The sequence below is a fragment of the Salmo salar genome, chromosome ssa02 (assembly GCF_905237065.1).
Source record: "Salmo salar chromosome ssa02, Ssal_v3.1, whole genome shotgun sequence".
In the NCBI taxonomy this organism is placed as follows: Eukaryota; Metazoa; Chordata; class Actinopteri; order Salmoniformes; family Salmonidae; genus Salmo; species Salmo salar.
The window spans coordinates 22,873,545-22,945,633 of NC_059443.1; the positions used below are offsets into that span (position 1 = coordinate 22,873,545).

General features: G+C 45.3%; 2 protein-coding genes across 4 annotated transcripts in view; both read left to right on the forward strand.

Annotated features, from left to right (window-relative positions):
- The first annotated feature begins 270 nt into the window (after positions 1-270).
- On the forward strand, positions 271-34,237 carry znf574 (zinc finger protein 574). Its single transcript, XM_014153481.2, is given in 11 exon segments — positions 271-534; positions 2,933-3,110; positions 6,039-7,688; positions 7,691-7,739; positions 7,918-8,153; positions 8,405-8,584; positions 8,985-9,082; positions 11,060-11,154; positions 13,452-13,600; positions 31,592-31,879; positions 33,141-34,237. Coding segments are annotated over 10 exon segments (3,498 nt in total). The 5' UTR covers positions 271-534; positions 2,933-2,954; the 3' UTR covers positions 33,738-34,237.
- A 20,135-nt stretch (positions 34,238-54,372) lies between these two features.
- LOC106576347 (glutamate receptor ionotropic, kainate 5) overlaps positions 54,373-72,089 on the forward strand; it is a 107,063-nt gene continuing 89,346 nt past the window's right edge. For 2 of the 3 annotated variants that reach the window (XM_045700558.1, XM_045700562.1), the window contains exons 1-2: positions 54,373-54,746; positions 55,151-55,295. The gene's annotated coding sequence lies outside the window, so the exon portion shown is untranslated. Of the gene's footprint in view, positions 54,747-55,150; positions 55,296-63,686; positions 63,785-72,089 lie in introns of those variants that run through there. The other variant, XM_045700561.1, reaches the window with a different exon arrangement.

Sequence of the window (72,089 nt, forward strand, 5' to 3'; positions counted from 1 at the left end):
TGATTACAGCTTAACTTCCAAGAAGATGTTTACATTTAAAAAAAAAGGTTCCAACTAATTGTTGGTCGGCAGGTAGTTTAGCGGTTACAGCGTTGCGCCAATAAGGTTGTTGGTTCGAATACACATGGTGAAAAATCTGTCGATGTGTGCCCTTGAGCAAGGTACTTAACCCTAATTTGCTCCAGGGGCGCTGTACTACTATGGCTGACTGTAAGCATGTCACTGCATATATATGGTGTATGTGACAAAACATTTTTTTTTTAATGAAAGTTGCATGTTCTATCTTATTTGCTACAAAAACTATTTAAAACCGAGTTGATGAACAACAACAATTTAAGTGCCCTGTTTGGGACTTTTGACAGCCATCATGTTGCACTAAAGTCATACGCTAAGTGCGTTCTTTTGTGTAGTGAGGTCGAATTCCATTGGTGTACGGCGTACGAGAGAGCAGACAGCCAATCCGCTCAAGCCTTGTTAACGTGTTGGAACAATAACACAACTTGTTTCTTCAAGAGATAGCGGCTTCAGTTTTCGGTGAGTTATTTTGTAATTATCTAACTTAATTCCTTTTTTTTATGGATGGAATGTGACATCAGCCAGGATAACATTTCAGGGACTGATTTCTGTTTTCACGGAGTCTCAACGGGGGGAGACATCCAACGTTTACATCGAAACTGCAGCCGCCATTACACCACCGAAGAAGTGAATGCCACCCTTCTTCGTCGTTTTTACAAAGCACATTAAATATCTTCAGAGCGACTGCTGGCAGACAGTGGTGGATTAGTTAGCTAACCTGACAACTGACTTGTATTGATAAAACTCAAGCAGTTTTAATGTGATATTAAACGGGGTAATGTAGCTAAACGTTGCTTGAATTGTTTGCGGAAATGCTAGCTAGCAACTAGCTAGCTGGCTGTCAATCAATACAGAATAGGCTAACGTTATTTATCTTCCCACAAACCTGCAGCAACTAACTATAGTAATGTTAGTTGGCTAAATTAAACCCAATATAAACTTGCCAGTGCCACCAGCGAGGTAGCCACCATATAACAAGATAGCAAACAGCTAAATTGCTGACCTCTGGGATTTGTCTGGATCACTTTAGGCATTAATTTGGCGCCATTCACTAATTTGCACTGTAATGGCCCAAATTAGTGTGAACGTATTGCAATGTGCAGTACACCATTCCACTAAAAGGTATTAGCTGCTTGTCGTATTGTGTTGCATGTTATTCTCTGTAGTTCTGTTGGGGAAATTATAAGGCTGTATAAAGTAGCCTACAATCGTGAACTAATCATATACCATTGTGGAATAGATTATTATTGCCAGAAGATACTCTACCATTACACTTATTTACACATCTGCACTGGGGTCGGAACGCAATCGTGATAACATTAAGACACTGGAGCCAGCACGAGATATGGGTCGGAAAACGTACCTCTATGTAGGGATGGGATATGCTACTGTACTCCAAATTTTACTTTTATCCACACTGCTCTATCGAGAAGATGGAAATTCTGCTAGTTTTCCCAGAAAAGTCATTTTCGTGCTCATGCTAGCTAGCGGTAGTCACAGCAGCCATTATGGAATGGCATGTCCACTGAAATGACACTGCTATTCCAAATTGGCTGTGGTGGCTACTGCTAGCTAGCATGAGGACGAAAAGGCAGTTGTGTATTTTTTTAATAACCCATAAACCCTCTTTGGAAGACAAAAATAGCTTTTTTTGTTTTTACAGCTTTTTTTGTTACAATTTTGTTACATATACATACATTCTATACCTTTATGAGCACCAGCGTGGACAAAATAACAATTACCTACTGCCATTTTGTTTGAAAGTTCAAATCTCCTGTCTGACCAAAGCCCAGGAATACATGAATATACTAATTTCCATCAGTAGAGGGCAATGTTTACTACATGACGTCAATCAAATCTTTTTACATCGTTCCCATTTTAAATGAGGACTTGCCAGCATTTATACATGGGGTAATACAACACATTCTCAATCGGTCTCCAAATAAAGATAATGCTATTTAGATGCATCAGCTCTGTGTGTATGGTGGGAGGGATAGGCTACATTTAGGTTTCGTTAACCCTTGTGTAGCCTTAACATTCTGTATACTCCCCTCGTCCTAAGGGTAAAAAATGACCCGCCTTCACTAAACCCCTAAAATAAAGCATCTTAATTGAATTTTAAACCCCAAATCTATTTTGCACGAAGAAACAACCTGTCATATATTACAAACTTTGTGAATATATGGGTTTTCCCTCTTCACAATGCAGAAAGACTGCATTTAATCAGTGGACACCATGTTATTTTGCTGCTCTTTGACAAAAATGTCTCTTTCAGTTTGGGAGATTTCTTCTTTATCTGAAGATGATGCATCATGCTCTGGGTTGTATTCTTCCCCATCTTCTTCTTCAGATACCTCCTCATCTTCTAAATCATTGTTCTCTTGTTCCTCCTGGACATCTGAAAAAATCAGATCTATGACCTGTTGGGCACTGAAACATGCACTCATGTTTAGTTCAATCAGTAGCACACAATCTCAATTTCTCATTGTGTTTTTGTGGTGTGTAAAGGATTGTATAACTGCCCGGTCAGAAATGACCCTAAGACAATCTTTGTACCCTGTTGGTGTACAGCTTTCATGGAAATATGAACAAAGGCGATGTTTCATTTTTTTCTGATGTTGGGGTTGCTAGGAAAAACCATCAAATTTCAAGTTGAAAAAAAATAATTTAGGGGGTTTTCTCTGCTGTTAAACATAGTGGCTGGTCATTTTTTACCCTTAAGACAACACAAGGGTTAATAACATATTAGTTAGGCTATATTGTAGGCTAATAATTGAGTGCACGTGTTGCTTGCAGACATAAAACAGACCACCTAACCTGAATTGAATATGATCAGTAATGTACTGTTTTGGTCTAGATCTCCTCTCCCTGTGGCAGGTATGGCGATGGATAGTGCCTCTGTGTATATGTGCTTCCCCTGCTACCAAGAGTTTGACACCCTGGAGGAGGTGCTGGCCCACCAGCTGACCTGCACCACAGAGAACGTGGGGAGTGGGGCCCCCACCCCCGTCTCCATCCCCTTCCTACAGACTCAGGTAATAGTGGAAGCTTCAAACTCCATGGACATCTTAAACTAAATAGGCTAGGTCTAGAACATTGATAAACAATAACTTTTTATCAAACTTCTCTCATCTTTTGCACATCTTGGATAAAAGCATCTGCTAAATGGCATATATTATTGTTATTGTTATATTACAATTTATTAATGCAATGGTGTGTACATTTCATAGTGTCGCCATTGTTGTGAATTGGAAAGCTTTGTGAGGCTGAAGCATAATTCCAAGTCTACACACGCAGAGCCATGATAGTCCGGCGGTCCGTCTGTGGGGGAGGCACAACCCGACTGCGCTCCTTCAAAATTCCCAACCAACGAGGCTCCAGTTTGTATGTGGTGACGGTTGAAAAATAGCTTGAGCCGCGCTGAGAATTCAAAAATGAAAGTCAATGGTCCAATACTCTAGAACACTGCTGTGCAGACGCGTACATGTTTTGGACTCTGATAAGGGCTGTAGCCTACAAAACTGCACTGCATTCTACCCAGTACAAAAGGAATTACGTCCTCCGTTAAGACATACATAACCAGGAATTTTCAGTTGTTAGTTGAGTCATAATAGGAAATTAGATGGCCAGCACTGTCCTTGTTTATTTTTTGGGGATAAAAATAGACAATACAATATTCAATAATAAAAATAAAATAAGATGACGGATCACATTACTTTCTACATCAAATATTGAATTATAATATTCCAATGTACAGATACTTTTTCGGTTACTATGTAATTTGAGGGAATAACACTGTCCTTGTTCTCACTGTATCGCTACCTCGTAATGACAGCTACAGTATGCTCGGAGGTTTAAAACGGCGAGCCGTCGACCATGAGGGACGTTTACCAGCGTCGCTCTCCAAAACGTGTCCCCAGCCTCCCATGGTGACGTTCTCCTCAAGCTCAGAACCATAAAGCATGGTGTCATGAGTTGACAGGCAGATTGCATCTTGAGTTGCCAGTGGGGAGAGAAAAGGAGCGTGAAAGATGAATCAGTCAGCTCCACCCCTCCTCCTGATGGATGGCTCATTGGCCTTCTCACAGATGAATCAGCTGTGGAAACACTATAAAAACCTAAGTGCCTTATGGCATTCTGGCCCCTGCTCTGCCGTCAGCTGCCTTATTACTACCATTCAGACTTCATTAGCTAGATTATCATCATTTCTGTGTAACTTTAAAAGCGACATTGCTATAAAACGGGGTGTTTACATTTCAAATGAATGTAGGCTGCTATTATACCAAACGTTTTTTAACTTGACTTGTTCAGAACCAGAGAACTGTAATTACATGGAAGAGGCCTAGTAGGAAATTAGAAGCTTTGCTTTTTAGCATTAAAAAGGAAGATGGAAAATGAACACCGTGGTAGAACCACTTTGTAATATGTATGTATTTAATGACATTCCTATTACCCATCTTGCTTACCAAGAGGGAAAAGATTAAGTGTTATTAAAAAGAAACTTCAGCAAAGGGGTGTGCTCCCTCAGTTACTTTAATTACATGTTGACCCATGTGTAATATGTTAGTGCACTTCCCAAGTTGAAGTCCAGTTCTGGAATCGGTAATTAAATCAATTCATTATATGGTACATGCCTCTATACACACTAGACAGGCTCACTGACCAAACAGGCACACGGGCCCTGGTCAAAAGTAGAGAACTATAAGGAATAGGATGCTATTTGGGATGTAGACACAGTTTCCTGTCTCAAGTCCTTCTAGGAGACAGTGACTCAACCACCAGCGTCACATTGAAAATGCTCTCTCATCAAGAACATATTAATACACACATACATGACACTATTTCAAGAGCTCTGGGCGGTCTGCAGTAATCGTTTTTGCCACGTTGGATAAGAACAGTGTCAGCGGCAGTTCAAGTTACATAGTCTGGTTTTATAACTCAGCTCCCTTACTGAGCTAAAACGCTGAGTTGTGAGTACTTACTCTCAAACTAAATAAATCAGACATGACTGAAATGTATTGTAATGGTGATTTAGTTAGTTTGCGGCATCAAAACAAGCATCCAAAAAATCTTTACTAAGACTATGGAGATTTAGCTATATCTATAATAGCAGTCTGTTTCTACATACGATACTAAATATGTTTCTGCATTCCTCAATTCTGACAATGACGCCAACAAATGACCTAAAGCAGAAACAAGCTGGTAGTACTCAGTCTAGGCTCTTATAACAGAATGAGCCACAGTGGTGCCTCTGCTTGAATGAAGACACTCCTGAAGGAACACATCATTAACCTCGACCTTGATGGTTCTTATCATCCTAATGGATCAACGAGCAGTTCTCAAACGCCACGGACTGACCCTCTGAACTCAACTGATAGGCCTGTGATATTTATCATCGCCCTGCCCCTCAGTCCTTACCCCCCCCCAGAGAAACCCTCCCTCCCCGGCTCTGTTGATCTAAAGACTGATCTAAAGACTGCTCTGTCTGCTCTCATTGACCCCTCTCATTGACCCCTCTGTCCTCTGAATACTCTATTACTATACTCCTCTATTGTCATCCCTTATCAAAAACACTGTTCCTGTTTCAATTTACTATGGACTTTTTCAACAACAACAAAAACATTGTTACATACACCACGACGGTGCAGTGAAATGTGTTATTATACAGGGTCAGCCATAGTAGTACGGCACCCATGGAGCAAATTTGGTTTTTCACTTTGTCGGCTCGGGTATTCAAACCAGCGACCTTTGTTACTGGCCCAACCCTATAACTGCTAGGCTACCTGCTGGCCTGTGATGGTATTGCTATCCAGTACTGCCATGGAAACCTCCATTGTTAGGTGGAGGAGTTCTTTCAATTTGACACCAAAAAATATTGACGTTTTCGTTCACTCATTATTGTCCAGACTGGTCAGCTTGTGTTTTGTCTTCTTTTCTCACATTCTCTTTTTCTCTCTCTCCAGCAGCAGGTATATACCCAGCCCATTGCTCTATCGCCTGCCCCTCAGACCAAGGCCAGTGTCTCCTCTGTGCTGCCCAGCTCTGGTGCACCAGGTCTGGCCATGGCTAGCCCAAAGAAGCCTTCCTCAGGAGACCAGCCCAAGATCCTGTACCAGTGTGGAGACTGTGACGCCCTGTTCCACTCCCTGATCCTCTGGCAGCAGCACCGCAAACATGGCCAGTGTCTGCAGACCAAGGCAGGACCCATCCAACCACAACCAGGACCAGAAGAGACTGGCTCTGGATCTGGATCAGAACTGGCCCCAGAGGGAGAGGGGAGGCACGGTCAGGCTGAAGTGGAGGTGGACCTGGGTCCAGATGAACCGAACGAACCAAACTCAACGGATGACCAAGAAGGAGGAGGGGGCAGAGGAAGAGAGAGGGGTAGAGGAAGGAGTCAGGAGAGGGCACAACAAACCCAGCAGCAGCAGGATGTAGTGAAGTCTGAGCTGCCAGCAGAGAAAGAGGAGGATGGGATGAGTGCAGAGGACACATCAGCCACCCTGGATCACATGTATCTGCCAAACACCACCAACAGAGGGCAGGAAGGAGGAGAGGATGAGCCAGAAACAGAGAGCGTAGGGGAATCTACTGGATCTAAAACCTCTGAGATCCAGGCTCAGGCAGCTCATTCATCTACAGAGCCCCAGTCTGCAGCAGACAGACAGTCCATCCCTGACCCCGCTCCCTCCCAGGACCCCCCAGACCCCGCTCCCTCCCAGGACCCCCCAGACCCTGCTCCCTCCCAGGACCCCCCAGACCCCGCTCCCTCCCAGGACCCCCCAGACCCCGCTCCCTCCCAGGACCCCCCTGACCCCGTTCCCTCCCAGGACCCCCCAGCTGATAACCCTGGGGAGGAGCAGACGTCCTACTACTACAGGATGAAGGCAGCCAAGAAGCTCAAGCCCCCGTCCAGCCTGCTGTGTGTGGACTGTGGCTCCAGCTTCGGCATGGTGTCTGAGCTGGTGACCCACCGTAAGGCCCAGCATGGCCTCAAGGAAGCCCTGCACCACTGCACCGTGTGTGGGGAGAGCTTCCTCAACACCACCCTCTTCCTCTACCACCGCAAGCAGCACAAGGAGAAAGGCAAGGAGGGGGTCACACAAACCCAGGCCCAGGGAGGACAGATGCAGGATGCAGAAGACCAGTATTACAAAATAGTAACACTGCAGCAAGAGGTGGTGGAAGAGATGGTGGAAGAGTCTAAAGAGGAGACAGTGGGGGTGGTGGATTCCCAGAACAATGGAACTGAGGAGCAGAACCAGGATGGAACCCCCTCTACTTCCACTGTCTCTACCTGTGCTCCGGTTCAGGTGCCCAAGGTGGTCCAGGGCCAGAATTACCTGTGTGCCCAGTGTGGAGCCAGCTTCAGTAAAGAGCCAGAGCTCAGTGCCCACCGTAGGGACAAGCACGGCCTGAACGAGCCCCTCCACCACTGTTCCCAGTGTGGTCAGAGCTTCATGAACACCACCCAGTACCTTTACCACCGACGCCAGCACCGTGGGGAACCAGGGGCTGGGGCAGGAGCAACCACAGCCCCCCAGGGGCGCCCCCCGCGCCCCCAAGAGGATGCTGTCCCCCCCCTGCCGCCTCGTCCAGTGCTGCGTCAGGCTCTGCGGCGAAAATACCTGCTATCAGGATATGCAGCATCAACGATCTCAAAGGTGGGTTCAACCCAGTGGCAGCTGGGTTCAACTCAGTGAGAAGACTTAACTCTGCTGTAAAAAATAAAAGAATAACTGATTCCAATCCAAACTGAATATTGCTAAGTTTCACTATTGTTTAAGGTTATTTTGACAGACCGTCGCTAGTTTCTGACCATGCTCTCTCCTCATTGGGTAGAGAACAAAGACCAGGGTAAAGAGGTGAATCCAGTCATCCTTAAGGAAGAGCAGGAGAAGACTGTAGTGGGGGAACAACCGGACACCAACTTCCCCCCTCCAGCCAAGCTGATGCAGGACTGGTCCCGCACCCCTCTCCCCCACGTCTGCCCCCACTGTGGCCAGACCTTCACACGCAGGGGGTTCCTCCGCGCTCACGTCTTCAGCCACACCGGAGAGAAGCTCTTCACCTGCAAGGTAGACTGGACATGTGTTCTATTGAAAATGCTGTGAAATATTGATGTTAATGACTGAAACTAGTTGTGTATCAACAAGTAGCAAGAGTTAGTTAGGAGTAGCTTCCTATTATATACTTAATGTTTATTTTTCTGTTTAATCTGTTTAATCTATGTGACAATCTTAGTGCTCTTGTGCTATGTGAAATAGCTATGTTGTACTGGGCTTCCGTCAATCAAATTTATCCTCGTTCTTCTTCTTGGTTAATTCAGGTGTGTCAGAAGTCGTTTGCGTCCTCTCCCAACCTGCTGCGCCACAGCCTGACCCACATGGGCACCAAACCTTTCCCCTGCTCCGTGTGTGGCAAGCGCTTCTCCCAGCCGGGCGTCCTGAAGAGGCACAGCCTCACCCACAGCCAGCCCAAATCCCGCCGCCGCAGGTCCCGATGGAAGGTCAGGCATGGGGGGGGAGTCACTGCACCCTATAGTACACTATTCCCTATGTGGTGCACTACTTTTGACCAGGGCCTATAGGGCTCTGGTCAAAAGTAGTTCAATATATAGGGAATGCGGAGCCATTTGGGACACAGCCCTGGATTACCTGATTGTTTTTAGAATGTCTTACAACATCTCTGAACACACCACAGACAAGTTCTGGAGAGCCACAGCGTGAACAGGGTTTTGCTCCAGCCCAATCGGGTGTGTTGATGCTGGGCTGGAACAAATATCTGTACACACTGAGGCTCTCTAGGATCGGAGAAATTCAGGAATGCTATTTGTCTCTACGTTAACATTGAGACAGGCTGTTAGTTGTTTCCCCTGATGTTGTGCTGTGTCAATGACATCCCTGCAGAAGAGGACACCAGAGGGGGAGGATGGAGAAAGCCAGCTGTTTGCCTGTCCCAACTGCACTGCTTGCTTCCAGACTGACCAACAGCTGCAGGAGCACAGGTACGGGTGTGACTGGGCTGTGACTCAATTAAATGTGCAGGTTGAAAGCAACCCCAAAGGCCTGTTTCACAGAACTAGATTAGACAAGGACCACAGGTGACGCATTTCAATGTGTGAGTTACCTTGATTGAACAAACACACGGCGGTACTGTATTTACAGTGACAGTAGAGCATAAGACTGGACTGAGAACAGGAGATGTGCTACACACAACCCAAACACAGGCCGGACCCTGTTCCTACACAGGCCGGACCCTGTTCCTACACAGGCCGGACCCTGTTCCTACACAGGCCGGACCCTGTTCCTACACAGTGAGGGGATTTAGACTGAGTTGTTGACAGAGATACCTCAGTGCCCTTGAGCCCTCGCCAGCGATGATTGACAGGCGGGCGGCGGTAAATTAAGATGATAAGGGGTAGGATGACAAAGCAATGGAGACAGACCGGCTGAGGAACTAGAGGTGGGGGATGTGGGGAGGGAGGAGGTGAGGCAGGAGAAATGATCCGGGGATCAATAGGAGGGCGTGATCAGGGAGTGAATGGAACGTTACCCTTGAACTGCATGTCAGTGTGTAGTTGGGGCGAAGCAGGAAGTCCCAGCGTCTCTGCAGGGTACAGTCCGTATCTCTACACCCCCTCTCATTAGCGAACACTGGGGGGTGTGGAGAGACGACCTGGACTGAAGCTTTAATTCTCAGGGTCATCTTGGCCTGAAATATTGATTCCTATTGTCAGCCCTGTGCAGAGGGATGATCGACCAGACAGTTTATATAGGGCTCTAAGTGGTCAACTACACACACACTATGTTTACCATCTAATATTAAACAACGGGGTTAAGTACTTTACAAATCCACTATCATCAGTCATAAATTATACGTAGAACACAATGTGTTTTTCAGTGATTCATAATCATTATTTCTTTAGCTGGCCTGATGCCCACACTGACCATCTAGGACAGTGTGACGAGCATTATCGTTACCAAGGACATTGACTCAGCTGCTTGTAATGCATTGGCTAGTGGCGAGCACTAGAACACCTGCTAGCCAGGGTTGATTAGTGGAATCTGAGGGTTTTAATGCTGGGCTAGAATAAAACCTTGACATTGCAGGACTGTAGTTAAGAGTTGAATACCCCCAACAGTACCCAACAGTACACATTTTTATTGTAACTCTGGACAAACACACCTGATTCAACTTGTCAACTAATCATCAAGCCCTCAAAGAGTTGAATGTGTGTGTTTGTCCAGGGCTACAACGAAGCTGTGTACTGTTGGGGGTACTGGAGGACCAGGGCTGGGAAACACTGCACTAGTGATAAAACACAACACTGATCCAGCCAGTTAAATACATCCCAGTGGTTCTCCTTCCTCTCCTTCCCCCAGGCTATATCCTGCCATTATGGAATGGATAAACATAGGCTCTCATATCTCATCACACACTGAAACCACCCGTTTATCTGCAGCCATTGTATTATATGACACACCTAATGACTCCGTATTGAACCTTAAAAGGCTTAACAACATGGTTAGGGACTCAGGTCTGGAGGTAATCCTAATACTGTGACACTAAGGTGATAGCCAGCATGTGGTTGTGTGTGTTATTTCTCCTCTGTGTGGATGAGGATTACAGTGGGCCCTTGAAGCGTGCCTTACATGCATCTACAAATGACACACTGCACTGTTATTAGTACCAGTGAGCTGCTGCACATATTGTTGATGATGGTGGTGCTCCTTTTGTCCCTTTTCCTCACAGCTTTATTTCTTTCTCAGCTTCCTAGAAAAACATATTGCTCATTGCAGTATTGTATTATAGCCCTTGTTTTTTTATAGCTCTTTGTTTTTATCCCTCTCTTTTTTCATTTTCTGCTCTGAAAATCCCCCAATACATTTAGTATAATTTATTCAGCAGTGTATTACTAACATTAGTTATTGTTTCCACTTCTTTCCCTTTTCTCTTCCCTTCATTGTGTTGTGTCCATCAGACTGCTCCACACCAGCCACCCGTTTCCCTGCTCTGTCTGTGGAGAGGCCTTCAAACGCAGGAAGGAGCTGGACCTGCACTCCCTCATTCACCAAGGTAGCGCCTCCCCTCTCCTCTCAGCTGCCCTCCTCTCTGTGTGTCTGATAAGCACTGGACGAGACAGAGAGACCAGTGCCCGTATCCAAGCGTCTGAGTAGAAGTGCTGATCTAGGATCAGTTTAGCCTTTTACATCATAATTAATTAGATTATAAGGACAGTGGTGATTATATAGTGTGTATGTGTGGCTGTGAATTAGTGAAGCTGCTCATAATGGGACTGATTTCCATGTTAAGTATGCAGAAGTAATCCATGCGCCTTAGTAATAATTAGGGGTATAATGGTTCACCAAACTTATGGTTCGGTAAGTATTGCATTTTTGTGGTCACGATTCGGTTTCTGTACAGAGGGAAAATGACCGGATTGTTATGTTGGGCATCAGGTTTCAACTCCGATGCTGCGTTTGTAACCATGTGGGAGGTGGGTATTTACCAGATGTGAAGTCGTAAATACCAGTTGGATGCACTCATGTGATTTGAACTCGTTTACAAACGCGGATTGGCTAATGGCCAACAAGCTGTGTCAACCATAAACTAAAAGTAGAGCTATAATGCTTGTAAACAAATTATAGTTAAAAAACCACACTAATAGATTGCTTTTTATAAATAATGTTTTGTTGCATTTAACTGCCGAAAATGCTCTTATAGAGGTCATTTCCTTAGTAGTTGACGTCAGAGGTTACCATGTGGGAGAAGTGGATTCTCAGGATGATAGACCAGTTTCCCAATAGTAATTACTCCGTTCAAGTGGATTATTCCCAGTTGTATGTGTTAAATTCCCACGTGGTTGTGAACGCACCATGACACTGCCTCCTTCAGTGTCAGATGCGTGTTTGTAGCGCGGTACATCTCCCACTCCGGGGTAATGTGATGGGCTGTCACTATAAGCACAACACAGTGCATTGGCCAATTCATTGAAAACTTCAGCTTTGGTTTGTCTTTATAGAGTGGGTACTACCTGTTTGCTGAAATGGGTGCAAGTGGGAAGTTCGTACCTGGCTCGAGCACTTTCACAAGGAGTTAAAACCCCCTATTCTAAACCACCGGGAATGGATGCATACCCACGGCTATAAACCAACGGCTGTAAAAAAAATATAAACATAGCCTACCTATCGCTCTTGTAATTTATTTGGCCCGGTCAGAATCAGCTGCCAAGGGCTACTTGAATGCAGAGGGAAGACGACGATGTGTAGTTTCTTTGCCTTTCCATCTTACTCTGGTATACTGGGGCCCACTGGTGATGTTGCTGTAAATGTGTCAACATTTTTGAAGTGTTGTTAGCTACATAGGCTATTCTCGTTGAGCGTGGCGACTTAGAGTTGTGGATAAAACGGTAACACTATCTATCACCCCTATAATCTACTGGGAAGCCTAAATGTTCCCAAACTGTTGAGTTAAAAGATGGAGGATCCTCCAATTCTGGTCTATCGACTCGACCGCACTAATTAATGGGTCACGGCAACGTAGCTGCCGCTCACCTCATCGGTGCGGTCGGAGAGCGATGTGATTGGTTGGAATTGATCCATTGATTATTAGTTAAGGAGTCTCTCCATCAATAGAGCATTATTAAATGTTTCAACGGGGGGCTCCTCAGGGGGGACTGGTGAACGCTCCAGCCGGGAGGGAGGATTCCGCTGGGTTGGAGTTGCCATAGTAACTGTAGACGCCGGTGGCTAAGATGGGGAAACATCAAAGCTCAGCGTCTTCTCTCATCTTCTTTTTCTCCTTTAGCTACACAGAAACAGACCGAGAGCCTGAGAGTGTTTACCAACATCCAGACTGTCAACAGTAGTGCATGTGTCTGTCTGTGTGTCTATAAATAAGTTACCTTAAGCCACATACTGTAGCCTATACTGAGTGATGACTATACAGATAGAATACCCTGTAACCCAGTGTGTGTTTTGGTGGGTAGGGACAGGAGGGGCCTGTGACCAGGGCCTGTGACTGTCTAAATACCCACTCAATCTATACATCCCTGCACTTTCCATGTTTAGTGTATTTCAACTGATTTCATGTTTTTATGGTATTTTTATTTAACCTTTTGTTTAACGAGGCAAGTCAGTTAAGAACAAATTCTTATTTACAATGACGGCCTAGGAAGAGTGGGTTAACTGCCTACGACAGATTTTTACCTTGTCAGCTCAGGGATTCGATCGAGCAACCTTTCTGTTACTGGCCGAATGCTCTAACCACTAGGCTACCTGCAACCCCATGTACACACTCGGAACACTGTTTGGACTGTGATAAACACTCATTTAGTAAGTCATTAACTCATTCTGCCCACCCCATCTCCCCAGATAAGGAGCCAGTGTTGTGCCCCCACTGTTCCTCCCAGTTCTTGAACCAGTCAGTGTTGGACATCCATCTGCAGCGCTGTACCAGCTCAGAGGAGGACAAGACTGTGGGCCGCGGCCGGGGACAGGGACGGGGACGCTCCATGGGACAGGTACACTGGCCGCCTACTCTATACTAGTTATTCCTTGTATGTATGTATGTAATGTATGTATGTATCTACTGTAATAGTATGATTCCTTATATATATATGTGTATGTCTACTGTAATAGTATTATACCTTATATTCAAATCATATTGTATTAGTCACATGTGCCGAATACAACAGGTGTAGACCTTACATGAAATGCTTACTTACGAGCCCCTAACCAACAGTGCAGTTTCATAAAATACGGATAAGAATAAGAGATAAAAGTAACAAGTAATTAAAGAGCAGCAGTAAAAAAATAACAATATATACAGGGGGGTGCCGGTATAGAGTCAAGCGGGGGCACCGGTTAGTTGATGTAGTATGTACATGTAGGTAGAGTTATTAAAGTGACTATGCATAGATGACAGCAGAAAGTGGCAGTGGTGTGGGGGGGGGAGAAGAGAATGTGAATAGTCTGGGTAGCCATTTGACTAGATGTTCAGGAGTCTTATGGCCTGGGGTAGAAGCTGTTTAGAAGCCTCTTGGAACTAGACTTGGCGCTCCGGTTCTGCTTGCCGTGTAGTAGCAGAGAGAACAGTCTATGACTAGGGTGGCTGGAGTCTTTGACAATTTTCAGGGCCTTCCTCTGACACCGCCTGGTATAGAGGTCCTGGATGGCAGGAAGCTTGGCCCCAGTGATGTACTGGGCCGTTCGCACTACCCTCTGTAGTGCCTTGCGGTCGGAGGCCAAGCAGTTGCCATACCAGGCAGTGATGCAACCAGTCAGGATGCTCTCGATGGTGCAGCTGTAGAACCTTTTGAGGATCTGAGGAGCCATGCCAAATCTTTTCAGTCTCCTGAGGGGGAATAGGTTTTGTCGTGCCCGCTTCACGAATATCTTTGTGTGCTTGGACCATGTTAGTTTGTTGGTGATGTGGACACGAAGGAACTTGAAGTTCTCAACCTGCTCCACTGCAGCACCGTCGATGAGAATGGGGGCGTGCTCGGTCCTCTTTTTCCTGTTGTCCCCAATCATCTCATTTGTCTTGATCACGTTGAGGGAGAGGTGGTTGTCCTAGCACCACAGGGCCAGGTTCTGACCTCCCCTATAGGCTGTCTCGTTGTTGTCGGTCATCGGCAAATTTAATGATGTTGTTGGAGTCATGCCTGGCCGTGCAGTCATGAGTGAACAGGGAGTACAGGAGGGGGCTGAGCACACACCCCTGAGGGGCCCCTGTGTTGAGGATCAGCATGGCAGATGTGTTGTTACCTACCCTTACCACCTGGGGGCAGCCCGTCAGGAAGTCCAGGATCTAGTTGCAGAGGAAGGTGTTTAGTCCCAGGGTCCTTAGCTTATTGATGAGCTTTGAGGGCACTATCGTGTTGAACGCTGAGCTGTAGTCAATGAATAGCATTCTCACAGGTGTTCCTTTTGTCCAGGTGGGAAAGGGCAGTGTGGAGTGCAATAGAGATGGCATCATCTGTGGATCTGTTGGGGTGGTATGCACATTGGAGTGGGTCTAGGGTTTCTGGGATGATGTTGTTGATGTGAGCCATGACCAGCCTTTCAAAGCTCTTCATGGCTACAGACGTGAGTGCTACGTGTCGGTAGTCATTTAGGCAGTTTACCTTAGTGTTCTTGGGCACAGGCACTATGGTGGTCTGCTTGAAACATGTTGGTATTACAGACTCGGACAGGGAGAGGTTGAAAATGTCAGTGAAGACACTTGCCAGTTGGTCAGCGCATGCTCGGAGTACATGTCCTGGTAATCCGTCTGGTACTGCGGCCTTGTGAATGTTGACCTGTCTAAAGGTCTTACATCGGCTGCGGAGAGCGTGATCACACAGTCTTCCGGTACAGCTGGTGCTCTCATGCATGTTTCAGTGTTATTTGCCTCGAAGCGAGCATAGAAGTAGTTTAGCTCGTGTCACTGGGCAGCTCTCGGCTGTGCTTCCCTTTGTAGTCTGTAATGGTTTCCAGGCCCTGCCACATCTGACGAGCGTCAGAGCCAGTGTAGTACGACTCCATCTTAGTCCTGTATTGACACTTTGCCTGTTTGATGGTTCGTCAGAGGGTAGAATACCTGTAATAATAGAATATATATATATATATAAAGGGAACACTTAAAGGGAACACTTAAACAACACATCCTAGATCTGAATGAAAGAAATAATCTTATTAAATACTTTTTTCTTTACATAGTTGAATGTGCTGACAACAAAATCACACAAAAATAATCAATGGAAATCCAATTTATCAACCCATGGAGGTCTGGATTTGGAGTCACACTCAAAATTAAAGTGGAAAACCACACTACAGGCTGATCCAACTTTGATGTAATGTCAAAATGAGGCTCAGTAGTGTGTGTGGCCTCCACATGCCTGTATGACCTCCCTACAATGCCTGGGCATGCTCCTGATGAGGTGGCGGATGGTCTCCTGAGGGATCTCCTCCCAGACCTGGACTAAAGCACCCGCCAACTCCTGGACAGTCTGTGGCGTTGGTGGATGCAGCGAGACATGATGTCCCAGATGTCCCAGATGTGCTCAATTGGATTCAGGTCTGGGGAACGGACGGGCCAGTCCATAGCATCAATGCTTTCCTCTTGCAGGAACTGCTGACACACTCCAGCCACATGACGTCTAGCATTGTCTTGCATTAGGAGGAACCCAGGGCCAACCGCACCAGCATATGGTCTCACAAGTGGTCTGAGGATCTCATCTCGGTACCTAATGGCAGTCAGGCTACCTCTGGCGAGCACATGGAGGGCTGTGCGGCCCCCTAAAGAAATGCCACACCATGACTGACCCACCGCCAAACCGGTCATGCTGGAGGATGTTGCAGGCAGCAGAACGTTCTCCACGGCGTCTCCAGACTCTGTCACGTGCTCAGTGTGAACCTGCTTTCATCTGTGAAGAGCACAGGGTGCCAGTGGCAAATTCGCCAATCTTGGTGTTCTCTGGCAAATGCCAAACGTCCTGCACGGTGTTGGGCTGTAACCACAACCCCCACCTGTGGACGTCGGGCAAATTGGCCTTCTAGGCGGAGTTGCAAAGAAAAAGCCATATCTCAGACTGGCTAATAAAAAGAAGATATTAAGATGGGCAAAAGAACACAGACACTGGACAGAGGAACTCTGCCTAGAAGGCCAGCATCCCGGAGTCGCCTCTTCACTGTTGACGTTGAGGCTGGTGTTTTGCAGGTACTATTTAATGAAGCTGCCAGTTGAGGACTTGTGAGGCATCTGTTTCTCAAACTAGACACTTGAATGTACTTGTCCTCTTGCTCAGTTGTGCACCGGGGCCTCCCACTCCTAAACTTGAGTTAGCTAACACAACGTGCCATTGGAACACAGGAGTGATGGTTGCTGATAATGGGCCTCTGTACGCCTATGTACAGTTGAAGTCGGAAGTTTACATACACCTTAGCCGAATACATTTACACTCAGCTTTCACAATTCCTGACATTTAATCCTAGTAAAAATTCCCTGTCTTAGGTCAGTTAGGGTCACCACTTTATTTTAAGAATGTGAAATGTCAGAATAATAGTAGAGAGAATTATTTATTTCAGCTTTTATTTCTTTCATCACATTCCCAGTGGGTCAGAAGTTTACGTACACTCAATTAGTATTTGGTAGCATTGCCTTTAAATTGTTTAACTTGGGTCAAACGTTTCAGGTAGCCTTCCACAAGCTTCCCACAATAAGTTGGGTGAATTTGGACCCATTCCTCCTGACAGAGCTAGTGTAACTGAGTCAGGTTTGTAGGCCTCCTTGCTTGCACACGATTTTTTTCAGTTTTGCCCACAAATGTTCTATAGGGTTGAAGTCAGGGCTTTGTGATGGCCACTCCAATACCTTGACTTTGTTGTCATTAAGCCATTTTGCCACAACTTTGGAAGTATGCTTGGGGTCATTGTCCATTTCGAAGACCCATTTGTGGCCAAGCTTTAACTTCCTGACTGATGTCTTGAGATGTTGCTTCAATATTTCCATGTAATTTTCCTTTCTCATGATGCCATCTATTTTGTGAAGTGCACAAGTCCCTTCTGCAGGAAGGCACCCCCACAACATGATGCTGCCACCCCCGTGCTTCACAGTTGGGATGGTGTTCTTCGGCTTGCAAGCCTCCCCCTTTTTCCTCCAAACATAACGATGGTCACTATGACCAAACAGTTTTATTTTTGTTTCATCAGACCAGAGGACATTTCGCCAAAAAGTACAATCTTTGTCCCCATGTGCAGTTGCAAACCGTAGTCTGGCTTTTTTTTTGCGGTTTTTGAGCAGTGGCTTCTTCCTTGCTGAGCGGCCTTTCAGGTTATGTCGATATAGGACTCGTTTTACTGTGGATATAGATTTGTTTGTACCTGTTTCCTCCAGCATCTTCACACGGTCCTTTGCTGTTGTTCTGGGATTGATTTGCACCTTTCGCACCAAAGTACGTTCATCTCTAGGAGACAGAACGTGTCTCCTTCCTGAGTGGTATGATGGCTGTGTGGTCCCATGGTGTTTATACTTGCGTACTATTGTTTGTACAGATGAGCGTGGTACATTCAGGTATTTGGAAATTGCTCCCAAGGATGAACCAGACATGGAGGTCCACAATTTTTTTTTCTGAGGTCTTGGCTGATTTCTTTAGATTTTCTTATGATGTCAAGCAAAGAGGCACTGAGTTTGAAGGTAGGCCTTGAAATACATCCACAAGTACACCCCCAATTGACTCAAATGATGTCAATTTGCCTATCAGAAGCTTCTAAAGCCATGACATTTTCTGGAATTTTCCAAGCTGTTTAAATGCACAGTCAACTTATTGTATGCAAACTTCTGACCCACTGGAATTGTGATACAGTGAAATAATCTGTCTGTAAACAATTGTTGGAAAAATTACTTGTGTTATGCACAAAGTAGATGTCCTAACCGACTTGCCAAAAACTATAGTTTGTTAAGAAGAAATTTGTGGAATGGTTGAAAAACGAGTTTTAATGACTCCAACCTAAGTGTATGTAAACTTCCGACTTCAACTGTAGATATTCCATAAAAAATCTGCCGCTTCCAGCTACAATAGTAATTTACAACATCAACAATGTTTACAGTCGTGGCCAAAAGTTTTGAGAATGATACAAATATTAATTTCCACAAAGTTTGCTGCTCGGTGTCTTTAGATATTTTTGTCAATGTTAATATGGAATATTGAAGTATAATTACTAGCATTTCATAAGTGTCAAAGGCTTTTATTGACAATTATATGAAGTTGATGCAAAGAGCCAATATTTGCAGTGTTGACCCTTCTTTTTCAAGACCTCTGCAATCCACCCTGGCATGCTGTCAATTAACTTCTGGGCCACATCCTGACTGATGGCAGCCCATTCTTGCATAATCAATGCTTGGAGTTTGTCAGAATTTGTGGGTTTTTGTTTGTCCACCCGCCTCTTGAGGATTGACCACAAGTTCTCAATGGGATTAAGGTCTGGGAGTTTCCTGGCCATGGACCCAAAATATCGATGTTTTGTTCCCTGAGCCACTTAGTTATTACTTTTGCCTTATGGCAAGGTGCTACATCATGCTGGAAAAGGCATTGTTCGTCACCAAACTGTTCCTGGATGGTTGGGAGAAGTTGCTCTCGGATGTGTTGGTACCATTCTTTGTTCATGGCTGTGTTCTTAGGCAAAATTGTGAGTGAGCCCACTCCCTTGGCTGAGAAGCAACCCCACACATGAATGGTCTCTGGATGCTTTACTGTTGTCATGACACAGGACTGATGGTAGCGCTCACCTTTTCTTCTCCAGACAAGCTTTTTTCCGGGTGCTCTAAACAATCGGAAAGGGGATTCATTAGAGAAAATTACTTTACCCCAGTCCTCAGCAGTCCAATCCCTGTACCTTTTGCAGAATATCAGTCTGATGCTTTTCCTGGAGAGAAGTGGCTTCTTTGCTGTCCTTCTTGACACCAGGCCATCCTCCAAAAGTCTTCGCCTCACTGTGCGTGCCGATGCACTCACACCTGCCTGCTGCTATTCCTGAGCAAGCTCTGTACTGGTGGTGCTCCGATCCCGCAGCTGAATCAACTTTAGGAGACGGTCCTGGCGCTTGCTTGACTTTCTTGGGCGCCCAGAAGCCTTCTTCACAACAATTGAACCGCTCTCCTTGAAGTTCTTGATGATCCGATAAATGGTTGATTTAGGTGAAATCTTACTGGCAGCAATATCCTTGCCTGTGAAGCCCTTTTTGTGCAAAGAAATGATGATGGCACATGTTTCCAGGGCTGAAATGCAGTGGAAATATTTTTGGGGGATTCAGTTCATTTGCATGGCAAAGAGGGACTTTGCAATTAATTGCAATTCATCTGATCACTCTTCATAACATTCTGGAGTATATGCAAATTGCCATCATAACAAACTGAGGCAGCAGAATTTGTGAAAATTAATATTTGTGTCATTCTCAAAACTTTTGGCCGCGACTGTACACTGTATTTCTGATCAAGCTGATGTTATTTTAATGGACCAAAGATGTGCTTTTCTTTCAAAAACAAGGACATTTCTAAGTGACCCCAAACTTTTGAACGGTAGTGTATTTTCAGTCAATAAAAAAACAAGTGCCATTTTAAGATGATTTTATTGAAACTGTAATATCATCAGGTTGTATTATATTGGTGAACACAATCTTGAAAAAGGTCGTAACCTCAGCAATGTGGCGCTTGCTTGTAGAACCCTATGGCTGTGCAATGGCATAGCCTTGTTTTGTTCATTTAGCAGACAAGACTCTTATTTCCAAGCCCTTATCACAGTCAAGACACCTATTTTATTTAAAAAAAACATTATGTAATATAACAGAATAATATAACAGTATAGTGCGAAGTGATTCACATCTCCAGTCTGGGACTGTTATTCTCAGAGTGATTATTTGAAATGTGGGTACATTTTCTCAAGTTGAAAGACACATTTTTCAAGGTTACAAACCAAAACCAAAGTCTTCTTTTTGATATACAGACATTGGATTTTGTGTATTATGCCCGTTCCTTGCAATTTTCTAAATTGATTTAACAATACTACATTGAACACTACATGGGGATGAGTTATGTCCAGGACATCTGTTTGGTGAGTAGGCCTAGACTTAATGATTCTGATGAAAATTCGCTCTTTGTCTTTATCAAACTAATGTTTTTGAATATTTTCAGCGTGAAATCTGTCTATGGTTAGGGTAATAGCCTAGGCCCTAGGCTAACAAATTCTAAATGTCACTAGCCGTTCGCAAAGTAGGGTCGTCACTAACGTTAGTTACCACAGCCGCATACATAGTCATAACCTGCCCGTTTCTACATTTTCGCTTCTTAAAATCTTATTTTTAACCTAACCCTAACTTCACTGTTGACCATATTCCTAACCTTAAATTAAAACCAAAAACCACATTTATTTTCATGAATTTGGACTTTGTGGCTGTGGTAACTAGTAACAACCGCAAAGTAGCCTATTAAGCGGAAAATTACGCAATTATTCAAAAACTGCAGCTCATTGTTGGAACGCAACCAGTCCATTTAGAATTTGTGATAAAAAGTATTATTTGGCAAGGAATGTAGCTTTTGTATCCCATCGGTTAGATATGTTTTTATAGGCATTTATTTATGTAGGCGCACACAGCACGTGTGTGTAGAGGGAGTGGTCAGAGAGTGGAAAGGGAATTTAGGAAGCTGAACTGTGATGCTTGACTTGGTTTATTCTTTGTTGTCACTCAAATGCAGTGGCGATTTTAGCATGTAAATCTTGGTCGGGCAAACTTTTAATTTTTATGCATTCCAACAAAGCCACAACGCTAAACAATACATTAATTCATTTCAAATCAAATGTATTTATATAGCCTTCTTACATCGGCTGATATCTCAAAGTGCTGTACAGAAACCCAGCCTAAAACCCCAAACGGCAAGCAATGCAGGTGTAGAAGCACCTGCATTGCACTATAAAGGTGACAAACAGTGCCCACAAACAGTTAGGGCCTTCATAAAGCTGTCCCAACAGCAGAGCTTTCTTTTCAGCACCATGGAGTGAATCCTTACCAATTCTTATCAGATGAGCCTTGTCTGGCAGGGAAACAGTTAATTCAGCCTCATTTATCATTTACAGCCTTTTTTTTTAAAGCATAGCTGATATGGCTGACTTGCTTAAACAAATGTGGATTCTACTCACAATTGAGGTGTACAAACTATGGCATAAGGGAACGATGAGCGGATAAGAGGCAATCCGTAATTTCGATTAAGACATTAAATGAGCGAGCTAAGACTGACGTAGTCAATATAAATATTTGTTCAGCACTTGTGTAGTGACAGAATTCAGAATATGGGCCGTTCTTACAGTATTCTCCCTGTACACCAAGTCAGAACCGTGGCATAAATAAAGGGGGCATATAAGCTAACGATCAAATCAAACTTTATTTGTCACATGCGCCGAATAAACATGTGTAGACCTTAGCGTGAAATGCTTACTTACAAGCCCTTAACCAACAGTGCAGTTCAAGAAAGAGTTAACCTCTTACATCTAGACGTTCCGCTAGCGGAACACCTGCTCCAATATCCAATGATGGGCGTGGCGCGAAATACAAACTCCTCTAAAATCCGAAAACTTCAATTTTTCAAACATATGACTATTTTACAGCATTTTAAAGACAAGACTCTCGTTAATCTAACCACACTGTCCGATTTCAAAAAGGCTTTACAGCGAAAGCAAAACATTAGATTATGTCAGCAGAGTACCCAGCCAGAAATAATCAGACCCCCATTTTTCAAGCTAGCATATAATGTCACAAAAAACAAAACCACAGCTAAATGCAGCACTAACCTTTCATCTTCATCAGATGACAACCCTAGGACATTATGTTATACAATACATGCATGTTTTGTTCAATCAAGTTTATATTTATATCAAAAACCAGCTTTTTTACATTAGCATGTGACGTTCAGAACTAGCATACCCCCCCGCAAACATCCGGTGAATTTACTAAATTTCTCACGATAAACGTTCACAAAAAACATAACACTTATTTTAAGAATTATAGATACAGAACTCCTCTATGCACTCGATATGTCCGATTTTAAAATAGGTTTTCGGTGAAAGCACATTTTGCAATATTCTCAGTAGATAGCCCAGCCATCACGGCTAGCCATTTAGACACCGACCAAGTTTAGCCCTGACCAAACTCCGATTTACTATTACAAAAGTTTGATTACCTTTGTTGTCTTCGTCAGAATGCACTCCCAGGACTGCTACTTCAATAACAAATGTTGGTTTGGTCCAAAATAATCCATCGTTATATCCAAATAGCGGCGTTTTGTTCGTGCGTTCAAGACACTATCCGAAGTGTAAATAAGGGTCACGAGCATGGCGCAATTCGTGACAAAAGATTTCTAAATATTCCATTACTGTACTTCGAAGCATGTCAACCGCTGTTTAAAATAAAAAAATTTATGCCATTTTTCTCGTAAAAAAGCGATAATATTCCGACCGGGAATCTGCGTTTAGGTAAACAGACGAAAGAAAACAAAGCATTCTGTCGACGCGGGCACGAGCCTGAGTCTCACAGTACTGTAACCAGCCACTACCCAAACGCGCTACTTTTTTTCAACCAGAGCCTGCAAAGCCACGATTCAGCTTTTTGCCGCCTTCTGAGAGCCCATGGGAGCCGTAGGAAGAGTCACGTAACAGCAGAGATCCTCTGTAATGGATAGAGATAATCAAGAAGGGCAAGAAATTGTCAGACAGGCCACTTCCTGCATGGAATCTTCTCAGGTTTTGGCCTGCCAAATGAGTTCTGTTATACTCACAGACACCATTCAAACAGTTTTAGAAACTTTGGAGTGTTTTCTATCCAAAGCTAATAATTATATGCATATTCTAGTTTCTGGGCAGGAGTAATTATCAGATTAAATCGGGTACGTTTTTTATCCGGCTGTGAAAATACTGCCCCCTAGCCATCACAGGTTAAGAAAATATTTATCAAATAAACTAAAGTCAAAAATAATAAAGTAAGACAATAAAATAATGGGGCTATATACAGGGGGTTCTCGTAACGAATCAATGTGCGGGGATACAGGTTAGTTGAGGTAATTTGTACATGTAGGTAGGGTTGAAGTGACTATGCATAGATTGTAAACAGTGTGAAGCAGCAGTGTAAAAAAAAAAAACGGGGGCAATTTGATTAATTGTTCAGCGGTCTTATGACTTAGGGGTCGAAGCTGTTAAAGAGCCGGTTGGTCCTAGACTTGACGCTCTGGTACCGCTTGCCGTGCGGTTGCAGAGAAAACAGTATATGACTTGGGTGACTGGAGTCTTTGACAATTTTTGGGGCTTTCCTAGGCGGTGTCAGAGTATATAGGTCCTGGATGGCAGGAAGCTTGGCCCCAGTAATGTACTGGACCGTACGCACTACCCTCTGTAGCACCTTACGGTCAGATATCGAGCAGTTACCATACCAGGTGGTGATGCAACCGGTTAGGATGCTCTCGATGGTGCAGCTGTATAACTTTTTGAGGATCTGGGGACCCATGCCAAATCTTTTCAGTCTCCTGAGGGGGAAAAGGTGTTGTCATGCACTCTTCACGACTGTCTTGGTGTGTTTGGACCGTGATTGTTCGTTGGTGATGTGGACACCAAGGAACTTGAAACTCTCAACCCGCTCCACTACAGCCCCGTCAAAGTTAACCTGTCTGGGCTAGGGGCCAGTATTTTCACGGCCGGATGAAAAACGTACCCAATTTAAACAGGTTACTACTCTGGCCCAGAAACTAGAATATGCATATTATTAGTAGATTTGGATAGAAAACAATCTGAAGTTTCTAAAACGGTTTGAATGGTGTCTGTGAATATAACAGAACTCATATGGCAGGCAAAAACCTGAGAAAAATCCAAGCAGGAAGTGAAAAGTCTGAGAATTGCAGTTCTTCTTTTGATTCTCTATCGAAGCTCCAGTGTCTGTGGGGTGACGTTGCACTTCCTAAGGCTTCCATTGGCTGTCTAAAGCCTTCAGAAAGTGGTTTGAGCATTTTCCTGTCCCTGGGCTGATAATAGGAGCTCAGTTACTGAGTGGTCTGCCTGGCAACAAAGGGATTGGATATGCTCGGTCCCGCAAGCGCACCGTTCCTTCTTTTTCTTCTTGAATGAATATGCTATTGTCTGGTTGGAATATGATCTCAATTTTAAGTTAAAAATACCATAAAGATTGATTTTAAACAGCGTTTGACATGCTTCTAAGTACGGTAATGGAACATTTTGACTTTTTATCTCGTTCCGCGCTCGCGCGTTATGCTTTTGGATAAGTGATCTGTACGCACGAACAAAACGGAGGTATTTGGACATAAATATGGATTATTTGGATCAAAAACAACATTTCTTGTGGAAGTAGCAGTCCTGGGAGTGCATTCTGACGAAGATCAGCAAAGGTAATACAATATTTGTAATACTAATTCTGAGTTTAGGTTTCCCCGAATTTGGCGGGTGTCTGAATAGCTCGCCGTGATGGCTGAGCTATGTACTCAGAATATTGAAAAATGTGCTTTCTCCGTAAAGCTATTTTAAAATCTGACACAGCGGTTGCATAAAGGAGTTGTCTATCTATAATTCTTAAAATAATTGTTATGTATTTTGTCAACGTTTATGATGAGTATTTTTGTAAATTGATGTGCACATTCACCGGACGATTTGGTGGGAATACATTTTCTGAATATCACGCGCCAATGTAAAATGCTGTTTTTGGATATAAATATGAAGTTTATCGAACAAAACATACATGTATTGTGTAACATAATGTCCTAGGAGTGTCATCTGATGAAGATCGTCAAAGGTTAGTGCTTCATTTCGCTGTGTTTTGGGTTTTATTGACATATGTCCTTGCTTGGAAAATGGCTGTGTGATTATTTTTGTCTATGTACTCTCATAATCTAATGTTTTGCTTTCGCTGTAAAGCCTTTTTGAAATCGGACAATGTAGTTAGATTAACAAGAAGTGTATCTTTAAAATGGTGTAAAATAGTCGTATGTTTGAGAAAGTTTAATTATTGCATTTTGTTGTTTTTGAATTTTCCACCCTGATATTGCACTGGCTGTGTCCCGCAGGTGGGACGCTACCGTCCCACCTAGCCCATAGAAGTTAATGGGGGCCTGTTGGGCCCGCCTTTCCTGTAGTCCACGATCAGCTCCTTTGTCTTGCTCACATTGAGGGAGAGGTCTCTAACCTCCTCCCTATAGGCTGTCTCATCGTTGTCGGTAATCAGGCTACCACTGTTGTGTCGTCAGCAAACTTAATGATGGTGTTGGAGTCGTGTTTGGCCACGCAGTTGTGGGTGAACAGGGAGTACAGGAAGGCACTAAGCACACACCCCTGAGGGGCCCCAGTGTTGAGGATCAGCGTAGCAGATGTGTTGTTGCCTACCCTTACCACCTGGGGGTGGCCGTCAGGAAGTCCAGGATCCAGTTGCAGAGGGAGGTGTTTAGTCCCAGGGTCCTTAGCTTAGTGAGGAGTTTTGTGGGCACTATGGTGTTGAACGCTGAGCTGTAGTCAATGAACAGCATTCTCACATAGGTGTTCCTTTTTGTCCAGGTGGGAAAGGGCAGTGTGGAGTGCGATTGAGATTGTGTCATCTGTGGATCTGTTGGGGCGGTATGCGAATTGGAGTGGGTCTAGGGTATCCGGGAGGATGCTGTTGATGCGAGCCATGACTAGCCTTTCAAAGCACTTCATGGCTATCGACGTGAGTGCTACTGGTCAGGTTACCTTTGCTTCCTTGGGCACAGGGGCTATGGTGGTCTGCTTGAAACATGTACAGTAGGTATTACAGACTCAGTCAGGAAGAGGTTGAACTCATAAAGTCTGAGGTTTCCCAGTTCCGAGTTTCCGGTTGTTTTCAACGCGGCAGAAGTCATGCTCGCTTGACAGCATGGGCAATGTATTCAACCTTTTCTGGCCCATGGTGTTGCGTGTGAATGTTTATCCTTTTAAGCTTGGAAAAGAAACCCTTAAACCCATACTTGGACCACACACCATCTCCACTGAATAGCAGGCAGGGGAAGAAAAATAGGGATTGCTTTGCAACGCTTGCAGTTAGCCACTGATTGTTTCCAAACCACTCATTGTTGAATTTGTGATTTCCAACTTGTTTTGTAATGTTTATGTCCAATGGCCGATGAGCACCGATACGTTTTATTTATAATTTCTCTTCATATGACAATGATTGAAAAGGATGTGCCAGTAAATGGTCAATGTGATTCATGATGAAGACTGCTTGTCTAGCTTGCTAGCTAAGATTTTGAAAGTATGATGACATGTCCAATCAAAGCTACGGTAGATATAACATGATTTGACGTCATTTTATCCGTGGCTTATGACTTTGAGCCTTCTTGGATGGGTACTTCTAATGTAAATCAATGGTAGCACTCAAGGGGGCTTGATCTTTCAAGCTCTTCCTGTAAATTTTGTGTCGACATGGTGTCCCCATGACTGACAGAACACTGATCCAATCATGGTGCAATTAGAGAAGATTACCAACTCCTATGCTCTGTATTTTCAGCCGGTTGCCCCTCCACCACATAAAGCACTGAGCTAGGCTGAAACACCTGCATTTTGGAGCTGCTTTACTCAAGAAAGTAAAAAAGAGACCATGTTTTTATGCGGCTTTATTAACACATTTTTATAATATATATTTTTTTTACATTGTTTTGCAAACTGATATGTCACACATCAGTTTGCAAAATAATGTAAAAAAATGCCCCCCCCCCCCCAAAATGACAAAATAACATGCAAAACACGCAACAAAAAACAAACAATTTATTTTAAATATTTTTAGATATCGTTTTTTTTTTTAGCTAAACAGGCTCTGCCCCACATGCCCTGAATGGCCGGTCGCCACTGTGTAAATGCACATGTGCACATTGTCGTGTCTTTGGCATCATTAAAGTGAAGACTGTTATTTTATCAAATCAATTCTCTGTAATTATTATTACGTGATTAAACTAATCATGTATATTTAATTAACTATGAAGTTGGGGCACCAAGGAAAATCTTCAGATTACAAAGTTATAATTTTCCTAATATAACTCTTCAGATATTTTAATATATGATCAATTAGTCTTCTAATTAATGAATTATTCTTTACCTCACGTTAGTCTCATTCCGAACGTCGTAAATCTTTGGTTATCTGCACGAACCCAGCCTTTACTATGAATCATCCATACATCAATTGTCTTAATCATTTATTTACTAACTAACTAACTAACTAAATAATCACATAAATGCATAAACAAACAAACCGTAGATATGGTTACAAGGAAATGATAGGGGATGTTCCCTAGTGGGCTAAGCCGATATGCCGGCTTGGTGGACAAAGGGAAGTGGGTCTGGACTGAGAAGGGCGGGAATTACAAGAGTCACTACACAGCTGATAATTATATTGATTGAAACGCTAATCCTTTGCACATGAACGCTCACTAATTCAGAAATCATTGCAATCAATATATATTTACACTCAGTGTGTCGTCAGAGATCTCTGTTGGAATCGTCCGTCTTTCTGTTGGAAAGTTCATCCGCTCGTCTCTCCATCTGCTTCCAAGAAGTCTCTCGTGGTTAGAATGGATACGTCAGAGTCCCATTCAGAAATGTTCTTATAGGATAGATGTTTCGGAGGTTGTCGGTCTTCGCATTCCAGGTCGACATAATTCCTAGCTGCAGCCTAGTAATTAGTATTGAAGGTTTGATCTTATTCTGTCGGTATCCATAGTCTCAGAATTTAACCATTCCCACCGTGTAGCCAATGCTCCACGTGGTTTAGTTAGGAATTCAACAACATTACAACCTTAGCTTATACAGAGGTTTTGTGGTCTCTACTGTCGTGTCTTTGGCATCATTAAAACTGAAGACATATTTATCAAATAACTCTCTGTAATTATTATTACGCGATTAAACTGATTAATCGTGTAACGGTAATTAACTAGGAAGTCGGGGCACCAAGGAAAATATTCAGATTACAAAGTTATAATTTTCGTAATATAACTTTCGGATATCATAATATCTGATCTATTAGTCTTCGGATTAATGATGTATTCTTTACCTCGTCAGTCTCATTCCAAACGTCGTAAATTGTTGGTTATCTGCACGAACGCAGTCTTCACTATGAGACATCCATACATCAATTGTCTTAAAATAATTTATTTACTAAGTAATTCACAGAAATGCATACAAACAGTAGATATCGTTACAAAGAAATGATAAAGGAATGTGCCCTAGTGGGCTAAACCGGCATGGCGGCTTGTTAGACAAAAGGTTGATAAGAGTTGATAATTATAACAATTGAAATGCTAATCCTTTGCACATGAACGCTCACTCATTCGGGAACAATTGCAATCAATATATATATTTACGCTCAGTGTGTCGTCGGGATCTTTGTTGAAAAGTTCGTTCTGTTGGAGAGTTTTGTTTTCGCGTTCTCTCTCTCTCTCTCTCGGTTAGAATGGATATTTCAAAGTGACATTCATTAATGTCGTTATAGGACAGATGTTTCGTCGGTCTTCGCATTTAATGATACCCGAATTCCTAGCTGCAGACTAGTAATTAATATCAAAGACTTGTTATTATTCTGTCGGTATCAATAGTCTAAGAGTTTAACCACGTGGTATGGTTAAAGTTCAGAACGAGGAATGCATGGTCAAACCTTGGCCCTCTCGTTATCGAGGTAAGCTGGTCTCCAACCTTTAGCCACTCGTAATGGAGGTAAGCTCGGTCTGGTGATAGAAACCCTGGGTGGGGGTTATATTCGGAATAGCAGAAAAGGGCTGTCTCATGACACCAGGTCCCGTCTGTTCATGGGGGCGTGCCGATGGCTTGGTGAAACTTTAAACAGAAATACAATTCTCTCACATTAACATCTTACAAGCATCCCAACATATTCCAAATAGCTTTATCCTTTATTCATTTTATACAACCATTAGGTGTAAGTCTCACAACTGAGGCTATTATATAAACAGCGCCATGGTAATGTGGCCATATTGTCTCTCATGAGCTTCACAAAATTGTACCAAACGGACCAGTTCGTAGCTGGATTCTTCACCGATCTTTTATACCTTCTCCAGAACATAAATGTCGTTCGGTTCTCCAGTCCTGTGAGGTGGAAGAATTCCTGGGTTCTTTCTATGAAACCCACTCTCTCTTTATACTGTGGCCATGAGGCGGGACATTTTCTTAGGAATTTACGACCGCTCTCACAGAGCCTGGGTAGGGGAGACAGAGGTAGGGAGATGGTGCATAGAAAACCCAAAGAGGGCAACGTCATGACACTACTCAACCTTCACCCCCCTCAGCTGACCGAGGTACGCGCGGTCTAAAGAGTATTTCTTCAGGTGGGGGTTTTATTCCGAACAGTAGAAAACGGCTGTCCCATGATGCCAGATCAATGTCTGTGCTCATGGGGGCGGGCCAATGACTTAGTTAAACTTTAAAGGGAATACAATTCTCATTTTATACAATAATTAGATGCAAACCTCATAACGGAGGCTCCTGTATAAACAGAGTTAATGTGGCTGTATTGTCTTTCAATGAGGTCACAACATGGAACAAAACGGACCGGTCGTAGCTGGCTTCTCCACCGACCGTTTACACATTCTCCAAAACATGGATATTGTTCAGTTCTCAAGTTCTGTGATGTAGAAGAAGTTCCTTTGTTCTACTTTGAAACTCTCTCTCTCTATACTGCCTGGCCATGAGGAGAGAGTCTCCTCTAGGAATTTATGACCTGAGATAACAGAACCTGGGTGTAGGGGGAAGAGAGAGGTGGTGAGAGAGAGGGGGATGGTACTCGCTATACCCAAAGAGGGCCACGTCATGACAGTATGGAACAGTCAAAGCAAATTGCCGTTGTTTCAAGACAAAAGTTTGACCAAATTGTTTTACAGTATTTGAAAAAAATATTGATCTCTGGTTAAAGATGGCGTTTTGACGTCGATTATTCATGCCCATCCCTAGTTCAGTCTGTTTTCCACCAGACACTGGGATATTCATTCATCTTTCAGCAAGACAGTAACCTAAAATATAAGGCCAAATCTGAACTGGAGTTGCTTCCCAAGAAGTGAATATTCCTGAGTGGCTGAGTTAGTTTTGACTTAAATCTGCTTGAAAATCTATGGCAAGACCTGGAAATGGTTGTCAAGCAATGATCAACAACCAGTTTGACAGAGTTTGAATAATTTTGAAAATAATAATGGGCCAATGTTGCACAATCCAAGTGTGTAAAGGTCTTAGATACATACCCAGAAAGACTCACAGCTGTAATCGCTGCCAAAGGTGATTCTAACATGTATTGGCTCAAGGGGTTGAATACTTGTCTAATCAAGATATATTCATTTTTCATACTAATCAAGATATATTCATTTTTCATATATATATATCTCTTGATTAGACAAGTGTGTGTGTGTATATATATATATAATTTTTTTTTTTATTATTATTTTTTTACAAATGTTCGAATATTTCTTCCACTTTGACAGAGTATTTTGTGTAGATTGTTGACAAAATGATTACAATTATGTCCATTTTAATTCCACTTTGTAACAACAAAATGTGGAAAAAGTCAAGGGGTGTGAATATGTGAAGGCACTGTATAGACATAGATACTGTAATAGTAGGATCTTACTCTACACTAGTTATACCTTATAGACAAAGATACTGTAATAGTAGGATCTTACTCTACACTAGTTATACCTTATAGACAAAGATACTGTAATAGTAGGATCTTACTCTAAACTAGTTATACCTTATAGACAAAGATACTGTAATAGTAGGATCTTACTCTAAACTAGTTATACCTTATAGACAAAGATACTGTAATAGTTGGATATTACTCTACACTAGTTATACCTTATAGACAAAGATACTGTAATAGTAGGATCTTACTCTAAACTAGTTATACCTTATAGACAAAGATACTGTAATAGTTGGATATTACTCTACACTAGTTATACCTTATAGACGTGTCCCTCCTCTCTGCTCATCCAGGTGGAGTGTGATATGTGTGGTCATTGCTGTATGACCCAGGAGGGTCTAGACCTCCATCGGCTGTCCCATACGGGTCAGACCCCCCTGCGCTGCCCCCTGTCCCCCTGCAGACGGCGCTTCGCCTCCAGCTCTGCCCTGGGGGAGCACATTGTGGCCCACTGCCAGGGGACTCTGGGGAAGGGCCGCGGCTCCAAGAGGTTCCACTGCCAGATCTGTGGGAAGGACTTTGCCTATACCTCCACCTTCAACGTCCACATGAGGATCCACACCGATGAGAGGCCCTTCGAGGTAAGGGGGTGGGGGGGTGGAGATGATTGTGTGTGTGTGGTGGGTTATCTACTGCACACGACTGACGTTCATTATGGTGTGTCTTGTTCTGAAGTGATTTAAAACACAAGGTATCAATTAGATTGTCAAATTTTTTAGCAGAAGCAGAAAAGGCCGTCCGGACAAGACTTCTGCCTGTGGTTACTTTTATTATTATTTCATTCACTTCTCACTTCACCCCTGCCGCTCCCCCAATGGACATTCACCCTGCCCCACCCCCCAATGGAAATATATCATTGTTACAGTTGTAAATATGGATATTTTATTATTTTATTCACTTCTCTTTTTGACCTGCACCGTTGGAGCTCGGAGCTTAACAATGTCACTGTACCCTGCAAATGACATCTGTGACCCTGTGCATGTGACTAATAAACTAATCTAATCATCTCATCTACAAAATACAAGCTGTGGTTGTGGTCACCCCAGTGTATTATGCCCGCTGGTGTCCTCCCTTCCTCTACACTTCCTATGATTAATGAGTGAGGCTGAGTTAGAGCCTACCATCTCCCCTCTGTGTTACTATTCTGGGACCCAGCGCCATTAGGCAGTGTCCTAAACACAGGACCAACCAGCCTCTCTGCTCACTGTGGCAGAACAGCCCCAGGCTTCTATAGTTCAATAAAAATGCAGTCCAAGCTGTAAAGGTACTGGTGAGAATGTCCCTCTGGTTCTACTAATGGTAGGCGTTGTCTCTGGTCATTCAGTATGACAGACAGGCAGGTAACACTGCTGTGTGGAAAAAGATGAATGTCCTTCAGTAGTAGTGCAGCTCTGTTCTGTCAGCTTCTTTTTTTCTGTTCTTTATCTCTACCTACCATTGTCCTCTGCCCTCCCTAGATCTCTCTCGCTCTCTCTCTCTTCTCACACATTGTTTTTCTACCCCTCCTATTCTTTTGCCTCTTCAGCCAGAAGTGCTGTGTCTACAAATTTGGAGAAGTGTTTCAGAAAATATTTTTTCATAAGTTTTCAAGATATAAAATCTGAGTTTTAATGTCCGCTCTTCTCCTCTTGTTCTTGTTCTCTCGTTATGTTTTCCAATCCTACCCATCCTTCTCCCCTCCACTCTTCTTCCTCCTCTTCAACTTCTCCTCCCTCTTTCTTTCCGTTCACTCTCTGCCTCTCTTCTCTCTCTCCTCTTCCCCTTTCTGCTCTTTCCCCCTCTCTCTGTCCTCCTCCCACTCTCTGCTCTGTCTCCCCATGTCCCCTCCTCCTCCTCTCTCAGTGTTCTACGTGTGGGAAGCGTTTCCGCCAGCTGCCCCACCTCAAGGACCATGAGCGTATCCACAGCGGCCTGCGGCCCTTCTGCTGCTGGGTGTGTGGTAAAGCCTTCAGTGTGGCCGGCCGTCTTACTGAGCACGCCCGCATCCACAGCGGAGAGACGCCCTACACCTGCTATCGCTGCCCCTCAGCCTTCCGCTCACGCTCCAACCTCGACAAACACATCCGTCTCCATGATGACGGAACGGATGGAACCACGGCCAACGACGCAGAGGCGGAAGATGCGAGGGTGCTCTTGTCTACAGGGACGGGATCAGGTGGCGAGGGGGAGTCGGCGGTGCAGACCATTCTGCTGGTCCAGGCGGATGGAACCACAGAGGGGGTGATGGTGCCGGCCGTGCCCGTCTCAGAGCACTCCTCTGGGGCTATGTTCTCTGGGCAGGCTGGATCCTCCCAGGTGGTGTTCTTGGGTGGTCAGGCCATCTCTGTCCCCTCCCTGTCAGCCATCATGGAGGGACATGAGATCCCCTCGGTCACTGTGGTAGAGGGACAGGATGTACCACACACCATAGAGTTCATCCTAGAGGAGACCATCTCATAGAGGAGACTGGAGAGGGAAGAAAGGGGAGGGTTTGTGATAGAATGTATTACAGACTGAAAGAGGGTAGGATTTTCAGTTAGTGTTGAGTTAAATCAAGAGGTATAGTTTTTGCTGCTTCCTCAGTGCCGGGGCTATTCTTGTTAAATGGTCCGAAATATTGTTTAATCGACTTAAATGATCTACGCATCTACATATGAATTGATTTTGACAGAGTTTAGTGAAGGATCGGATATGTGGCCCTTAAGCTTTGAGAGGTGCTTGGAAGAGCAGAATTGATTTTAAATGTTGAAATCGTACAGCGAAGCCAGTGAAGCAAACAGCAGTTGCATGGTAAAGCATTTATCCTGTTTACAATGAGAAGTTGATTGAAAAGCTGATTGTAAAAGTGTTCCCAGAGTGTGTACCGTCAATATTATTTAGAGTGAGTTTTATCAGGGTTGGACTTGAGTCGCCCATAAAATGTCCTCTGTTTTCTTTTTAATAAAAGGCTTCAGCTTTCACCGTTTCTCCAACGCTTCTATCATTTTATAAGGAGGATGACACGTGGTCCTTGCCCTGAAACATCTCACACATAAGATAGGATGGACTTTATGGGCCCCACTGTAAATCCACAACGCTCTCGCTTGACATCATCAATATGGACTTTCTGACACAGGTACCCACCGAGTCACAGAAGCAGAGCTCAGGAGGGCAGTAATATGAGAGATCCCCATACAAGTCATGTAATTACCCAGGATATTTGTTTCAATGTTTGTCACTGTTGACGTATATAGATTTAACAGTAATGTTAATATAATGTCTATGACATAAATATGAATAGATGAAGTTAATATTGTAATTCCATATGATAAGGAAGGAGAGGATTTATGATGATCTCAACTGAATGCGGAAGTACACGTCATATTGCTGTATCATTATGCTATAGTGGATAGCTAGATATCAAAAATAATGATCTAATTTGTGTTTAAATGAAAAAAGGCTTGATGTGATAGAACTTTTCCAGTGCTGCAGCAGCCCATAATCGTAATCTAAAGCGCCGTTTATGACTGTTGCACACCCAGCGAATGCTGACTGGAGCGTTTTCACACAAACACTCTGTCTTGATTTGTTTTCATGACATGAAATGAGAAATGCTGTTGATTGTGTTGGAGACAGAGAGAGAAATTGGCTCATTTTAGCATAGGAGCCAAGTATGAAAATGTTTTTTTTTTTTTTTTCAGCCTTTCATGGGAAGAGAGAATGTATTCTGAAAATGTAACAGACCCTCACTAGTGTGAGATAAGGAACCAGCAGTGTTATTGGTGAGTGGTTAGCATGTCTTGGGGATATGATCTATGTGCATCTGTAACTTTCTCACTAATCATTATTCCCTATTCATTCAGGATTATCCGTAATCATGGTAGCATACACATTCATGACGAATTGTTTAGAAACATGTTGTATTCTTATTTACAATAAAATTGACTCAATAATGACACATTATTTACCATTCATTTCTATTGGGCACAAAATAATCTGAAATACAACCAAAACAAACTGCAAATGCATCCAACAAGTTAGTAGAGTCACAAGCTACACAATTTGTCCAAATCCTTTTCCTTCCTTAAATGGGGGGGGGGACTATGTACAAAAAGTGCTGTTCTTTCTAAATGGTTCACCCGATATGGATGAAATACACTCAAATTAAAGCTGACAGTCTGCACTTTAACATATGCATTGTATCATTTCAAATCCAAGGTGCTGGAGTACAGAGCCAAAACATGTCACTGTCCCAATACTTTTGGAGCTCAGTGTATGTGGCCCAACTGGAGGATTGCTAAAAACATTGTGGGCTAAATGTCGTTAGAATTTGTTGTCACACATCTCTCACTGACTAAAGAGATGGGACTTGTCAGTCTGCACTTTACCCCCTAGTCAATGTATAATTTCAACAACAAAAAAACGTGTCATTGTCCAAATACTTTTGGACCTCACTGTATTTCCCACCAACCTCCAGTATAGATGAATGCACATACATGTACATTGCCATTCATCAATGCATCTCCAGCAGACTAAGTAGCCTTGTATCATAGCATGGTCATCTCTACTGTGTCTCTAGTCATTTAGTAGATGGTAGATGTTCTTGGCATATGTTCTATACTGTATGTTGAAGCTATAATGATGAGAGTACTGCGCTCTGAGAGAAGGTCTACTAAATCATACTGGCCTGTGGATGTATGGGGACCGAGGCCATTAGTTATGTGCCTATAGAGACAGTCCTCTTTCCTCTGTACTGTACCATACTTCTATAGCTTTTCCTTTTTTTGCCCCCTCTCCCGATTATTTCTTTCTAGGATGGAGGTTATAGTAGTGAGGGGTGGTTCTTTGTTTGCTGTTTGCTTTGCTACTACAGTTTACTAATGTAAATGTTACTTCATGGTTTATAGTTCGATTATAACCAGACCGTCAAATCAAATTTCTCTTCTATCGTGATATCTAGGTTCCGCACACTGGAAAAAAAGGAATACATCCAAAACTAAGGCTTGAATGCAGAATAAAGATGTTTATTGAAACATCCTGGTGTCCAAAAAATCTAAGTGCAAGAAATTGCATAACTGAAAAGTGAAACACACCATTTTGTCCTCAGGTCATCACAAACAATGGACGGACTGCATTTGGTTTGGGGAGATTATTAGCATCCTTCTACTGCAGTGTGCTAAACCAGGGTCACACAGAGTATGTCTTGTTCTTAAACAAATCTACTGCAGTGGGCTAAACCAGGGTCACACAGAGTATATCTTGTTCTTAAACAAATCTACTGCAGTGGGCTAAACCAGGGTCACACAGAGTATATCTTGTTCTTAAACAAATCTACTGCAGTGGGCTAAACCAGGGTCACACAGAGTATATCTTGTTCTTAAACAAATCTACTGCAGTGGGCTAAACCAGGGTCCCACAGAGTATATCTTGAGTGTGAAACAAATCTACTTTGAAACAGAAGTATACACCTTACATGGCTATTGGTTTAAAAAAGAACACCTGTTCCATTTAAGATGTAGAGTTGAAATGTTTTCCATTTTGAGTTTACATGCTAATTTGACACTTTATATACACTGCTCAAAACAATAAAGGGAACACTTAAACAACACAATGTAACTCCAAGTCAATCACACTTCTGTGAAATCAAACTGTCCATTTGGGAAGCAACACTGATTGACAATAAATTTCACATGCTGTTGTGCAAATGGAATAGACAACAGGTGGAAATTATAGGCAATTAGCAAGACACCCCCAATAAAGGAGTGGTTCTGCAGGTGGGGACCACAGACCACTTCTCAGTTCCTATGCTTCCTGGCTGATGTTTTGGTCACTTTTGAATGCTGGCGGTGCTTTCACTCTAGTGGTAGCATGAGACGGAGTCTACAACCCACACAAGTGGCTCAGGTAGTGCAGCTCATCCAGGATGGCACATCAATGTGAGCTGTGGCAAGAAGGTTTGCTGTGTCTGTCAGCGTAGTGTCCAGAGCATGGAGGTGCTACCAGGAGACAGGCCAGTACATCAGGAGACGTGGAGGAGGCCGTAGGAGGGCAACAACCCAGCAGCAGGACCGCTACCTCCGCCTTTGTGCAAGGAGGAGCAGGAGGAGCACTGCCAGAGCCCTGCAAAATGACGACCAACAGGCCACAAATGTGCATGTGTCTGCTCAAACGGTCAGAAACAGACTCCAAGAGGGTGGTATGAGGGCCCGACGTCCACAGGTGGGGGTTGTGCTTACAGCCCAACACCGTGCAGGACGTTTGGCATTTGCCAGAGAACACCAAGATAGGCAAATTCACCACTGGCGCCCTGTGCTCTTCACAGATGAAAGCAGGTTCACACTGAGCACGTGACAGACGTGACAGAGTCTAGAGACGCCATGGAGAACGTTCTGCTGCCTGCAACATCCTCCAGCATGACCGGTTTGGCGGTGGGTCAGTCATGGTGTGGGGTGGCATTTCTTTGGGGGGCCGCACAGCCCTCCATGTGCTCGCCAGAGGTAGCCTGACTGCCATTAGGTACCGAGATGAGATCCTCAGACCCCTTGTGAGACCATATGCTGGTGCGGTTGGCCCTGGGTTCCTCCTAATGCAAGACAATGCTAGACCTCATGTGGCTGGAGTGTGTCAGCAGTTCCTGCAAGAGGAAGGCATTGATGCTATGGACTGGCCCGCCCGTTCCCCAGACCTGAATCCAATTGAGCACATCTGGGACATCATGTCTCGCTCCATCCACCAACGCCACGTTGCACCACAGACTGTCCAGGAGTTGGCGGATGCTTTAGTCCAGGTCTGGGAGGAGATCCCTCAGGAGACCATCCGCCACCTCATCAGGAGTATGCCCAGGCGTTGTAGGGAGGTCATACAGGCACGTGGAGGCCACACACACTACTGAGCCTCATTTTGACTTGTTTTAAGGACATTACATCAAAGTTGGATCAGCCTGTAGTGTGGTTTTTCACTTTAAGTTTGAGTGTGACTCCAAATCCAGACCTCCATGGGTTGATAAATTGGATTTCCATTGATTATTTTTGTGTGATTTTGGTGTCAGCACATTCAACTATGTAAAGAAAAACGTATTTAATAAGATTATTTCTTTCATTCAGATCTAGGATGTGTTGTTTAAGTGTTCCCTTTATTTTTTTGAGCAGTATACATCACAGTATACTGAAATATAACAACACTGTTTGATATAGAATCACCAGATATACGTGATTTAAAAAAACACATCTTTATTAATTATGAAAAATATTAAGATAATTCCACCCATGAGGACAAAGAGGGTGCTTTTGGTCATTGATTGCAGGAAAGGGATACTGTTGTCCTTGTGAGGAGTGAATGTGACAGCACCTATTGAGTATCTGTCCCTGGACATCGCTGGAATTCTCAGCTATGTTTCATCCATAACCACGTGTTCTCGCACACCCCGAGAGCATCTGGTCAGCGGGGTGGTGGCACTGGAATCCTCTTCTCTCCCAAGTGGACATTCTCTCTTTCTCCCCTGACCCATCTGTCTATCTCCTCCTTTGAATTCCATGCTGTCACAATCACTAGCCCTTTCAAGCTTAACATCCTTACCATTTATCGCCCTCCAGGTTCCCTTGGCGAGTTCATCAATGAGCTTGACGCCTTGATAAGTTCCTTTCCTGAGGATGGCTCACCCCTCACAATTCTGGGTGACTTTAACCTCCCTACCTCTACCTTTGACTCATTTCTCTCTGCCTCCTTCTTTCCACTCCTCTCCTCTTTTGACCTCACGCTCTCACCGTCCCCCCCTACTCACAAGGCAGGCAATACGCTTGACCTCATCTTCACTAGATGCTGCTCTTCTACTAATCTCACTGCAACTCCCCTCCAAGTCTCCGACCACTACCTTATATCCTTTTCCCTCTCGCTCTCCTCCAACACTACTCACTCTGCCCCTACTCAGATGGTATTGCGCCGTCGCAACCTTCGCTCTCTCTCTCCTGCTACTCTCTCCTCTTCCATCCTATCATCTCTTCCCTCTGCTCAATCCTTCTCCAACCAAGCTCCTGATTCTGCCTCCTCAACCCTCCTCTCCTCCCTTTCTGCATCCTTTGACTCTCTATGTCCCCTATCCTCCCGACCGGCTCGGTCCTCCCCTCCTGCTCCGTGGCTTGACGACTCATTCCGAGCTCACAGAACAGGGCTCCGGGCAGCCAAGCGGCAATGGAGGAAAACTATCCTCCCTGCGGACCTGGCATCTTTTCACTCCCTCCTCTCTACATTTTCCTCTTCTGTTTCTGCTGCTAAAGCCACTTTCTACCACTCTAACTTCCAAGAATCTGCCTCTAACCCTAGGAAGCTCTTTTCCACCTTTTCCTCCCTCCTGAATCCTCCTCCCACCCCCCTCCTCCCTCTCTGCGGATTACTTTGTCAACCATTTTGAAAAGGAGGTCGACGACATCCGATCCTCGTTTCTTAAGTCAAACAACACCGCTGGTCCTGCTCACATTGCCCTACCCTATGCTTTGACCTCTTTCTCCCCTCTCTCTCCAGATGAAATCTTGCGTCTTGTGACGGCCGGCTGCCCAACAACCTGCCCGCTTGACCCTATCCCCTCCTCTCTTCTCCAGACCATTTCCGGAGACCTTCTCCCTTACCTCACCTCACCTCGCTCATCAACTCATCCTTGACCGCTGGCTACGTCCCTTCCGTCTTCAAGAGAGCGAGAGTTGCACCCCTTCTCAAAAAACCTACACTCGATCCCTCCGATGTCAACAACTACAGACCAGTATCCCTTCTTTCTTTTCTCTCCAAAACTCTTGAACGTGCCGTCCTTGGCCAGCTCTCCTGCTATCTCTCTCAGAATGACCTTCTCGATCCAAATCAGTCAGGTTTCAAGGCTGGTCATTCAACTGAGACTGCTCTTCTCTGTGTCACGGAGGCTCTCCGCACTGCTAAAGCTATCTCTCTCTCCTCTGCTCTCATCCTTCTAGATCTATCTGCTGCCTTTGATACTGTGAACCATCAGATCCTCCTCTCCACCCTCTCCAAGTTGGGTATCTCCGGCGCGGCTCACTCTTGGATTGCGTCCTACCTGACAGGTCGCTCCTACCAGGTGGCGTGGCGAGAATCCGTCTCCGCACCACGTGCTCTCACCACTGGTGTCCCCCAGGGCTCAGTTCTAGGCCCTCTCCTATTCTCGCTATACACCAAGTCACTTGGTTCTGTCATATCCTCACATGGTCTCTCCTATCATTGCTACGCAGACGACACACAATTCATCTTCTCCTTTCCCCCTTCTGATAACCAGGTGGCGAATCGCATCTCTGCATGTCTGTCAGACATATCACTGTGGATGACGGATCACCACCTCAAGCTGAACCTCGGAAAGACGGAGCTGCTCTTCCTCCCGGGGAAGGACTGCCCTTTCCATGATCTCGCCATCACGGTGGACAACTCCATTGTGTCCTCCTCCCAGAGTGCTAAGAGCCTCGGCGTGACCCTGGACAACACCCTGTCATTCTCCGCTAACATCAAGGCGGTGACCCGATCCTGTAGGTTCATGCTATACAACATTCGCAGAGTACGACCCTGCCTTACACAGGAAGCGGCGCAGGTCCTAATCCAGGCACTTGTCATCTCCCGTCTGGATTACTGCAACTCCCTGTTGGCGGGGCTCCCTGCCTGTGCCATTAAACCCCTACAACTCATCCAGAACGCCGCAGCCCGTCTGGTGTTCAACCTTCCCAAGTTCTCTCATGTCACCCCGCTCCTCCGCACACTCCACTGGCTTCCAGTTGAAGCTCGCATCTGCTACAAGACCATGGTGCTTTCCTATGGAGCTGTGAGGGGAACAGCACCTCCGTACCTTCAGGCTCTGATCAGGCCCTACACCCAAACAAGGGCACTGCGTTCATCCACCTCTGGCCTGCTGGCCCCCCTACCTCTGAGGAAGCACAGTTCCCGCTCAGCCCAGTCAAAACTGTTCGCTGCTCTGGCACCCCAATGGTGGAACAAGCTCCCTCACGACGCCAGGACACCGGAGTCAATCACCACCTTCCGTAGACACTTGAAACCCCACCTCTTTAAGGAATACCTGGGATAGGATATAGTAATCCTTCTAGCCCCCCCCCCCAAAAAAAAAGATATAGATGTACTATTGTAAAGTGGTTGTTCCACTGGATATCATAAGGTGAATGCACCAATTTGTAAGTCGCTCTGGATGAGAGCGTCTGCTAAATGACGTAAATGTAAATGTAAAATACCTGACCCTCAGAGATAATGTGCCTATTCAGTGCTGGGCCTGAACCTGCTGACATCTCAGGTGGAGAGCGAGGGGAGCGGCCCCTGGGTTTGGGGTTTAGCACTGGGGACAGATATAGTAAGATAGTATTCACCCTGGGTAGATAGAGAAGAGATAACATCACGTCACCTAACTAGAGGTTATCTTTGTTAAGGACGTAAGTGCATCATTGTCGGCATCTTTGCTGTCATTGCATTGAAGACATTGACATGATTATGTATTATCCCATATGCTGTACTGTAGAGCCAGTGTATCACATCTAGAATATTGCTGTAGTGATTTTACAACTGAGAATGTTTAAAAACCTTTTTTATTTAATTATCTTGGGTTCCCTCATGAATTCCTGACTGTGAATGGCGTTAATGAGTGTCACAAAGATAAATGAATGTCACTAAGGTAAATGAAGTTTACCCACGACATTAGAATGATATCATTAATCAATCAATCACTGTGAAATAGAACACATTATTAGATCAGAATTTGAATTAGAACAGGATTCTGCCAATGAGTTGAATAGTCTAATTAGAATTCCATTCAGTCAAGTATAGACTGATGAATAAAGTATGAGTTCTTGGCCTGTTGGTGATGAGTTCATATGCTGTAATAATAACTACAGTATAGTTCTCATTACTCCACAATGCCTAAGTCTGGGTAGGAAGTCATATTTCTGTCAACATGCTGCCTGCAGTCCTTAGTATTTTTGGGTGACTACACACACCGCACGGTGTTTCCTGATTCATCTTATTTCTCTGCTCCTTTATTATGAAATATCTTATTATAATTGACCTATTTAACTAATGTTATACACATTTATCATCTGACATGCTTCCTTTTCTGCATTTACCTCTGTTTTCTCTCTGTCATGCTCTCCTTTCTTTCTCCTGCTGTCTTTATCCCTCTTTCTCTCTCCCCCTCTTTCTTTTCTCTCTCTCTTTCTCCCCCATCTCTTTCTTTCTCTCTCTCCCCCTCTCTTTCTTTCTCTCCCTCTCTTTCTCTCTCTCCTCTTGTCTTTGTCTTTCTCTATTCTCCCTGTCTCTCTCTTTGCTGAGGTGGCGGTACCTGCTGTGACTTTGACAAAGTAGTCTCCTCGTGTGTAGTGTGTGTGTGTTTGTATGTGTGTTCATATTCACCCTCTGTCTGACTAGGAAGCTTGTGTGAGTGAAAAAAACAGGAAACAAAATAGTGTTTGTGTCTTTCTCGGACTTGAGTGTATGTCTATGCGCTGTATGTGTGTGTATGTGTATTTGTGCTGCAGTGTGTGTGTATTTGTATGCGTGACTGCACTGTGTGTGTGTGTGTGTGTGTGTGTGTGTGTGTGTGTGTGTGTGTGTGTGTGTGTGTGTGTGTGTGTGTGTGTGTGTGTGTGTGTGTGTGTGTGTGTGTGTTGTGCAGCGTACGAGCATCTGCCTCTCCAGCTCGTGCCACCATGCTTCTCTTTTTCGTCCTCCATCTCCTCTTCTCTTTCCCCTTTCATCCCTCCCCCTTTTGTTCACCTTGTTTCTCCCTGTGTCTGTTTCTTCCCCCTCCCTCTGTATCTCACCCTCTGCCCTCCCCCTCTCTTCTCTCTCTCCTCCCTCTCTCTCTCCCTCTCTCTCTCTCTCTCTCATTGATAGCGGTGGATATGTGACCAGAATACTGAGCAGCTAATTATTATTCCACGAGTGATGCACAGTGCTCCTTCTGAATGTCAATTCTCTCCCTCCCTCCCTCACTCCCTCTCTCTTTTCCTCTCTTTCTCACCCTTTCTCCATCCATTCATTCTCCCTCCCCTGTTGCATGCTGTCCAGGCAATGGTTAACATGGGAACCACATAGTGCAGTGAGAAAAGAGGGGAGGAAAGGAACATGGCAGGGGTACACCCACATACCACTCAGAGGGTCGAATGCTGCTAACGCTGGCCAATCCTCACCTGCTGCAGCAGTGTGGGACTATGTGTGTGTTTAATTTGTCTGTGTATGACTGTGCATCTGTGCTCCATCCGCTCTAACCCTCAAGGAATGTACGAGTGTACATGTGTGTTTGTTCGGTAAAAACAGTGTGTATAAATGTGTGAACGAGGGGGTGGGGTTTGGGCTAGAGATCAGAGAGAGACAGAGAGAGAGCAGCTGTTGAATGCATATTGGTGTGCGAGGGAGAGATGGAGGGAGGGAGAGGTAGAGAGAACAGCTCAGAGTAGACATCAGAGAAAGGCAGGGGAGAAAGAGAGCATGAAATATTTTGGTCAGGTGTTTATGCAAAAAACACTTAACTACAGCAAACAGTATGTACTGTTTAGGGCTGGACTTATCAGACACTAATGCATGAACACAAATCAAATCAAATCAAATTTATTTATATAGCCCTTCGTACATCAGCTGATATCTCAAAGTGCTGTACAGAAACCCAGCCTAAAACCCCAAACAGCAAGCAATGCATGTGAAAGAAGCACGGCGGCTAGGAAAAACTCCCTAGGAAAAACTCCCTAGAAAGGCCAAAACCTAGGAAGAAACCCCCACACACACACGCACAAACTCACAGTGAGGCACCCCAAGCACCTCTTCTAAGCAGCACAGGGGCCAGGGCAGTGGGGGCGGTATAGTTGTGGATGTGATTGAATGGGAGAGACAGAGGACTGAGTAGACTTCTTTCTGTAGGCCAGAGCTATGGGTCACTGACATGGAACATTGTGGCTCTGGCCCCTCCCCTCTGGGAATACACACACACTGACAACTCCAAACATGAGTGATATGTGATACAGTGCTGTTTGCCCACTAACCTTTTCAAAGGTCAATCAAGACTTGGCTAATATTTGACTAAGTGCAAAGTGAAAATAAAGAGCAGAGAGATAAAAATCAAAGCAAACATTTCAGTGCTGTCTTCTCCAGTATGAGCGACAGAGGGCAGGACACCTACACTATGAGATACGGGTTAGCACAACATGATGGAATAATGACATGGACCATAAGTTTGGTCAACATCGAATGAAGATGACACCATTATAGCAAATATAAGAGAGGGGATAGGACATATTGACAAGACAATGAGAAAGCGAGACAGGACAACCTAATGAATGTACATGTAACAGCATATGTGGAGAATTGATAGCAAACATGGGAAAAGGGTTGGGACAAACGTGACACACATGCAGTGCCAGAGACATGGGGACGAGGCAGGATAGATCATTATTGGAGAGGGGAGTGGACAACTGGACAAATAAGATGGGGGAGACATTCAGTCACTCTGGCAGGGCAACAGAAGTCATACTGAAATAGGGCCTATGGAGAAAATGACTGAGACGGTGTGACAATTTGGATACTAACATGAGAGTTAAAAGAGAGGAGAGAGGACAACATGACAACCGCTATGTCAAAGAGTTGTGATGTCACACATAGTGGATGAATACGCGGTGGAGCCGGAACATGTGAGAGGAGCAGAGGAATATGAGTTTCTGTTGGGATTGTCCTTTCTGTCTGGTGGGAGTGTGGCTGTCATGTTGTGGAGTGTTCCTCATGTGACTGTCTGTCTGGTGGGAGTGTGGCTGTCATGTTGTGGAGTATTCCTCATGTGACTGTCTGTCTGTGTAAGGGGTGCGTGCTGGCGGCAGAGAAGTCAGAAGCAGGAGTGCAAAAACGGTGTTTCCAACGGTGCAGTTTAATAATAAAAACCCACCGGAAAACAGAACAATCAATAAATGGGTAAAAACCTGACGCACACCAGACATAACGTGCACAAGCACTTACAAATAAACAATTCCGGACAAGGACATGGGGGGAACAGAGGGTTAAATACACAACATGTAATGAATGGAATTGGAACCAGGTGTGTGGGAAGACAAGACAAAACAAATGGAAAATGAAAGGTGGATCAGCAATGGCTAGAAGACTGGTGACGTCTACCACCGAACGTCGCCCGAACAAGGAGAGGGACCGACTTCGGAGGAAGTCGTGACAGTACCACCCCCTTGATGCGCGGCTTTAGCCGCGCGTCGACACCGGCCTCGAGGACGACCCGGAAGGCGAGGCGCAGGGCGATCCGGACGAAGAAGGTGGAACTCCTGCAGCATTAAAGGGTCCAACACGTCCTCGACCGGAACCCAGCACCTCTCCTCCGGACCGTACCCCTCCCACTCCACGAGATACTGAAGGCCCCTCGCCCGACGCCTTGAATCCAGGATGGAGCGAACAGAGTACGCCGGGGCCCCCTCGATGTCCAGAGGGGGTGGAGGAACCTCCCGCACCTCAGACTCCTGGAGCGGGCCAGCCACCACCAGCCTGAGGAGAGACACATGGAACGAGGGGTTAATATGGTAATCGGGGGGAAGCTGTAACCTATAACAAACATCGTTCACTCTCCTCAGGACTTTAAATGGCCCCACAAACCGCGGACCCAGCTTCTGGGAGGGCAGGAGGAGGGGCAGGTTTCGGGTCGAGAGCCAGACCCGGTGCAAACACCGGGGCCTCACTGCGGTGGCGGTCTGCGTTCTCCTTTTGGCACAGCATGGCCCGCTGAAGGTGAACACGGACCAGCTTCCCATGTCTCCTCCGCGTGCCTAAACCAGTCGTCCACCACAGGAGCCTCGGTCTGACCCTGATGCCAAGGCGCCAGAACCAGCTCGTACCCCAGTACACACTGGAAGGGAGAGAGGTTAGTGGAGGAGTGGCGAAGCGAGTTCTGTGCCATCTCGGCCCAGGGCATGAACGCCGCCCACTCCCCCGGCTGGTCCTGGCAATAGGACCGCAGAGACCTGCCCACATCCTGGTTTACTCTCTCCACCTGCCCATTACTCTCGGGGTGAAACCCTGAAGTAAGGCTGATCGAGACCCCCAGACGTTCCATGAACGCCTTCCAGACCCTAGACGTGAATTGGGGACCTCGATCAGACACTATATCCTCAGGCACCCTGTAGTGCTGGAAGACGTGCGTAAACAAGGCCTCCGCAGTCTGTAGAGCAGTAGGGAGACCGGGCAGAGGGAGGAGATGAAAGGACTTCGAAAACCGATCCACAACGACCAGGATCGCGTTGTTACCCTGTGAGGGGGGAGATCGGTTAGAAAATCCACCGACAGGTGCGACCAAGGACGTTGTGGAACGGGTAAGGGGTGTAGCTTCCTTCTGGGCAGGTGCCTAGGAGCCTTACACTGGGTGCACAACGAGCAGGAAGAAACATAAACCATCACGTCCTTAGCCAAGGTAGGCCACTAGTACCTCCCACTCAAACAGTGCACTGTCTGACCGATCCCAGGATGACCAGAGGAGGGTGACGTGTGGGCCCAATAGATCAACCGGTCACGAACAGCAGACGGGACGTACAGACACCCAGCGGGACACTGGACAGGAGCGGGCTCTGCACGTAATGCCTGCTCAATGTCCGCATCCAGCTCCCACACTACCGGCACCACCAGGCAGGAGGCAGGGAGTATGGGAGTGAGATCCATGGGCCGCTCCTCTGTGTCATACAGCCGGGACAATGCGTCTGCCTTCACATTCTGGGAGCCTGGCCTGTAGGAAAGGGTAAACACAAAATGGGTGAACATCATGGCCCACCTTGCCTGGCGAGGGTTCAATCTCTTCGCTGCCTGGATGTACTCCAGATTGCGGTGGTCAGTCCAGATGAGAAAAGGGTGTTTAGCACACTCAAGCCAATGTCTCCACGCCTTCAGATCCTTGACAACAGCCATCAGCTCCCGGTCCCCCACATCATAGTTTCGCTCCGCCGGGCTGAGCTTCTTCGAGAAGAAGGCACAGGGGCGGAGCTTCGGTGGTGTACTCGAGCGCTGAGAGACCACAGCTCCTATCCCAGCCTCGGACGTGTCCACCTCCACTATGAACGCCAAAGAGGGATCCGGATGGGCCATCACGGGAGCCGAGGTAAACAGAGCCTTCAGGTGACCAAAAGCTCTGTCCGCCTCAGCCGACCACTGCAAACGCACCGGGCCCCCCTTCAGCAGTGAGGTAATGGGAGCCGCCACCTGACCAAAACACCGGATAAATTTCCAGTAGTAGTTGGCAAACCCTAAGAACCGCTGCACCTCCTTTACCATGGTGGGAGTCGGGCCAATTACGCACGGCTGAAATGCGGTCACTCTCCATCTCCACCCCAGAGGTGGAAATGCGGTACCCTAGGAAGGAGACGGACTGCTGGAAGAACAGGCACTTCTCAGCCTTGACGTACAGGTCATGCTCCAACAGGCGATCAAGCACCCTGTGCACCAGGGACACATGCTCGGCGCGTGTAGCGGAGTATATCAGAATGTGATCAATATACACCACTACACCCTGCCCGTGTAGGTCCCTGAAAGGTTGTAAGCGCTCCTGAGGTCTAGTTTGGTGAAGAAGCGCGCCCTGTGCATTGACTCAATCGCTGTGACTATGAGCAGTAGCGGGTAACTGTACCTCACAGTGATCTGGTTCAGACCCCAATAGTCAATACACGGGCGCAGAACTCCCTCCTTTTTCTTCACAAAAAAGAAACTCGAGGAGGAGGGTGAAGTGGAGGACCGAATGTACCCCTGACGCAGGGATTCAGAGACATATGTTTCCATAGCCTCCGTCTCCGCCTGTGAGAGGGGATACACATGACTCCTGGGAAGCGCAGCGTCTACCAGGAGATTTATCGTGCAATCGCCCCGTCGATGGGGTGGTAATTGAGTCTCTTCTTTTTGGAGAAGGCGAGAGCCAAATTGGCATATTCAGGGGGATGCACACGGTGGAGACCTGGTCTGGACTTTCCACCATGGTAGCACCAACGGAATCCCCTAAATACCCCCCCGAGCACTCTCGCAACCACCCCGTGAGAGCCCTCTGTGGCCAAGAAACAGTGGGGTCATGACAAGCTAACCAGGGTAGGCCTAACACCACGGGAAATGCAGGAGAGTCAATAAGGAAGGGGTGGGGTGGGGTGACGCCAGAGCACCCTGCCTGCTGCCTCGATACAACCAACCCGGCACTGACCGGCAGTATGACCTAGTTTTGTCCCATGGAATAAATGTTGTGGATCTTAATGTTTTTCCTCATAATCCTGGATTATCGGACCACCATTTTATTGCGTTTGCAATCGCAACAAATAATCTGCTCAGACCCCAACCAAGGAGCATTAAAAGTCGTGCTATAAATTTTCAGACAACCCAAAGATTCCTTGATGCCCTTCCAGACTCCCTCTGCCTACCCAAGGACGTCAGAGGACAAAAATCAGTTAACCACCTAACCGAGGAACTCAATTTAACCTTGCGAAATACCCTAGATGCAGTTGCACCCCTAAAAGTTAAAAACATCTGTCATAAGAAACTAGCTCCCTGGTATACAGAAAATACACGAGCTCTGAAGCAAGCTTCCAGAAAATTGGAACGGAAATGGCGCCACACCAAACTGGAAGTCTTCCGACTAGCTTGGAAAGACAGTACCGTGCAGTATCGAAGAGCCCTCACTGCTGCTCGATCATCCTATTTTTCCAACTTAATTGAGGAAAATAAGAACAATCCGAAATGTCTTTTTGATACTGTCGCAAAGCTAACTAAAAAGCAGCCTTTGCAAATGGAGGATGGCTTTCACTTCAGCAGTAATACATTTATGAACTTCTTTGAGGAAAAGATCATGATCATTAGAAAGCAAATTACGGACTCCTCTTTAAATCTGGGTATTCCTCCAAAGCTCCATTGTCCTGAGTCTACAGAACTCTGCCAGGACCTAGGATCAAGGGAGATACTAACGTGTTTTAGTACTATATCTCTTGACACAATGATGAAAATAATCATGGCCTCCAAACCCTCAAGCTGCATACTGGACCCTATTCCAACTAAACTACTGAAAGAGCTGCTTCCTGTGCTTGGCCCTCCTATGTTGAACATAATAAACGGCTCTCTATCCACCGGATGTGTACCAAGCTCACTAAAAGTGGCAGTAATAAAGCCTCTCTTGAAAAAGCCGAATCTTGACCCAGAAATTATAAAAAACTATCGGCCTATATCGAATCTTGCATTCCTCTCAAAACTTTTAGAAAAATCTGTTGCACAGCAACTCACTGCCTTCCTGAAGACAAACAATGTATACGAAACGCTTCAGTCTGGTTTTAGACCCCATAATAGCACTGAGACTGCACTTGTGAAGGTGGTAAATTACCTTTTAATGACGTCAGACCGAGGCTCTGCATCTGTCCTCGTGCTCCTAGATCTTAGTGCCGCTTTTGATACCATCGATCACCACATTCTTTTGGAGAGATTGGAAACCCAAATTGGTCTACATGGACAAGTTCTGGCCTGGTTTAGATCTTATCTGTCGGAAAGATATCAGTTTGTCTCTGTGAATGGTTTGTCCTCTGACAAATCAATTGTAAATTTCGGTGTTCCTCAAGGTTCCGTTTTAGGACCACTATTGTTTTCACTATATATTTTACCTCTTGGGGATGTCATTCGAAAACATAATGTTAAATTTCACTGCTATGCGGACGACACACAGCTGTACATTTCAATGAAACATGGTGAAGCCCCAAAATTGCCCTCGCTAGAAGCCTGTGTTTCAGACATAAAGAAGTGGATGGCTGCAAACGTTCTACTTTTAAACTCGGACAAAACAGAGATGCTTGTTCTAGGTCCCAAGAAACAAAGAGATATTCTGTTGAATCTGACAATTAATCTGGATGGTTGTACAGTCGTCTCAAATAAAACTGTGAAGGACCTCGGCGTTACTCTGGACCCTGATCTCTCTTTTGAAGAACATATCAAGACTGTTTCAAGGACAGCTTTTTTCCATCTACGTAACATTGCAAAAATCAGAAACTTTCTGTCCAAAAATGACGCAGAAAAATGTATCCATGCTTTTGTTACTTCTAGGCTGGACTACTGCAATGCTCTACTTTCCGGCTACCCGGATAAAGCACTAAACAAACTTCAGTTAGTGCTAAATACGGCTGCTAGAATCCTGACTAGAACCAAAAAAATTGATCATATTACTCCATTGCTAGCCTCCCTACACTGGCTTCCTGTTAAGGCAAGGGCTGATTTCAAGGTTTTACTGCTAACCTACAAAGCGTTACATGGGCTTGCTCCTACCTATCTTTCCGATTTGGTCCTGCCGTACATACCTACACGTACGCTACGGTCACAAGACGCAGGCCTCCTAATTGTCCCTAGAATTTCTAAGCAAACGGCTGGAGGTAGGGCTTTCTCCTATAGAGCTCAATTTTTATGGAATGGTCTGCCTACCAATGTGAGAGACGCAGACTCAGTCTCAACCTTTAAGTCTTTACTGAAGACTTATCTCTTCAGTGGGTCCTATGATTAAGTATAGTCTGGCCCAGGAGTGTGAAGGTGAACGGAAAGGCTGGAGCAACGAACCGCCCTTGCTGTCTCTGCCTTGCCGGTTCCCCTCTTTCCACTGGGATTCTCTGCCTCTAACCCTTTTACAGGGGCTGAGTCACTGGCTTACTGGTGTTCTTCCATGCCATCCATGGGAGGGGTGCGTCACTTGAGTGGGTTGAGTCACTGACGTGGTCTTCCTGTCTGGGTTGGCGCACCCCTTGGGTTGTGCCATGGCGGAGATCTTTGTGGGCTATACTCGGCCTTGTCTTAGGACGGTAAGTTGGTGGTTGGAGACATCCCTCTAGTGGTGTGGGGGCTGTGCTTTGGCAAAGTGGGTGGGGTTATATCCTGCCTGTTTGGCCCCGTCCGGGGGTATCATCGGATGGGGCCACAGTGTCTTCTGATCCCTCCTGTCTCAGCCTCCAGTATTTATGCTGCATTAGTTTATGTGTCGGGGGGCTAGGGTCAGTCTGTTACATCTGGAGTATTTCTCTTGTCTTATCCGGTGTCCTGTGTGAATTTAAATATGCTCTCTCTAATTCTCTCTTTCTGCCTTTCTCTCGCAGGACCTGAGCCCTAGGACCATGCCTCAGGACTACCTGGTATGATGACTCCTTGCTGTCCCCAGTCCACCTGGCCGTGCTGCTGCTCCAGTTTCAACTGTTCTGCCTGCGGCTATGGAACCCTGACCTGTTCACCGGACGTGCTTGTTGCACCCTCGACAACTACTATGATTATTATTATTTGACCACGCTGGTCATTTATGAACATTTTAACATTTGACCATGTTCTGTTATAATATCCACCCTGCACAGCCAGAAGAGGACTGGCCACCCCTCATAGCCTGGTTCCTCTCTAGGTTTCTTCCTAGGTTTTTGGCCTTTCTAGGGAGTTTTTCCTAGGGAGTTTTTCCTAGCCACCGTGCTTCTTTCACATGCATTGCTTGCTGTTTGGGGTTTTAGGCTGGGTTTCTGTACAGCACTTTGAGATATCAGCTGATATACGAAGGGCTATATAAATACATTTGATTTGATTTGATTTTGATTTGATTTGACCTCTGCGGCCACAGATGGTGCACGAGCTGGAACCCCCTCACGTCTCCCTGCGCACCGCCCCTCCCAGCTCCATGAGTATCGGAGAGGGGGTGCGAGGGGATGGAACCAACAGACCCCGATCAGAACATCCGCGGGTAGCCAGCAGGTTATCCAGCCGGATGGACAGGTCCACCAGCTGGTCGAATGTAAGGGTGGTGTCTCTGCAGGCCAACTCCCGATGGACGTCCTCGCGCAGACTGCAGCGATAATGGTCGATCAGGGCCCTGTCGTTCCATCCCGCGCCGGCAGCCAGGGTCCCGAAACTCCAGGGCGAACTCCTGGGCGTTCCTCGTCCCCTGCCTCAGATGGAAGAGGTGTTCACCCGCCGCTCTACTCTCGGGCGGGTGGTCGAAGACTGCCCGGAAACGGCGGGTGAACTCCTCAAACTGGTCCAACGCTGCATCTCCCTCTCTCCACACGGCGTTGGCCCACTCCAGGGCTTTCCCGGTGAGGCACAAGACGAGGGCGGACACCCTCTCACGGCCCGAAGGAGTCGGGTGGACAGTTGCCAGGTATAAGTCCAGCTGCAAGAGAATCCCCTGGCAGTTCGCAGCCGTCCCATCATATTCCTGGGGAAGGGAGAGACGAATCCCACTGGGACCAGGTGAAGGAGGGGCCCGTTGTGGAGACCCCGGCTGTGCTGGTGGAGGCGCTGGGAGAACTCCCTGTCTCTCCCAGCGGTCCATTGTCTGGACAACGTGGTCCATGGTGGTGCCAAGATGGTGGAGCATTGCTGCGTGTTCCCGGATGTGCTCCTCCACCCCTATACCCGGGGTACCTGCTCCTGCTGACTCCATAAGTTTGGTCCGGAATTCTGTAAGGGGTGCGTACTGGCGGCAGAGAAGTCAGACGCAGGAGAGCAAAAACGGTGTTTCCAACGGCGCAGTTTAATAATAAAAACCCACCGGAAAACAGAACAATCAATAAATGGGTAAAAACCCGACGCACACCAGACATAACGTGCACAAGCACTTACAAATAAACAATTCCGGACAAGGACATGGGGGGAACAGAGAGTTAAATACACAACATGTAATGAATGGAGTTGGAACCAGGTGTGTGGGAAGACAAGACAAAACAAATGGAAAATGAAAGGTGGATCGGCAATGGCTAGAAGTCCGATGACGTCGACCGCCGAACGTCATCCGAACAAGGAGAGGGACCGACTTCGGAGGAAGTCGTGACAGTCTGGTGGGAGTGTGGCTGTCATGTTGTGGAGTGTTCCTCATGTGACTGTCTGTCTGGTGGGATGTTGCAGTCATGTTGTGGAGTATTCCTCATGTGACTGTCTGTCTGGTGGGAGTGTGGCTGTCATGTGGAGTATTCCTCATGTGACTGTCTTTCTGGTGGGATGGTGCTGTCATGTTGTGGAGTGTTCCTCATGTGACTGTCTGTCTGGTGGGAGTGTCTGTCTGGTGGGAGTGTGGCTGTCATGTTGTGGAGTATTCCTCATGTGACTGTCTGTCTGGTGGGAGTGTCTGTCTGGTGGGAGTGTGGCTGTCATGTTGTGGAGTATTCCTCATGTGACTGTCTGTCTGGTGGAAGTGTCTGTCTGGAAGTTCTACATAAATAGTGATGAGGAGTTCCCCTATTCCCCTCTGAAGTGTCAGGATGCTGCCACAGGAGAGCTCCTCTGTTCTGTGTGTGTGTGTGTGTGTGGGGGGGACATACATGTTTGTGTATGTGTGTTCAACCGTGTGTGTACTGCGTGTGTCTTCATCTGTGTTTGTTGAGATGTAAGCTGTGCCTGTGTGTTTACTCTGAGTTTTAACACACAGATGTGGTCCTGTGATTGTGTTTGTCTCCTTGAGCGTGTGTGTGTGTGTGTGTGTGTGTGTGTGTGTGTGTGTGTGTGTGTGTGTGTGTGTGTGTGTGTGTGTGTGTGTGTGTGTGTGTGTGTGTGTGTGTGTGTGTGTGTGTGTGTGTGTGTGTGTGTGTGTGTGCGCACATGCATTAATTTGTGTGTAGGTCTGGGTGTGTATGAAGTGTGTGATTTTGTTTGTCACCCTGAGCATGTAACCATGTCAAGTCCTGTCAGGGTCATTCACTCCAGCTGGGGAAGGAGGACATCCATATGATTACTGTCCTGTATGTGTGTATGTGTGTGTGTGTGTGTGTGTGTGTGTGTGTGTGTGTGTGTGTGTGTGTGTGTGTGTGTGTGTGTGTGTGTGTGTGTGTGTGTGTGTGTGTGTGTGTGTGTGTGTGTGTGTGTGTGTGTGTGTGCGTATTCACATGTTGATTTTCTCTTTCCGTTTTGGTTCAAATACTTATATCCAAGAGTGATACAGATGGGGGCAGTTGATATTTGTCTTTCAGAAAACCCGAGAGAGAAAGAGGGAGTGGGTGATAGGAAGGAGGGGGAGGCAACAGAGTAGGAGGGAGCAGAGCGAGGGACAGAGCGAGGGACAGAGCGAGGGACAGAGGGAGGGACAGAGGGAGGGACAGAGGGAGGGAGACAGTGCTGATTGGATTGGAGAGAGAGCTGAGTAGGTATGGGGATACTTTTGAGCAAGGAAAAAGCGAGAGAGAGAGGGTGAGTTAGTAAATGCAGTTTTCAGTCGAGTGTCATGGAATCACAGCAAAGTACACTGGTAGCAGGGATAAAGAAAACCTTGAACTAACCAATGAATTAAGGAGAATAGACACTACGGAGAGAAAAGAGAAGAGAGTCTGGTCTTTCATCCTCTTATCTGGGCATCAGACGGAGGAGAGGAGAGGAATCCAGAGAGATGGGGAACGGATGATAACAGGGTGCTCATTCCTGTTTAACACCATACAGCTAGGAACAGACTGCAACTGCAACATACGGCCGGCGTCGTCATTGGGACTGCTGCGTTACATTGGGATTGTGTAAATGGTATATACCGTGTGTGTGTGTGTGTGTGTGTGTGTGTGTGTGTGTGTGTGTGTGTGTGTGTGTGTGTGTGTGTGTGTGTGTGTGTGTGTGTGTGTGTGTGTGTGTGTGTGTGTAAGCTATGCATGTGTGTGAGTGTCGCAGTATATTTTGATGTTTTTTTCAGGCTTGTCTAATGCTGTAATTATTTTCATAGAGAGAGAGAGGCAGAGAAAGAGAGCAAGAGAAGGGGGGTCCTGGAAAGAGAGAGACAAAGATAAATGAAGCCAGAAATTAGATAAAGGTTTGTGAGAGTTGATATTAAAGTGTCGGCCTCAGACCTGACTCTGTGTGTGTGTGTGTGTGTGTGTGTGTGTGTGTGTGTGTGTGTGTGTGTGTGTGTGTGTGTCTGGCATTCTCCTCTTCAGTGCCAGTGTGTGTGTATCTATGAGCTGATAATAGCAACCCTATTGGTATTCTGAGGAGGGAGCTCCAGGATCTCTCTCTGCTCCTACCCAGGATCGCATCACAGAGACGGGATTGTGCTCGCCTGTGGAGAGGCCACTGGAATGGGTGAGTGTCTATTCCTCATCTTCCTCCTTTCGCTCTCTATCTTTCTCTCCCTCTTTTTTTCTTTTGCTCTCTCTCTCTCTAGCCATTTTCTCTTTTCAACCTTTCTTTTCTCTCTCTCTCTCTCTCTCTCTCTCTCTCTCTCTCTCTCGCCCTTCTTTCTTGCTCTCTTTCTTGTTATCTCTCTCTCTTTTTCTTTCTCTCCCGTTGTCTCGTTTGTCGTTTAGCCACACCATATGCATCCCTGATTAGTTTTTCGTCCTCCATTTCCTTGCTTCCATTTCAACATATTTCCGCCCGTTTTCCCCTCAAGCTCTGCAGTCTCCCTCCATCACTCCTTCCTTCCGTCCTCTTTTCATCATCCATCCATCCTCCTCTCCTCCTCCACAGACAATAACAAGCCTCTAGTGTGATGGATTTGTATCAAATCTGAATGGCTCACTTCCATGTGTTGCTCTGCTCTCTGTCCTGCCCCCTCCCTCCCTCCCTCCCTCCCTCCCTCCCTCCCTCCCTCCCTCCCTCCCTCCCTCCCTCCCTCCCTCCCTCCCTCCCTCCCCATTCTCCTCCATCTCTCTGTCTCTCCACACTCTCCACATTCTGTTTGAATTGACACTCAGAGAAAACAGGGCAGTCTCTATATTGACACAGCCAGTACAGTAGCTGTAAAAGCTGTGGATACAGTCTCTGTGTTTTTCCACGATGACCATTCTACGCCAGTCTGTTGGTGTGTGCGTGCATGCGTGTGTGATGCCAGGGAGAGCAGGCTGTGTGTTCTGTGGTGTTTGTGTCAAACGATTTGGTCGAGAAATCAGCCAACAACACAGCAGTTCTCTCCTCTTCTTACACCTCCAACCCACCACCATGAGCCCAGCCAACAGCCTAGCACACTACATGCTCCTGTGGGTACTGGGCTGTCAGCGCGGGAACATCCACACATTAGTATTGATTGGAACTGATACACTGAGTGGACTGTAATGTTTCACCTCAAATGGACCGTTTCTCCCCTGTGGCTGCATGCAGAGAGGAGGTGTCAGTTCGGCCTCTTTAACAGCTGACATAGGTTAGATAAGGGTTATAGTACTGGGAAGAGACAGAGATGTTTAATACAAGCTGTACTGATATAACTGTTACATGTCCAGTGTTGCAGGGTACATAGAATAGAATACACTCTTAGAAACAGGTTTGTTACTGTAGTGGTACCCTGTAAGGTAGGACCTTTGTAACTTCAGTTATAGGGACATAATTGTACCGCAGTTCATACCCCAGATAGTACCTTTCTTACATATAGTCCACAGGTACAAAAGCATGCTTTAGAAAAGGTACATTTTGCCTTTATAGCATTTCAGAAATGTACCTCTACCATAGACCACTAAACTGGTACAACACTTCCACTCACGGGTAGTTTACAGGCCACATCAGGCCTATAAGTATGGTTGCAAAATTCCGTTCACTTTCTGGATTTTCTGCTTATTCCCTCCTGTTTCCAGGAATCTCCTACTGAGATTTCTGGAAAACCTGAGAGTTTGGAGAAAGTTACCAGGATTTTGAAAACCTATCTGCAATTCACATGCTGGTAGTGCAAACTGGTGTGTAATTCCTATTAGAATCCAGCCAGGGTTATGATATCCAATAGTTGGAATTTGTATTCACCTGCAACCTGCATTCAGAATGACTGCTAGGGTTAGGAACATTATGAGGAGACTACCTAGGCCTTTTAAAATGGAACAACCATTTCAGTAATGGTTGCAAAAAATCCAACTAGTTTAGAAAAATGTATGGTATTTATCTTTGTGTAGCATAAGATTAACACATCAATCAATGTACATGCAAAAACACAGATATAAAAATAAATAATAATACATCTACCTGCATGTTGGGAAATGTGATCAGGATAATGATTATGGTACAATTTTGCCTTTCGGGTATCGCCACAGTGACAAAGCTGTTAGTTATTTTTAAGTGGCAAAAATGATGGGGTATTGAGAAACAGACCTGTACCTTCATTGTGGAGTATGATGATTGTTCCTTATGGTGGGGTATTGAGAAACAGACCTGTACCTTCATTGTGGAGTATGATGATTGTTCCTTATGGTGGGGTATTGAGAAACAGACCTATACCTTCATTGTGGAGTATGATGGTTGTTCCTTATGGTGGGGTATTGAGAAACAGACCTGTACCTTCATTGTGGAGTATGATGGTTGTTCCTTATGGTGGGGTATTGAGAAACAGACCTGTACCTTCATTGTGGAGTATGATGGTTGTTCCTTATGGTGGGGTATTGAGAAACAGACCTGTACCTTCATTGTGGAGTATGATGGTTGTTCCTTATGGTGGGGTATTGAGAAACAGACCTATACCTTCATTGTGGAGTATGATGGTTGTTCCTTATGGTGGGGTATTGAGAAACAGACCTGTGCCTTCATTGTGGAGTATGATGATTGTTCCTTATGGTGGGGTATTGAGAAACAGACCTGTACCTTCATTGTGGAGTATGATGATTGTTCCTTATGGTGGGGTATTGAGAAACAGACCTGTACCTTCATTGTGGAGTATGATGATTGTTCCTTATGGTGGGGTATTGAGAAACAGACCTGTACCTTCATTGTGGAGTATGATGATTGTTCCTTATGGTGGGGTATTGAGAAACAGACCTGTGCCTTCATTGTGGAGTATGATGATTGTTCCTTATGGTGGGGTATTGAGAAACAGACCTGTACCTTCATTGTGGAGTATGATGATTGTTCCTTATGGTGGGGTATTGAGAAACAGACCTGTGCCTTCATTGTGGAGTATGATGGTTGTTCCTTATGGTGGGGTATTGAGAAACAGACCTGTACCTTCATTGTGGAGTATGATGGTTGTTCCTTATGGTGGGGTATTGAGAAACAGACCTGTACCTTCATTGTGGAGTTTGATGATTGTACCTTTATATTCAAAATATTGGGTACAAAAATGTACTATTATGCTAGATCAGTGGTTCCCAAACTGTGTATAGTCCCATACCCCTTCAAACATTCAACCTCCAGCTGCGTACCCCCTCTAGCACCAGGGTCAGCGCACTCTCAAATGTTGTTTTTGCCATCATTGTAAGCCTGCCACACACACACACTATATGATACATTTATTAAACATAAAGAATGAGTGTGAGTTTTTGTCACAACCCGGCTTGTGGGAACTGACAAAGAGCTCTTATAGGACCAAGGCACAAATAATAATATAATAATAATCAATAATTTTGCTCTTTATTTAACCATCTTACATATAAAACCTTATTTGTTCACCGAACATTGTGAATAACTCACCACAGGTTAATGAGAAGGGTGTGCTTGAAAGGATGCACATAACTCTGCAATGTTGGGTTGTATTGGAGAGAGTCTCAGTCTTAAATCATTTCCCACACACAGTCTATGCCTGTATTTCGTTTACATGCTAGTGAGGCCCTAGAATCCACTCTCACATAGGTACGTGGTTGCAAAGGGCATCAGTGTCTTAACAGCGTGATTTTCCAAGGCAGGATACTCTGAGCGCAGCCCAATCCAGAAATCTGGCAGTGGCTTCTGATTAAATTCAATTTTCACAGAACCGCTTGTTGCAATTTCGATGAGCTCTCTTGTTCAGATATCGGTAAGTGGACTGGAGGCAGGGCATGAAAGGGATAACAAATCCAGTTGTTTGTGTCATCCGTTTCGGGAAAGTATCTGTGCACCCAACTCAGTCAGGTGCTTCCCTATATCACATTTGACATTGTCCGTAAGCTTGAGTTCATTGGAAGCCAGATCGGTTCTGCTTCAGCCAACTGCTTTGTCATTATCATGCATTGGCATGTTTGGTATTGTTGGCTAAAGCTGTAGCAGATTTGGCAAGCAACCTAGGTGGGAATGGGGCAGAGCCAAGGTTGATCCTGGATTGTATAAGGAGAGACAGTGGCTTTATCTTGGCTGTATGTAGGAAAAATGCACTTACTATAACTGAGATATAGGTGGTTGTCTCACCTAGCTTTTTTAAGATGAATACACTAACTATAATTTGCTCTGGATTAGAGCGTCTGCTAAATTACTAAAATATAAACATGTCTGTATATGGTTAGTGGTTTTAACCTGGCTGTATATGTGGAGAGAGGAGACAGGTGGTTTTAACCTGGCTGTATAGTGAGGGAAAAAAGTATTTGATCCCTTGCTGATTTTGTACGTTTGCCCACTGACAAAGAAATGATCAGTCTATAATTTTAAGAGACAGAATAACAACAAAAAAATCCAGAAAAAAACGCATGTCAAAAATGTTATAAATTGATTTGCATTTTAATGAGGGAAATAAGTATTTGACCCCCTCTCAATCAGAAAGATTTCTGGCTCCCAGGTGTCTTTTATACAGGTAACGAGCTGAGATTAGGAGCACACTCTTAAAGGGAGTGCTCCTAATCTCAGTTTGTTACCTGTGTAGAAGACACCTGTCCACAGAAGCAATCAATCAGATTCCAAACTCTCCACCATGGCCAAGACCAAAGAGCTCTCCAAAGATGTCAGGGACAAGATTGTAGACCTACACAAGGCTGGAATGGGCTACAAGACCATCGCAAAGCAGCTTGGTGAGAAGGTGACAACAGTTGGTGCGATTATTCGCAAATGGAAGAAACACAAAAGAACTGTCAATCTCCCTCGTCCTGGGGCTCCATGCAAGATCTTACCTCGTGGAGTTGCAATGATCATGAGAAAGGTGAGGAATCAGCCCAGAACTACACGGGAGGATCTTGTCAATGATCTCAAGGCAGCTGGGACCATAGTCACCAAGAAAACAATTGGTAACACACTACACCATGAAGGACTGAAATCCTGCAGCGCCCGCAAGGTCCCCCTGCTCAAGAAAGCACATATACATGCCCGTTTGAAGTTTGCCAATGAACATCTGAATGATTCAGAGGACAACTGGGTGAAAGTGTTGTGGTCAGATGAGACCAAAATGGAGCTCTTTGGCATCAACTCAACTCGCCGTGTTTGGAGGAGGAGGAATGCTGCCTATGACCCCAAGAACACCATCCCCACCGTCAAACATGGAGGTGGAAACATTATACTTTGGGGGTGTTTTTCTGCTAAGGGGACAGGACAACTTCACCGCATCAAAGGGACAATGGACGGGGCCATGTACCGTCAAATCTTGGGTGAGAACCTCCTTCCTTCAGCCAGGGCATTGAAAATGGGTCGTGGATGGGTATTCCAGCATGACAATGACCCCAAACACACGGCCAAGGCAACAAAGGTGTGGCTCAAGAAGAAGCACATTAAGGTCCTGGAGTGGCCTAGCCAGTCTCCAGACCTTAATCCCATAGAAAATCTGTGGAGGGAGCTGAAGGTTCGAGTTGCCAAACGTCAGCCTCAAAACCTTAATGACTTGGAGAAGATCTGCAAAGAGGAGTGGGACAAAATCCCTCCCGAGATGTGTTCAAACCTGGTGGCCAAATACAAGAAACGTCTGACCTCTGTGATTGCCAACAAGGGTTTTGCCACCAAGTACTAAGTCATGTTTTGCAGAGGGGTCAAATACTTATTTCCCTCATTAAAATGCAAATCAATTTATAACATTTTTGACATGCGTTTTTCTGGATATTTTTGTTGTTATTCTGTCTCTCACTGTTCAAATAAACCTACCATTAAAATTATAGACTGATCATTTCTTTGTCAGTGGGCAAACGTACAAAATCAGCAGGGGATCAAATACTTTTTTCCCTCACTGTATATGTGGAGAGAGGAGACAGGTGGTTTTAACCTGGCTGTACATGTGGAGAGAGGAGACAGGTGGTTTTAACCTGGCTGTATATGTGGAGTGAGGAGACAGGTGGTTTTAACCTAACTGTATATGTGGAGAGAGGAGACAGATGGTTTTAACCTGGCTGTATATGTGGAGAGAGAAGACAGGTGGTTTTAACCTAACTGTATATGTGGAGAGAGGAGACAGATGGTTTTAACCTGTCTGTATATGTGGAGAGAGGAGACAGGTGGTTTTAACATGCCAGTCTCTCTCTCTCTCTCTCTCTCTCTCTCTCTCGCACTCGCTCTCTCTGTCTCTCTGTCTCTGCTCCTCAAAGTACAGCTCCTCTCAGATACTGTATAGAAAGATGGACAGATAGATATCGAGGGACCGTGAAAGATAGCAGGGATAAAAGGAGAGAGGAGACTGTGATAGATGTAAGGAATGAAAGGCTATAGTAGAGGAGACAGTGGCGAGACCATTTAGGGGGGAGATTGAGCTGCAGAGAGAGAGAGATGAGGGAAGGGAATGAAGGGAAGAGGTGAAGAGGGGAACGGAAGGTAAAGTAAGTGGAAGAGTGACAAGGACAGACTAGACAGGAGGAAGACAGGCAGAGTTGAGTCGGACGAGGAGGAGAATGACGTGCGTGATAAGCCAGAATGACACAAATGTCAACAAGTCTCACATGCTCTCTCTTTCTCTCTCCCTCTCTCTGCCTTTCTCTTTCTCCTGCAGGGCTGAAACCTAGTGGAATTACCTCTACCTTTCTGAATCCTTTCCTTGTCAGTTAGGAGTCACAGTTCCCACCATGGGGAATAAAGACAAACTGCTAGCATCCAGCACCCCAATACTGACCACCTCTCTACCCCTGCAGAGTGACCCCCCCACAAGGAGCCCAACCACCAGTGCTGCAATTGTTCCAGTGAGAGATGTGTACAATGTACTCTTCTGATTACAACCGCATCCAATGGGATTTAATGAAACCTAGAGGTTTGGGGTGTTGATGCCAGCGCAACAGCTTGTAGAGGACCTTGAACCTCGGGGGACGTGTCTCCCTGGAAGGAAATACTCAACTGTGACTCTCCTCCAGAACACTACATGGGATTGTGGTACATGGGTGGATTTAACTGCTGTACATCCTGTCTAGATTATGGGACTTTACTCTGTTCACTTCAAAGTTCTGCGTCTGTTCCAGACCGGTTCCTCGGCAGAACCAAGTAATTGACAGTCCCCCCTTGGGAATCCCACCTTCTGATTTGTTTGGGGGCTTATTTTTTAAAGGAACAATTTCCCCTCCACGTTTCCCTTTTTCTGGTCATCCTCCTTTCCCCCCACCTCTTCATCCAGTGAGGAGGAATATATTATGAAACAAGTCCATTCTTCCTGATCCTCCCTTGGTGACAGAGAGAAAACTGCCCTGAATAGATAACGAGGAAGGAGAGAGAGAATGGAGAAGAGAAGGAGATAGGGAAACAGGTAGAGAGAGAGAGAGAAAGCGAGATAATTAACTGAGATTTGTCAGAATCCTTCTAGAGACTTCCTGCCTCAGCCTAATTTAGTCTGTCTGTCTCTTAGATCCACTGGAAGCTGATTGGTTGGTTGGCTGGTTGGTTGCATGATGGGCAGAGAAAGAGGCAGAATTCTGACCGGGGGGGCAGCTGAGCACTAGAGGAGGGTAAAAAGTCCCGCTGTACACCCCTGGACCGGAACTGGATGGCTCTTAAACAGACAGATAGTAAACTGGGAGGCATTATAAACAAGCATTAAAAGCAGACAGTCGTCATTGTCATTCCAGACTGTGTGTGTGTGAGAGAGAGAGAGAGAGATAGGGGTAGAGAAGAGAGAAGCAGTCAGTCCTGTGTTGGGTTTGGGGCTGCCTGTCTGCCTGACGGGGACTGAGAGCGAGCGACGCAGCAATTAGAGGATCTGACTGCATCCCCCTCAGCCTCAGCCTCCGCTGGCAAGACTAGACAGAAACAAACAAACAGGTAGGGGGACTGCTACTAGGAGGGAAGGACAGGTTAGATAGAGGTAGTGACAGCGAGAGAGAGAGGGAAGGAAAGAGAAAAGTAGACAGTGGAAAGGAGAGGGATATAGAGCAGGTGTCTGAAATCCTCTCCCTCTGCTTGTCATTTTCTCTTCTGTTTCCCCCTCTTCTTCTGGGAGAGGGATTGGATTTAGACAGCGGTACTCGGAGCCGTTGAGGCCTTCTGCCGGCCCAGAGGGAAGGAAACGAGGGAAGGAGAGAGAGAAAGGGAAGCAGGGGGGCCCTTTTGGATTGAAACAGACTCATTTTTCAACCCTCGTGTTTTATTTGACGAAGAGGCTCCTTCCGCGTCTATAGCTCTACTGAAGAGAGGGAGAGAGATAAAGAAAGGGAAGAAGACAGCACAATACCCTTTCTTTTTCTCCTTCTGTCTTTTACTCTCTACTTTTGTTGAGGGTGTCTGAAGATTTTTTCTATCCTCATTTGTTGCTTTTTCTTCTCACCTCCAAAAGGAATATTGTTGCCTAGCTTTCACAGTCCAAGTACCGGAATCGTCCATCTTGTCCTCTCTCTCTCAGCCCCCCACACCTACACAGAGACAATCCGGAATGCTGTGACAGCCCCACAAGTCCCCCCTCCGCGGAAGACACAAGTCCCCCCCCCCCGCCAGTGGATTCCATCTCCATGCCTGTCGAGGGCTGTGCTGACTGGCTACTACACACATATATGGTACACCGCTTCTGATATCGTCTGACTCATTCTGTAAGTAAGACTCTTCGTTCTCTGTGTTGTGTGTGACTGTTTATATGTACATGTGTGAATCGTCTGTCCGTGCTTAGTTAATGTCATGCTCCGTTTCCTAGCCATAGCATTTTTCTGCAGCGTTGGTTTTACACTGCCTTCAAAGCGATGCGACTCTGGTTGCATTTGCTGCCTCAGCTGGAGGCACTTTCTGTGTGTGTATGTGTGTGTGTGTGTGTGTGTGTGTGTGTGTGTGTGTGTGTGTGTGTGTGTGTGTGTGTGTGTGTGTGTGTGTGTGTGTGTGTGTGTGTGTGTGTGTGTGTGTGTGTGTGTAAGTGTAAGAGGTGCAGCAGAATCAGTGTGGTGTGAGAGTAGGAACTGGTTTTATGTGTGTGATATGTGTGTGCGTCTACTGTAAGTCTGCCTGGGGTTAGTTTGGACTAATTAGTGATGTGTATTTTTGCTTCTCAGAGCAGTTTTGGGTTCTTTGTCAGTGCATGCATTTATTAGAGTGAGAGAAAGATGACGACCAGAATGTGGAGAGAGAGAGAGAGAGGGGGGAGAGAGGAGAGAGAGAGCATGACAGATTCTGTTTTTCTCTGTCTGGCTAGCACTGAGGCTTATCCACTTGCATTCCAGTGTCCAGTTTACGATCAATTTCACTCATTGTGCTAGCCTACTGTTTCTATGTCCGATATTTCCAACAGACTGAGCCTCTCAAAGAGCTAAAATCTCTCCTGTATGCTTCCGAGTGTCCATAGTGTCAGTTTCCCTCTTCTGTGTGCCGTTGTCTCCAATTTCCAATGTTGTCTTTAGATTATAGGCTTGACAAACATGGCAGCCCCCTACTGTGTGTCCATGTTCTTATAGCCCATCCATCTCCACAGGCTCCCAACACATCTTTATACAGTCCCCCATCCACCCTGCCCTGCCCTGCACTGGGAAACGCTCAATCAAGATAGTCCCTTCAAATAGACCAATGAACTGTGAATAACGCCATCACACGCACAACTCTCTCCCGCCACTGAGAGAGGAGTAGGAGGGAGGGAGAGGTAGAGAGAGAGAGATGATGGAGTGAGGGAGGGATGGAGGGGAGAGAGAGAGACAGGGAGAGAGGGGCAGGAAAAAGGGGAGGTAGAGAGTGAGAAAGGATGAGGGAGAGAGGAAGAGAGAAAGGGGCAGAGGAATAGGCAGGAAAAGAGAGCGAGAGAGGGAGGATGGATAAATAGATGGAGGAGGGATGCAGAAGGAACGAGGGGGAGGGATAGAGGAGCCTGTAGGGTCTGTGGAGCAGGAAAAGACCTCTGCTTCGTGTGGCCACTCTGATGGGCTTAGTAAGGCCCTGCTTTGTTCACACTGTTGGTCAGCCCAAGAGAATTAAGATGACTAAATAATACCATTACTGCAGAAGCACAGAGATAACATAACACTGCTTTCTTTTCTCTGCCCCAGAATAGGCTGGAGAGGACAGGAGGAGTGAGCTTCAGTGTGTTGCAAAAGGAATGTTATAATACCTATATATACAGTGCATTCGTAAAGTATTCAGACCCTTTCAATGTTTACACATTTTGTTATGTTACAGCCTTATTCTAAAATGTATTCAATTGTTCCCCCCCCATTAATCTACACACAATACCTCATAATGACAAAGCAAAAGCAGGTTTTTAGAAATGTTAGCATATAAAAAACAAAAATAAACATTTACATAAGTATTCAGACCCTTTACTCAGTACTTTGTTGAAGCGTCTTTGGCAGCGATTACAGCCTTGAGTCTTCTTTGGTATGACATACCAGTTTGGCACACCTGTATTTGGGGTGTTTCTCCCATTCTTCTCTGCAGATCCTCTCAAACCCTGTCAGATTGAACGGGGAGCGTCACCGCACAATTATTTTCAGGTCTCTCCAGAGATGTTCGATCAGGTTCAAGTCCGGGCTCTGGCTGGGCCACGCAAGGACATTCAGAGACTTGTCCCGAAGCCACTCTTGTGTTGTCTTGGCTATGTGGTTAGAGTCATTGTCCTGTTGGAAGGTGAACCTTTGCCCCAGTCTGAGGTCCTGAGCGCTCTGGAGAAGGTTTTCATCAAGGATCTCTCTGTACTTTGCTTTGTTCATCATTCCCTCAATCCTGACCCATCTCGTAGTCCCTGCCGCTGAAAAACATCCTCAAAGCATGATGCTGCCACCACCATGCTTCACCGTAGGGATGGTGCCAGGTTTCCTCCAGACATGACGCTTGGCATTCAGACCAAAGAGTTCAATCTTGGTTCCATCAGACCAGAGTATCTTGTTTCTCATCTGAGAGTCCTTTAGGTGCCTTTTGGGAAACTCCAAGCGAGCTGTCATGTGCCTTTTACTGAGGAGTGGCTTCCGTCTGGCCACTCTACCATAAAGGCCTGATTGGTGGAGTGCTGCAGAGATGGTTGTCCTTCTGGAAGCTTCTCCCATCTCCACAGAGGAATTCTGGAGCTCTGTCAGAGTCACCTCCCTGACCAAGGCCCGTCTCCCCCGATTGCTCAGTTTGGCTGGGTGGCCAGCACTAGGAAGAGTCTTAGTGGTTCCAAACTTCTTCCATTTAAGAATGATGGAGGCCACTGTGTTCTTGGGGACCTTCAATGCTGCAGAAATGTTTTGGTACCCTTCCCCAGATCTGTGCCTCGACACAATCCTGTCTCGGAGCTCTACGGACAATTTCTTCAACCTCATGACTTGGTGTTTGCTCTGATATGCACTGTCAACTGTGCGACCTTATGTAGACAGGTGTGTGCCTTTCCAAATCATGTCCAATCAATTGAATTTACCACAGGCGAACTCCAATCCTGTTGTAGAAACATCTCAAGGATGATCAATGGAAACAGGATGCACCTGAGCTGAATTTCGAGTCTCATAGCAAAGGGTCTGAATACTTATGTAAATAAGGTATATACAGTGCCTTGTAAAATATTCATCCTCCTTGGTGTTTTTCCTATTTTGTTGCATTACAACCTGTAATTTAAATTGATTTTTATTTGGATTTCATGTAACGGATATACACTAAATATTACAAATTGGTGAAGTGAAATGAAAAAAATTACTTGTTTCAAAAAATAAAAAAATAAAAAACTGAAAAGTGGTGCGTGCATATGTATTCACCCCCTTTGCTATGAAGCCCCTAAATAAGATCTGGTGCAACCAATTACCTTCAGAAGTCACATAATTAGTTAGATTGCACACAGGTGGACTTTATTTAAGTGTCACATGATTTCAGTATATACACACCTGTTCTGAAAGGCCCCAGAGTCTGCAACACCACTAAGCAAGGGGCACCACCAAGCAAGCGGCACCATGAAGACCAAGGAGCTCTCCAAATAGGTCAGGGACAAAGTTGTGGAGAAGTACAGATCAGGGTTGAGTTATAAAAAAATATCCGAAAATTTGAACATCCCACGGAGCACCATTAAATCCATAATAAAAAAATTGAAAGAATATGGTACCACAACAAACCTGCCAAGAGAGGGCCGCCCACCAAAATTCACGGGCCAGGCAAGGAGGGCATTAATCAGAGAGGCAACAAAGAGACCAAAGATAACCCTGAAGGAGCTGCAAAGCTCCACAGCGGAGATTGGAGTATTTGTCCATAGGACCACTATAAGCCATACACTCCACAGATGAGACTAAAATTGAGCTTTTTGGCCATCAAGGAAAACGCTATGTCTGGCGCAAAACCCAAACACCTCTCATCACCCTGAGAACACCATCCCCACAGTGAAGCATGGTGGTGGCAGCATCATGCTGTGGGGATGTTTTTCATCGGCAGGGACTGGGAAACTGATCAGAATTGAAGGGATGATGGGTGGCGCTAAATACAGGGAAATTCTTGAGGGAAACCTGTTTCAGTCTTCCAGAGATTTGAGACTGGGATGGAGGTTCACCTTCCAGCAGGACAATGACCCTAAGCATACTGCTAAAGCAACACTCGAGTGGTTTAAGGGGAAACATTTAAATGTCTTAGAATTGCCTAGTCAAAGCCCAGACCTCAATCCAATTGAGAATCTGTCGTATGACTTAAAGATTGCTGTACACCAGCGGAACCCATCCAACTTGAAGGAGCTGGAGCAGTTTTACCTTGAAGAATGGGCAAAAATCCCAGTGGCTAGATGTGCCAAGCTTTTAGAGACATATCCCAAGAGACTTGCAGCTTAATTGCTGCAAAAGGTGGCTCTACAAAGTATTGACTTTGGGGGGGTGAATAGTTATGTACGCTCAAGTTTTCTGTTGTTTTGTCTTATTTCTTGTTTGTTACACAATAAAAAATAATTTGCATCTTCAAGGTAGTAGGTATGTTGTGTAAATCAAATTAAACAAAACCCCCCAAAAATCAATTTTATTTCCAGGTTCTAAGGCAACAAAACAGGAAAAATGCCAAGGGGGTGAATACTTTTGCAAGCCACTGTATATATCAGTTTTAATAAATTTGAAAAAATGTCTAAAAACCTGTTTTCACTTTGACATTATGGGATATTGTGTGTAGATTGATTAGGATTTTTATTTATTTAATCAATTTTAGAATTAGGCTGTAATGTAACAAAATGTGGAAAAAGTCAAGGGGTCTGAATACTTTCTGAATGCACTGTGTAATGCCTACACAATGCTGTCATAACAACTGACATGCAACCATGTACACTTGTACCTCTCACTTATGACAGTGTTAAGTGCTGTAACAACGTTGTCACGTGGTTTGACAGGTATACAGAGACATGTAGTTAAGATCGGATCCATTTTAGGATCAATGTTTTTTTTAATGATTGGATGGATGCTGTAGCATTAACTGATCCTTCTAACATAGTTGAGAGGCATGTCTGGTGGTGATAGTAGTAGTAGTATTAGAGTTTATAACCAGGTCCCCAGGTTTGGTCTGGTGGTGATAGTAGTAGTAGTATTAGAGTTTATAACCAGGGCCCCAGGTTTGGTCTGGTGGTGATAGTAGTAATATTAGAGTTTATAATCAGGGCCCCAGGTTTGGTCTGGTGGTAATTGTAGTAGTAGTATTAGAGTTTATAACCAGGGCCCCAGGTTTGGTCTGGTGGTGATAGTAGTAGTAGTAGTATTAGAGTTTATAACCAGGGCCCCAGTTTTGGTCTGGTGTTGATAGTAGTAGTAGTATTAGAGTTTATAACCAGGGCCCCAGGTTTGGTCTGGTGGTGATAGTAGTAGTAGTAGTATTAGAGTTTATAACCAGGGCCCCAGGTTTGGTCTGGTGGTGATAGTAGTAGTAGTAGTATTAGAGTTTATTACCAGGGCCCCAGGTTTGGTCTGGTGGTGACAGTAATAGTAGTATTAGAGTTTATAACCTAGGGCCCCAGGTTTGGTCTGGTGGTGATAGTAGTAGTAGTATTAGAGTTTATAACCAGGGCCCCAGGTTTGGTCTGGTGGTGATAGTAGTAGTAGTAGTATTAGAGTTTATAACCAGGGCCCCAGGTTTGGTCTGGTGGTGATAGTAGTAGTAGTAGTATTAGAGTTTATAACCAGGGCCCCAGGTTTGGTCTGGTGGTGATAGTAGTAGTAGTATTAGAGTTTATAACCAGGGCCACAGGTTTGGTCTGGTGGTGATAGTAGTGGTAGTATTAGAGTTTATAACCAGGGCCCCAGGTTTGGTCTGGTGGTGATAGTAGTAGTAGTATTAGAGTTTATAACCAGGGCCCCAGGTTTGGTCTGGTGGTGATAGTAGTAGTAGTATTAGAGTTTATAACCAGGGCCACAGGTTTGGTCTGGTGGTGATAGTAGTGGTAGTATTCGAGTTTATAACCGGGGCCCCAGGTTTGGTCTGGTGGTGATAGTAGTAGTAGTATTAGAGTTTATAACCAGGGCCCCAGGTTTGGTCTGGTGGTGATAGTAGTGGTAGTATTCGAGTTTATAACCAGGGCCCCAGGTTGTGTCTGGTCAAGTGGTTAGAATAAAACACATTCTTCTCACTTTCAGATGTAGGATGAATATGATATAGCCTTACCTAAGCCTGTCTCTTGGAGAAATCTCCACTCTCCACTCCTCTTATCGCAATGTTCTACACTGAATCTCCACTCTCTACTCCTCTTATCTCAGTGTTCTACACTGAATCTCCACTTCTCTTATCTCAGTGTTCTACACTGAATCTCCACTCTCTACTCCTGTAAGTCGCTCTGGATAAGAGCGTCTGCTAAATGACTTAAATGTAAATGTAATGTTATCTCAATGTTCTACACTGAATCTCTGCTCTTCTTATCTCAATGTTCTACACTGAATGTCCACTCTCTACTCATCTTATTTCAATGTTCTACACTGAATCTCCATGGGGGAACTGCAGTGGGGTCTGAAAAAATGGGGTCCCCAGATATTCTGTCCAAATAAATGGGGTTCCCAGAAATTCTGTCTGAATAAATGGGGTCCCCAGAAATTCTGTCTGAATAAATGGGGTCCCCGCTGTAAAAGTTTGAATAGCACTGCTCTAACCTCTCCAGCTGAGACCCACAGACATCAGCCAGCCACCAGCTGTATGAATCACTGCTTCACTAATGTTAAAGGGTTCACATGAGGGACACCAACCCAAACCCTGCAGCATACAACTCATGATTAGCCAGTCGATCTAACGATCAGCTCTCTAGTTTGTACAGTTAATTAAAGCTTCACAGGGGGTCATGTTGTTTGTTCATTCACTGGGCTACAGTGTAGTTGGCACACGAACAATGAAATATGAAATGAAAAGAAAGTCTTAACATCCAGTCTAAGCACGCTGTAGATGATCCCAGGTTTGTATGTAATCTAGCAACGTCTTGATCCCTGTCTTCACCAGGCTTGATCATAATAAATCACCTAATCCGTTAAGGGCCATAAGAGCTACACAGTACAGAGATAACTAGTGTAAGAGCTACACAGTACAGAGATAACTAGTGTAAGAGCTACACAGTACAGAGATAACTAGTGTAAGAGCTACACAGTACAGAGATAACTAGTGTAAGAGCTACACAGTACAGAGAGATAACTAGTGTAAGAGCTACAGAGGAATTAAACCTATCAACAAAGAAGATCCCACAGTTTGACTTGATGAGGTGGACACTAATTGCGCTACCCTTTAATATTAGACTTTGTGTAATATCTCTCTGTACTGTACTGCACTGCACTGCAGCACCAACCTCCTGCCTGCTGCCTCCTGTCTGCCAGTGGAACCAGCACGATGCGAGGCCGTCCAGCCCATCGGCCCATATAAAAGCCCAGTTCCTCATTGCCTAATGGAGTAGAAGGAATGGGCATGTTTGTATAGCTGGCTGTCAGCTCCTGGCTGGCATGTCGTGCTCAGGGAGAGACTAGAGGGAGGGGAGAATTGGGGGACGGGCATTAGGGTGCAGCACCCGGTGACATGCTGCTCCCTCCTGACTGGGTCGTGTGGTCCGTCCACCGTAAAGTAAAGTGAAGTCTGCTAATAGCCTTCTCTGTTAATGTAGTCATTACAATTAGATAGCGGATGGTCTTTGGGTGTGTGTGTGTGCCTGTGTGTTTGTGTGTGTCTATGACTGTCTCATCTGTGTGTCTGTGTGTCTGTGTAAAAGGGGTTGATATGCTGTTAAAGAGTAACAGGGTAGTGTGTCCTTCAGACTTGCAGTAGTATAATAGGTTTATAAAGGACTGTAGGCAGTGGTTCTCTCTGTTAGAATTCATAGAACAGATCAGTATCTAATCAGTTTAATCAGGTTTTAGAACAATATTAAACACGGTTTAGTGCTCAGGTGACACAGTCTTAGTCTGAGATAATAGGTTTGGTGGGAAGACCATGTTACCGTGGCATACAGGCCTACAGTAGTAGCATCAATGGTTACAGCCCAGAGAGTTCCATTACCTCTGGATGGATTGGAAACAGCCGGTCACTGGGATCAATTGGGTAAAGACATAGAGAGGTTCATGAGTCTAATTTCAGTTATAGGAGGAGAGAATAGGTAGTTGGAGCTGTACTTTCTTCCTAATGTGGTGAGAGAGCCATTTTGAAAGGGTTCACTTTGGGAGGAGGACTAAAGAACATCCAAGTCTAATTGAAAAAATTCCAAGAATGTCCAAATCACCCCAAGATTAAACAGCCTTTATTGTGATGGGATTTGTATATTAGAAACAAAAAAAACGACATTAACGGCAGTTTATTATTTGGTTCCATACTGGTCTTCATGAGGGTCCAGCTGGCTATCTGAGGTCCTGGCCCTGAGAGGAGAGAGCGGGCTGGTGAAGGGCATTGTGGGAACAATAACGTGTTGTTTTGGTAGCGGGCGGCTGGCTGGCTGCTCATTAGCGCCATGTCAGTCAGTGTTCTGAGTTCTGACCACAGGGGCTA